This window comes from Lepus europaeus, chromosome 1, assembly GCF_033115175.1.
Source record: "Lepus europaeus isolate LE1 chromosome 1, mLepTim1.pri, whole genome shotgun sequence".
NCBI classification, from domain to species: domain Eukaryota; kingdom Metazoa; phylum Chordata; class Mammalia; order Lagomorpha; family Leporidae; genus Lepus; species Lepus europaeus.
The window spans coordinates 181,349,898-181,420,848 of record NC_084827.1 but is presented as its reverse complement, the minus strand read 5'-3'; the positions used below and the strand labels follow the sequence as shown (position 1 = coordinate 181,420,848).

At 56.0% G+C, this 70,951-nt stretch overlaps 2 protein-coding genes across 2 annotated transcripts in view; both read right to left on the bottom strand.

The window, feature by feature from the left end:
- Window positions 1–25,137, bottom strand: part of RAMP1 (receptor activity modifying protein 1) — a 42,876-nt gene extending 17,739 nt beyond the window's left edge. Inside the window, exons 1-2 of the mRNA XM_062202643.1 lie at window positions 25,054–25,137; window positions 9,877–10,015 (exon numbers count right to left, since the gene is read on the bottom strand). Coding sequence (XP_062058627.1) covers window positions 9,877–10,015; window positions 25,054–25,105 — 191 coding nt within the window. The 5' untranslated portion in view covers window positions 25,106–25,137. The remainder of the gene's footprint in view (window positions 1–9,876; window positions 10,016–25,053) is intronic.
- A 17,453-nt stretch (window positions 25,138–42,590) lies between these two features.
- RBM44 (RNA binding motif protein 44) lies at window positions 42,591–66,442 on the bottom strand. The gene is made up of 14 exons (XM_062197491.1): window positions 66,367–66,442; window positions 61,775–63,378; window positions 61,454–61,512; window positions 59,561–59,737; window positions 58,891–59,071; window positions 58,775–58,797; window positions 58,564–58,648; window positions 55,959–56,073; window positions 53,742–53,870; window positions 51,103–51,182; window positions 50,933–51,006; window positions 47,537–47,807; window positions 42,851–42,990; window positions 42,591–42,720 (listed from the first exon to the last, which is right to left on the bottom strand). Exons 1-14 carry the CDS (start codon window positions 66,440–66,442, stop codon window positions 42,591–42,593), a joined length of 3,144 nt encoding a protein of 1,047 aa, XP_062053475.1.
- Between the last annotated feature and the right edge of the window lie 4,509 nt (window positions 66,443–70,951).

Genomic DNA, 70,951 nt, shown 5'->3' with positions numbered 1-70,951 from the left:
CTCCACGCTGGGTCCTTGGTGCCTTTTTACCCACTGCCGGAAGGCAGTGCCGGCAGCTGAGGAATTAGCCAACAGCCAGCAGAACCAGGCCAGCCGCTGGCACGCAGGGCCCCGCCGGACGTGCGGGGACGGGGCTCGGCCACCAGGCAGCATCCCAGCGGCTTTCTATGGAACTTGGCACAGTGGCTCCTAAACTCGTAAAAACAGGCAGAAAACAAAATAACACGGAAAATAATGAAAACGAACCACGCTCAGAGAGGCCTCGTGACAGAGAATACTAGAAAAATCCGGTCATTTAGGTGGCTTAGTATGACCCCCAAACGTAGCTAAAAACGCATGGAAATGGACCCGGATGCACTCAGGGTCTAAGCTAAGCCTAACGGCATAGCGGATGCAGGAAGCATAAACTAATCAGGTTAGGATAATCGAGGTGGGAAGGAAATACATTCTAATCCATGTCTTCGTGTAACTTCATGTGTCCACGAGACAGATGTTATCTCTAAACACAGAACAGCAAAACAGAAACAGAGCACCGTGCTGTGGCCACGCGACTCGGAGACTGAGTCGACCACGCTGGTGGGGGTGGGGGGGACGCTTAGGGCTGAGCCCCAGCAGCGTGGCCACGGACAGTCGGAGCTCGCCCGCGGCAACCGAGTCTCTGATCAGCTACAACTCAGGCGCCAGCCGCCGCCAACAGGAACACAGTAAGGAAATAGTTGACGCACAAGGACCGTTAGTATGTGCACTACTCAAGGGGGTTAGAAAACCGTCCCGGCTACATCAAGAAGCCTTTGTTCCGTGCACAGTCGCTGAGAACCTAACACTGCTCTCAAAATATTCTTAAAAAAAGAACAATGCCTTGAAGGCAAATTGGTCCTGGTGAAGTAATTTGCATTTGAAAAAGCAAGCCAGACACGACCACACCAGACTGGCCGGAGTCTCCCAAGAACCAGAGCCGAGCAAACTAAAACAAAAAGGGAATCTCACTTGCAGCTGCAAATATAAACTCCCAGCAGCCAGAACCTAGGAGAAAACCGGCTTTTACGGTGTTGGCAGAATTAGAAATCAGATTCTTTAGACGCGCAGCTGGGCAAACCTCAGACAGGAGCGGCCGGGCCTGGGCTGCAGGAAGCCTGCTTGCACGGATTCTTAGTTTGCTCAGGAAGTTTTTTATTTTATTTTAACAAAGAGACTAATTTTTAAAAAGGCGTATGGATATGCAGGTACCTACGAAAGTTCTAGAAGCGAGTGGTGCATAACGGCAACATGAACCGACTGAAAAATCCCGGCACTGATCGCCCTTGGGTGAACTCCCTTCCCTTGCCACTCAAAAGGGGTACATGTCAAAGAAAGTGGGCCTCCATCACTCTCTGAGAGGCGGAGGGAGCGGTCATCTGCTGGCTCACTCCCCAAATGTCCACACAAGCCTTGGGCTCACGCGGAAACCAGGAGCCGGGACTCAACTCCCACATGGGTGCCAGGGACCGAGTCGCTGCGCCATCACGACCACCTCCCAGGGTGTGCAGCGTGAGGCTGGGAGTGGGGGCAGAGCCAGGATTCCTGTGTAGGATGTGGGCTTCCCAACGGGCAGCTGAACGGCCCTGCACTCTCTCCATTCTTGACCGAGACAGAAGCTGGGGCAAGAGGGTGTCTGTCCCCAAGTGTGTGGCACTGGGCACCCTGTGCTCGAGTCCTGAGGACACTCAGGGAGAGAGGGGGTCCTCAGAACATGCCCAGGGAAGGCTGGCTGCCTCCCAGAGTAGACCAAGAACGTCCGTGCCCTGTGTGTGCCGGGAGGTGCCCACTGGCTGAATGAGCACCAGGTGGACCCTGGGAGATGCCGTAACCTGGCCTGGGGGCCCGGCAGGGAGGCCAGCAACAGAGACAAGCATCTGCCGGTTCGAGTCCCGGCTGCTCCACTTCTGATCCAGCTCCCTGCTGATGCGCCTGGGAAAGCAGCCGAAGATGACTTGGATGCTTGGGGCCCTGCCAGCTACCGGGGAGCCGGGGATGGAGCCCCTGGCTCTGGCCTGGCCCAGCCCAGCCACTGAGGCCATTTGGAGTGTGAACCAGCAGATCTGTCCCTCCGCCTTTCAAAGTAAAAAAAAAAAAATCATAAACCGGGGGCAGGCATTTGCTCAGTACCCACCCCCTGCTGCCTGCCACACACGGCCCACGGCGCCCACCTGGTGCCTGCCTTGCCCTGGCCACAGGGACAGCCATGGTGGGCAGGGGGAGGCTCTGTGGAGCTGTGGGAGCTGCCTGCCTGCCTCCCGGGACAGCCAGGTCCTGTCCACACAGCCTGTCACAGCAGCGTGTCCAAGGGCAGGCGGGGGAGAGCCCATGCCACGACGCGTTCCTCCTGTCGTCCTGGCACACGCCTGGGGTCTGCTTCACGTCACCGTCTCCTGTCACCCTGTGCTGACCTCTGCATCCCGACACGGGCCAGGTGTCCTCCGGGAAGAAGCAGAGGAGGCCGAGAAACAGGGCAGCTCAGCGCCTGCGGGACGAAGGCCGCCCCCTCCCCGCCCGCTCCCCAGTGCTCCCAGGCCAGCAGGGGACACACAGCAGAGTGCTAGGGACGCTGCTGCTGCAAGAGGGAAGGGTGGGCCTGGGGCCACGAGCACGCCCCCCCCGCCCCCGCCGTGGCTCTCCCAGCAACTCCTCCTCTCCCACACTGGCTGGCCACGGGGCTGCCTCTGGCTCGTGGTAGAGGGAAGTGGGTTTCTAGATCCTTCTGTGAGCTCAGGTCTGGGGGTGAGAATCCTGGCTGTGACTTCCTCTTCCCGTGTGCCAGCCCCACATCTTGGGGCTTGGGGCTGCTCTTCCGTTCCCCTCCAGGTCTTCAGGGACTGGGCAGGGGGTGGGGGCGGCAGGTGCAGGTGGCACAGGTCTCTACCTGCAGCAGCTGGTGAGGCTCTGCCCAGATGCCTCCCAGGTGGAGACTTCAGGAAGGGTCTTTGAGAGGGAGGGGGAGAGGTCTCCTGCCTGCTTTCCTGTGGCCGCCCAGCAACGCAGAGACCCAAGATATGCCCCCCCCCCGCCCCCGCCAGGGCTCGGCCCTCCCCCTGCCTGCTGCGGCCTGGGCAGGGCAGGGCTTCGCTGGGCTTGCTCCAAGGCTCCAGGGGTGGCTGCCGAGGGCCCTGGGCTCAGCTCAGATTTTACTTCCCCAGTGCTACCAACCACACAGGCAGAAGCTCCCGGCACCCCGCCCGCGCTCACACACACCAGGAGACTGAGTGGACCAGCGAGACGGCTGGGGGAGGCCACAGCAGCAGCCCTGCGCGACACACATCCGCCCCGGCTACCGGAAAGCGCCGTCCACAGCCCCTCCCCACAGGGAGCCCCCCTAGCTGGGCCTGTGCGGGTGGCGGTACATTCTCGAAGCAGCAGCCTGGTGTCACCGGCAGAGTGGGATGGCTTTCCTGGCCAGACCCTCCTCCCTTCCCTCTTGGGGCCGTGGGCCCAGGGTTTCCCCCTGCCTCTCTGCCAAGGGCCCCGAGAGGCCATGAATCCGTGACCAGGTTTCTGTGCACCTGGGAGTGTGCTCTGGAGACACCTGGGAGGTTCCTGCACCCACGTGGGCAGGGGCATGAGGCATGGGCCCCTGGGCTAGGCACAGGGGTCGGCTTCCTGCCCTAGGCGGATGCCCGCCCCCAAGAGAGACAGCTGGAGATGGTGGGGGGCGGGGGCGGGGTGGGCAGCACTGCGCTAGGCAGTGCCCACCTTTGCATCCCACAGGGACACCCCTGCCTGGGTGCCGCCCCGGGCCCAGGGGCCCTTCCGTGTAGTTACACTGTCCGCCAGCACCCATGGGTGGCCCGAGAGCTCGTGGGCAAGTTCTAGTGCAGACAGCCTGCTAAAACCCACATGGTAGCTCCTGAAGGGTCAGCCTCCTGCGCCAGGCCTGGAGGCAGGGCCCGCTGTGCACAGGGCTCTGGGGATGGCCCGGCTCTGCATGGGGCGGGTGAGCTGGGCAGGTGACAGGCCCGCCCGGCACCCGGGGGTTCCGAGGAGCAGCCTCCCTTTCAGGTGCTGTTGGAACCAAAACCAAAGCAGCTGCCCCAGGCGGCTGCCAGTTCTCAGGTTTCCTGACTTCGCCCGTACCCGGGACACGCAGAGGGAAGAGTGGGGACGTGGCAGGCCCGGGAAGGCCCCCACGGAGGTCCCCACGCCCTGCCCCTGGGGCCGCAGCTCCGTGCCCAGGGCACAGAGGGCTTCGCGGGAGCGGGCACCTAAGTGTCTGTCCCGTGTCTTTCGGTGAACCCACCGGAGGACTCCGCCACCCAGAAAGATCAGTGTGGCGGGCAGGGTCCCCGCAGAGACCCTGACAGCCTGCTGTCCGCGGGCAGTGGCCCACGCCCGGGCATCTTCCCACTGCTGCCCTCTTTCTCCCGCCCCAGGGGGCCTCTGGTCCTGACCTCTCGTGTTGCACAGTGGGGTGGGGGGCAGTAGAGGAGTCCCTTCTCTCGTTGTCAACCCGGCAGGTGGTCCCTTTAACCCCACCCATTGCAGCCGGGTCCCCTGCGTCTCCTGCTCTCCAGGCCCCAGGCAGGACTCTGGATAGAGTTCTGAGGGATGCATCGACCCCGTTCTCTCTGCTCTCCCTGTTCAGGGTCACTCCTGTTACCATGCTAAGTCTTGTCCCCGTTCCATCAGCCGGGCGGGGCTGCAGAGTACGAGCTACTCAGTGACAGGGCTAGCCTGGGGCATGGACCGAGCTGCTCTGCGACAGGGCTAGCCTGGGACACAGGAGACCCAGCTCCCTGCACTGCCTGCTTTGCGGGGGCCTGGCTGGTGCTACGGGACCTGAGACAGCTCATGCATTTAAGGACTTGGGAATAAACCCCCGGCCGCCTTCACAACAGACGCCTGGCCAAAGCCACCCCCAGGGGACAGGCAGCGCGAGAGTCACCGCCACGGCCGAGAGCCACTGACGGGCAGATCCACGCAGCGGCTGCGGCCACGGGGTGAGCATGAACCAGAGGAATGCCCGTGCTCTGGCGCAAGGCGGCCTCCGTTCTCCTGTCCGAGCAGCGATGCACAGGGAGCTAAGTCCTCTGCGACGCTTCCCAAACCTCACCCCGTCCCCAGGGAGGCAGGCCTGACAAGTGTCCCTTTGTAAAATAAAAAAATTCAATAGTTATCTGAAGGCAGGGAGAGAGAGAGAAAGACAGAGAGGTCTTCCATGTGCTGGTTCACTCCCCGAACGGCCACAACAGCTGGGTCTGGGCCAGGCTGAAGCCAGGAGCTCCACCTGCGCCTCCCATGATCGTGGCAGGGCCCAAGCTCCAGGTTCATCTCACTGTCTTCCCGCCTGCAGGAGCTGGATCGGAAGCCGAGCAGCTGGGAGCTGAATGGGAGAGGTGATGCCAGTGTCAAGCAGTGGCCCAACCCTCCGTGCCCAGCGTGGCCCCAAGGGTCCCTCCTCTGTGCACTCCTTTGACGCAGGGGCCGACTGTCAGGCCGGGGCCCGGGAGTCCCGGTGCTGCCCACGCTCACCTGTCACTGTCACTCAGTGGTGGGCTGAGTCCCCTGTGACACGCAGTTGTCATTAAACTAGGGCCTTCTCTGAAATCAGAGCTGAGTCCAGGGGCTCCCCTCGGCCGCCCCCAGCCACCTGCGGGCCTAGCCCAGGCCCCTGGCACAGCTGTGACCTCAGGGGGCAGGCATCTGGGCTCTGGGCCTGGGGCTCCACCTTTGGAGCCCGCCACCCTCGAGGTCGGCCTGGCCCTGGACTCTGGACCCCAACAACCGCCCAGCTTTGCTCACAGGGCCTCACTTGCACCTGGCTCGGAGCAGGGTCGCCCCCAGGGCCCGAGGCCTCCCTGAGACCACCTGCCTGGCTCACAGTCCTCTGGTCCTGCTGCGGCCCCCATGTGGGCCGGGAGGACGCCCTGAGGCCAGTCCGCCATCTGGCTGCCTGCAGGGGGTGTGGGGGCTCACCTTGAGCCTTGCTCCCACCAGATCCTGCACCTGCCTGCGCTCAGCCTGGGCCCTCTGCCCCTTCTCCTCCTCCTGCCAATCACGTGGACACCTCCCCAGCCACAGGAGACCCCAGAAAGGCTGGCCTTGGCTGCAGCACCAGGCTGGAGACCTCAAGGCCAATGGACCTCGCACGGCCTGCTGGATGCTGGCAGAGGCCGACTGCGAAGGCCACCCTTACACCAAGGCAGGGAGCCCCACACCTGGCCTGGGAACCAGCGGGAGCCCCAGTTACCGGGCACGTGGGCCTGGGCAGTAACGTAAATGAGCACACATGTTCAGTGTTCATCCCACAGCCTGGGACACAGGAAGTGTCAACAGCTGCTGGCAAATCAGACTTCCCTGGAGCGAGGCAAGGGGTGACCAAGCGAACGTTCAGGGGGCCGTGAGGACCCACTGGTGGTCTGGAGACGAAATCAACGTGATTGATTCAGGCGAGGCAAGGAAGGCATATGACAATGTGACGGCTCCATCACCAGGCACGTGGGGACATCAGCGTACGACAAAGGTGACGGCTCCATCACCGGGCCGGGGATGGACATTTCAGCGAGTGGGGTGGCTGGTCCCACGGTCCGTTCAGAGTTCACACCACACACACCGCACAGCCCAGAGCAGCTCAGGGTCCGGATGTGGCCAAGGAGCTGAGGAAGACACCGTGGATCCCGCCTCGGTCCTGGTGTGCACGGACGCCTTGCAGCCCTGATCGAACCCAGGTGTGGGTGGCAGAAGGTGGGTGCATTCGACGACAGAAAAAAAATTACCTGGCCGCCGAGATGAAGTCGAAAGACAACTGACAAACTGGGAGAAACCACCCGACACCAACACGAGACGCCGCCCTCCGCCTCTTCCAACAAAGCGGCCTAGAAGTTCCAGAAGTCTGGGGGAAAGTGGGAAACACACGAACCCACAATCCACAACAAGAAAAGGACTGTCCCGCACACACGCGAAAGATGCAGGTTCCCTCGTAATCAGAGAAACGCAAAGGAACACCCCGCGGAGACCCACTACTCGCTCCAGTGACAGCATGACCAGGCTGTGTGCTGGGGCCTGGGGGGCTGGGGGAGGCAGGCGTGGGTGTGGGGCGGGGTACAAACTGGCCCTTGCCACACCTGAGGGGACCCCCGGCCCCGCTGTCGCCCCGCGAGGCTCTTCCCTCAAGACGGGCAGTGCGCTGTAACGACACTCGGGGCAGGTGCACCCTTACCTCAGGGCTCAGGACGTGGGGTGTCTGTGGGTGAGCCTCTACCTGGCGGGGGTCTGCCTGCCCCGCCCATGCAGGAGGTGGAGAGGGCATGGCGCACGACGCCTCCCGGGAGCGACCCCACAACCTGACAGCTGGGGGGCGGTGGGAGCCCCAGGCACTCCCCCACCCCTGTTAAAGGGCCAGTCAGGTCAGCTGCTCCGGGGTGTGGCCCAGGCCCATAAGGACCACCTGGAAAGCTATCCCAGCTATGTGACCTTGAAGCTGATTGGAGAGGCACAGCGGCGCCACCTCGGCTCTGTCCAATAGAATCGGTGTTGCCCTGAGTTAGCCACGCCCCCTCTGCCTGCCCTTTAAAACGCCTTAGTAAGGCGGACACGGTCCCCGGTCCCCGGAGCATGTCTCTGGTGCTTCTTGTGCGAGGACGCTGTTGCCCCACCGTCCTGGCAGCGCGCGGGCCTTGCGGTCGAGCCCGCAGGTGTCCAGGGGGCTCATCTGGCGCTGCTCGTTGGGCTGGCAGAGTCCCAAGGCAGTGGCAGGGCACACACACAGAAAGCCACAGCGGCTGAGCGAGGCCGTTCCTACGGATTCAATCATAGGCTCCACCCCAACGGCCGAATCCACCCTAATCGCTTCCCACGGCCCCCCCAATCGAAAGCTCATCACTGCATTAAGTTCTCCCCCTCACACCCTTCACGCAGGACTTCGGGGACCAAACGCCCGTGTGGGCTCGGGGCGGGAGCTCATGTTCAAGAACAGCACGGTCGGATCCCGCGTGCGCAAGGCCACTGGCGGAGCTGCTCTCTGGGTGTGGCCCCACGGCGCAGGGAGCCCACCGGGTCACCTGACTACCGTCTTCACCCCACCTGCAGCTCAGTCCCCCAACACACTCACGCTCCCAGGGACGAGCAGGAGGACATCCCGGGGGCCCCGATCCTGGGGGCCCCGACCCCCGGGGGCCCACACGGACTTGCTGAGCTGTCACGTGTCCTTCTGGGTTCTGGATTCTCTTTTTAAATAAAAGAAGTGCCGCTGCCCCTCGGCCCTCCCCTCCCAGCTGCAGGAGCGCGGCTCTGAGGAACCCACCCTCGTCGTTCCTGGCTGGGAACCGTTGTCTTCCCGGTCCACCACCACCACTGCCCAGCTTCCAGAACACCGCTGGGCCACCCGCTGTCCGCCACCTGCTGTCACCACTAACCGGGCGGGGGGCGGGGGCGGGGCTCTGCTGGGGCCCCTGCCTGTCTCACCTACAATCTTTCACTGAAATACAAACGAGTCGACTGAAGCAGGCCAATTAGCCCGAGAACAGGCTGTTCTGATTTTAATACCCCCGCCCCCAATTTCTAATTCCTGACTCATTTCTCAGCTTAGAAAATGAGACCTTGATGTCTCACAGTCAGGGAGGTGTGAGTGAGGAGAGCCCTCGGGGTGCTGGCAGGTCCCCGCCAAGGCCCTGCGGTGACTACGTTTTATCAGGAGCCCCCTTCCCTCTGAGGTCCACAGGCCACAGAGCCCAGCACTGCCCTGGGCTGGCGGCCACAGACTGAGTGCCAGGGCTGCACAGGCCCCAAGCCTGAGCTCCCAAGGTGGCACCAGAGGTGGGGGAGGTAGAAGCCAGGTGGCCTGGTGTCCCGGCCCCTCCCAATGCGTAAGAGGAAGGCAGTATAGCAGGCCAGCAGGGCACAGGCCAGCCCAGGTTCAGAGCAGTCACAGACCCAGCTCAAGGCCACGGCTGCAGCCTGCACCTGCCAGGGAGGGGCTGTGGGCTCTGATGAAGGGCTGCAAACCCCCAGGAGCCCGGGGCAGGTCCTGTATCCTCCGGAGCTGTCTGTGACCTTGTCCCGACCTTGTCTTCGTGGAACCCTCCCCCTCCTTGCCCTTGGCCCCCCACCCGATCCCCTTCTCTCTCAGGGCCCAGGCATGTCCTGTGTGTGGGGGTACCAGGACTTGCAGACCTACTGTGTGCCCCACGCTGAACTGGAAACCCAGGCACAGGTCCCTGCAGGAGGGACACTGGGGCCGGGAGGTGGGGACCCTGCCACCTGCCCTGGAGCCGCCAGGACGCCCCTGGCACCCCTACACTGAAGCAGAAATAAAACCTAGGATAGAACCTCAGACAAGCAAGCTCTGATCCCTGCCCAGGAAGGCGGAGGAGCCCGGGCCCAGTGGGGGAGAACCCCCAGGCCCGCTGTGGGGTGCCCGGGACCCAGAGGTGGAGGGAGACAGCCCTGAGTCCCTTAGGGCGGAAGAGAGGGCCTTGGGGCCCAAAGGCCACACGGGGCAGGAGCCTGGCCAGGGCTGCCCTCAGTGGCTGCCTTGACAGCCTGGCCCCGAAGCTCAGAGCCCCGGACAGGTGGGGCCTTGGGGGAAGGCGGAGAGGACGTCCCTGGCCTGACCGTGGTGACCAAGGGAACCAGCAGGGCTGTCCCTGCAGCTGGGCCTCTGGGCACTGGACCCCTGTCCCGGCCAGACACAGCCCAATCTGAGCAGGACGGCCCTCCTGCTGCCTCACGGCCCCATGCTCAGCTTGACCTGGGTCACGGGGCAGGGCCTCCTCCCCCTGTCGCCCACTGCCCACTGGTCACTGGCACCCTCCTCTGCTTCAGTGCAATCAGGCTGAACCCTGGGAAGGGCCCCGCCCACCACCTCCCAGCCCCGCCCACCTGGCCCCGCCCACACGCAGGACTCACTCGATGGTCTTTCTCCAGTCGCACCACATGGTCTTGCCGACGGCCTCCATGTCCACATTGAACGGGGCGAGGCAGTGCTCCTGCAGGAGGGTGCCGTAGTCTGTGTCCTGGCAGGCGGTGACCACGAACAGATGATGGGCTGCAAGAGAGCCGGGCACTGTCACCTGCCGGCCTCACCCCCAGGTGGCCTCCCCGGGCTCCAGCCCACAGCCTGCTCACGCTCCACGGGACGGCTCTCTGGGGGCGCCCGGGAGATGTGTCCACGGCCCTGGTCCCCTTTCGCCTGCACTGGGCGCCTCGCGTCCTGTGAAGATGTCCCCCGAGGTGTGTGGCAGCAGGGGCCACGGCGAGGGTCACGCGTGGCCTTGCTGGTGACAGCCGCCACATGGGCCCCCCACGGTTTCATCTTCATGTCCACCCACGACGTGGTCCTCCTGACACCTCCACTTCACAGACGTGGAAACCACAGTGTGAGGACGTCCAGGGACCCACCAGGCCTTCCCGCCCCCAGGCCCTGGCGCTGACCCACTGAGAACAGGATCATTCCCGCCCAGGCAGGGGCCACTCGAGCATCCTGGAGAGAGTCCCGGGTCCACCCCGTTCAAGCAGGCACCTGGCCACTCTGCCCTGCTCGGCCTGGGCAGGTCCTGAGGGTCTGGACATTGCTGGTTGGAACCCAGGCTGCCCACCTGCAGCAGGAACCGTGCCCCACTCCTGGCTCTGGTGGGCGCACGGAGAGCTTTGCCCTGGGCGCCCATCACCCTCTTCCTCCTCATCTGGGGCTGCTGGGGGCAGGGACTGCCTGTTCCTGGTTGAGGGCTGGGCTGCTGGTCCATCCACTGCCCCTCTGGCTATTCTGGGCATCTCCCGCCCCGCCCCACCCCGCCCTTCTAAACTCCTGGGAGGGGCTTGGAGGAAGGGGCCAGGAGAGGGCTCAGTGCAGGCTGCTGACCTCATCCTGGCCGCACCTGCCCCTGGGAAAGAGCGCCCCCCTCCTGTCTCTCGAGGAGCGCCCGAGGGGCCATTCATGCAAGTCTCCCAGGGAGTGTGCCCAGGGACCAGGTGGCCAGCTGCGAAGGGTGTCCCAAGCAGGGGCTACTTCCTAAGTGTGCCCACCTGCTGGGTGGGGCAGGCATCTGGCGGGGTGGCTCAGATGCCGTTTGGGACACCCAGGTCCCTAGCAGAGGTGTGGGCTCGGGTCCTGGCTCTGCTTTGGGCTTGGGCTTCCTGCTATTCCACCCCTGGGAGGCAGCGCAGGGCAGCCCAAGCACCACCCGCCACCGACACGGGAGACCCGGCTCCAGGCTCCTGGCTTCAGCCTGGCCCAGCCGCGGTCGCTGCAGTGTCTGGGAGTGAACCAGCAGAGAGGAGAGCTCCGTCCCCGTGTCTCTCCCTTTCAGGATATTTTTACAAAAGAAAGCCCGCCTGCTGTGGACAGGGGAGGGCCGGGGCTCCCAGGAGCTCAGGAAGGCACAGGTATGGCCCTGTACTGCCCCTCACTAGCACTTGCCCCAGCCCAGCCAGCACCCAGGTGGCCACCATGGCCTTCCCCAGTGGCCTCTACAGGAAGCCTTCCTCGCCCCCTGCGCCCCAGCCCGCTTTCTGGGCGCCCCAGGTCGGGTGGCTGGAACGTTCTCTTTGCTCAGAACCATCGCCCACTCCTTCCTGGCTCGGCGTCGCTGTCCCCGGCTCCCAGCTCTGCACGCCGGCATCTGGCAGAGGAGCCCATAAGTGCATGAGATGCGTGCGGGAACACCCCCTCCCATGAGCCTCCCCACCCCACGATAAGGTCCCCTCCCTGTCCTCCTCTTCCCTGGACCAGGGCGACAGAGGACAGGCGCTGTGCCCCGCCCGCCCTGCCCCGCAGCCGGGATCTTGGCAGCCAGCTCCGGCTGCCACGGTCTGCGCAGCTTCCTGGCCTGGGCTGGCAGGGCTGGCTCTGGGCTGCCGCCCTTCACTACCTCCCGAGGGGCAGGACCTGCCATGCCTGGCCCTGTCTGTCTCCTTGCTCCTAGAGGGGGCCGCTGCTTCTCGCCCCAGGCAGCCGTGAGGGCGACGCAGGTCCCCGTTTTGGGCACAGGAGCTGAGCAGGGCGCCAGGCAGCTCCGCGGTTGGAAAGAACGGCCCCAAGTTTCCATACTGGCCACTGGGGGCCGAGCGGGGCCCTGGCTCCGTGTGACCGCCATTGCCACGGCCCTCAGCTCTGTCTGTAGCGAGGCGGCACAGCGCTGCAAGGGAAGACAACACAGGGCTGGAGTCTCCCGGCCCAGGATGTGGGGACCTCTGGGGGCCTGTGTGCCCTGGGGAGGCGGCTCCCCCGCCCCCTGCACCACCAGCAGCAGCAGCCAGGGCTGGTGGGGGGCAGGCAGAGTCAGGGGCTCTGCCCTGCAGGCCGCCCGCCTCCGATCAAGGGTTGGACCTTCCAAGGAGAGGGCCGCCCTTGGCCTGGGCCTGCCTGCCTGGCGGGGAGGGCCCCTCGGGCTGCTGGCTTTCTCATGCTCCCACAGCAGAGCCCACTGGGGCCCCTCCCAGCCAGGCCCAGGGCCTGCAGGCAGTGGGGTCTCCCACCCCCTGGAGCAGCGGCTTCTGTGCAATGGGAGCCTTCCCGGCCAGGGCGGCTGCGAGGCCTGGCGATGGAGGATGCACCTGCGGGACACAGGCTGGCCCAGGATGCTCGGCCAGGGACTAGCAGGGGACACGGGGAGGGAAGGGGCACAGTCCCTTTAGTTTGCTCTGTTAGTCACACTTCAAAGGAGCTGTTATTTAAATATATATACTTAATATATATTTAATATATTTATTATATTTAATATTAAATATATTATATATATATTTAAACATTTAAAAATATATACACGCAGAAAATGGAATCTCTTTCGGAATTTTAAAGAAACCATCGGGGGCTGGCGCTGTGGCACAGCGGGTTAAAGCCCTGGCCTGATGCGTCGGCATCCCATATGGTCACAGGTTCTGGTCCCGGCTGCTCCACTTCTGATCCAGCTGTCTGCTGTGCCCTGGGAAGGCGGTAGAGGATGGCCCGAGTCCTTCCACCCCTGCACCCACGTGGGAGACCCGGAGGAGGCTCCTGGCTCCTGGCTTCGGATTGGCACAGTACTGGCCATTGCGGCCATCTGGGGAGTGAACCAGCGGATGGAAGACCCCTCTCTCTGTCTCTACCTCTCTCTGTAACTCTGTCATTCAAATAAATAAAATAAAATAATAGTGATAATAAAAAAGAAACCATCGAATTCCTCGACACAAATCAAGCAAACAGGAAGAGGCGGTGCAGGGGGCGCTGGGGGGGGGGGGGCGGCATCCCAGCCTGCCGATTTCTGAAAGTCACCTCTTCCCGGCCAGCCCTTCTCCTGACCCACGGCGGGAATCCCTTCCCGCCCACGTGGCTGCCTGGGACTGAGCTGGCTGAGCCGCCAGGGAGCCACCCCGTCCCCAGCCACCCTCAGGTGGTTTCGGTACCCATGTCTCGGCCCACAGCATGCCCCTTCTGGAAGCGAACATGTCCCTTTTGGAAGGCAGCATGGGTACAGACGGCCGCCCTCACTTCCTGCGCCCCCTTGCAGCGGGACAGCCCCGGCCGGGAAGGGGGTGACCACAGCTCAGGTGGCCAGGCCCTGTAAGGCCCTTCACACACACAGCAGCCTACTCAATGCTTGCAAATATCTGAAACTCAGGGCTCGTCCATGCACACAGTCTGGAGCCAGAGGAGTGAGCTCACCTGCCCGGAGCCACACAGCCCCTGAGTGGTGCTGTCACGGAGCACGTGGGAGACCCCAGAGACCCCGAGAGCGGCTCCCAAAGCCTGTGGATGATCGAGGGCCACGCGGCTCCGAGCTTCCCTTCCATGGATGCAAGTGCCCAGGGCCCGAGGCAGGCGGGGAGGATCCTGGGGCTCCCTCCCGCACCCCCCGGTTCTCCCGAGCAGGGCGCCTTCAGCACCCACGGCCTGCCCTTGGTGAGGCCTCTGCCAGCCCACTGTGCGGGCGAGCTCCGGCGTGGATGCCTGGTCCATCCCGGGCATCCGAGAGCCCACATGAGATGCCCAGTGACTGCCGGATGTTCCCAGGACGGTGGCCCCCTGACGCCACCCCACTGCGATGCTTCCCTCTGTGTCAAATCCCTGGCACCTGGCGACAGACCCCACTGACACAGGAAACCCCCATCTGCCTCCCCTCCTCCCCAGCCTTGGTCCTGCCCACATCTGTCACTCACCTGAGCTCCACCCACTGCCACGCCCACCATTCACCTCTCAAGTGACAAACGCGATGCCCTAAGAACAGGCCAGCGAGGAAGGAGGGAAACGCAGACCTCAAGGACCGAGAGCAAAGCTCCCGAGGGTGTTAGACGTAGAAAAGATGGCACGTTTGTTAAAAACAGCGCACACGGAGCGCTGGCCTGGGCCGGACCCCACGCTCCTGCCACGAGGTCACCACGCGCTCGGGCAGGCCACGTGGCCACGACCCAGAATCCATTTCCCTTTTTTTTTTTTGACAGGCAGAGTGGACAGTGAGAGAGAGAGACAGAGAGAAAGGTCTTCCTTTGCCGTTGGTTCACCCTCCAATGGCCACTGCGGCCTGCGCGCTGTGGCTGGTGCACCGCATTGATCCGAAGCCAGGAGCCAGGTGCTTATCCTGGTCTCCCATGGGGTGCAGAGCCCAAGCACTTGGGCCATCCTCCACTGCCTTCCCGGGCCATAGCAGAGAGCTGGCCTGGAAGAGGAGCAACCGGGACAGAACTGGCGCCCCGACCGGGACTAGAACCCGGTGTGCCGGCGCCGCAAGGTGGAGGACTAGCCTAGTGAGGCGCAGCGCTGGCCAACCCTGGAATCCACAAGACCGGTGCCAACCCAGTCACAAAACAAAGTCCATCGGGCACCTCTGAATGGTGGGCAAGGCTGAGAAGGAGAAAGTGCCACACCGCCCACACCACCACACACCTCCATACCTCCACACCGCCACACTGCCACATGGCCTCATGGCCCCACACCACCCCACATCATTCCACATTGCTCCACGGCCCCACACACCACCCCACACCGCCACACACCGCCACACACCGCCACATGGCCCCACACACTGCCCCACACCGCCCCACACCGCCACACACTGCCACACACCTCCACGTACCACCCCACACCGCCCCACGGCCCCACACCACCACACCGCCTGGCCGGTCAGCCCCGCCACGGTCAGACGCAGCCAGAGAGCAGCCAGTGCTGGCGAGGACACGGAGATGGCGGGATCCTTGTGTGCTCTCGGTGGGAAGCAAACCGGGTACTGCCGCCCCGGGAGACAGCATGGTGGTGCCCCCCAAATTAAACCTAGAATTACACGATCCTGCCACTCTTCTGGGAATACGGCCCAGGGAATCAGAAACAGGGTCCCAAAGAGAGCTGCAGCCCAACGTGCACAGTAGCGCCAGGGTCCCCTGGAGGCCGCACTCATGAGCAAAGCGCGGCGCCCACGCACCACTGACCCCTGCCTCCGCAGGGGTGAAGCCGGGGAACGGGGCCCGCCATGGAACACCCTGCTCGCGTGAGGCACCTGCAGTGGGCAAACTCCCAGAGATGGAGAGAGGCCCCCGTCTCTGTCTCTGGCTCAGGAGAGACGGGAGGTGACTGTGCACTGCCGAGGGCGGAGGGCTGACCACTGAGCCACAAACCAGCACCAGGAGTGGGGAGAAGGCGAAAGGCCCGAGCCGGCGGGGTCCTTGAAACGTTGCTTCCAAAAATTTCATGTGTTGAAAAGGAGATAGAAGCCACAGACAAAAAATATCAACAATAGGCACAGGACGGATGAAAATCCAGGGGACAGAGCCAGGGTACCAAGCACAGCCTCACTGAGCAGGCTTCTCTCCTGACCACACAGAACAGAGACCCGGGGGCTTCTCTCTTGACCACACAGAGACACGGGGGCTTCTCTCCTGACCACACAGAGACACGGGGGCTTCTCTCCTGACCACACAGAGACACTGGGACTTCTCTCCTGACCACAGAGAACAGAGACCCGGGGGCTTCTCTCCTGACCACAGAGAACAGAGACCCGGGGGCTTCTCTCCTGACCACAGAGAACAGAGACCCGGGGGCTTCTCTCCTGACCACACAGAGACCCGGGGGCTTCTCTCCTGACCACACAGACCCAGGGGCTTCTCTTCTAACCACACAGAACAGAGACCCAGGGGCTTCTCTCCTGACCACAGAGAACAGAGACCCGGGGGCTTCTCTCCTGACCACACGGAGACACGGGGGCTTCTCTCCTGACCACAGAGAACAGAGACCCGGGGGCTTCTCTCCTGACCACACAGAGACTCGGGGGCTTCTCTCCTGACCACACAGAGACCCGGGGGCTTCTCTCCTGACCACACAGAACAGAGACCCGGGGCTTTTCTCCTGACCACAGAGAACAGAGACTTGGGTTAGGCAGTCAAGGAAAAGTCAAGTGAGTCAGCTTGGGACCTGGTCCCCGGAGGGTGCTGGGAGCATGGTAGCAGAGCTGAACCACGGTCCGTTCTGGCCAAGGAATGGCAGGAAATACAAACTCACAGACGTGGGCCCACAAGGGCCAATGTGCACGGGTTCAGAAGGAACTGGAAACCGCATCGTGTGCCCTTTCGGACGGTGGAGTCACACCCTGGTACATCCACGTAGCTAACAACCTGAAGAACATGGTGGCTGGCAGCTGGCGTGGGTCAGCAGTGGCTCCTGCCGCCACCTCCAACACTGGCATCCCACATGGGTGCTTGTTCTTGTCTCGGCTGCTCTACTTCCTATGCAGCTCCTGATAACGGCAGCGGAAGATGGCCAAGTCCTTGGGTCTCTGCCACCCACGTGGGAGACACGGATGAAGCCTCTAGCTCTGGCCTGGCCCAATGCTGGCTGTGTGGCCAAGTGGGGAGTGAACTAGTAGATGGAAGAGCTGTCTCTCTCCCTCTCTCTCTGTACCTCTGCCTTTCAAAATAAATACATAAACCTTAGGTTAAAAAAAATTGTAAATGGAAAATGGACAGCACGCCCTAAGCTCCAGGACTCCTGGCTAAGTGGCACGGTGCACTGTGGTGTGTCAGGGTCCCCCACTGTGCGCAGTGGATGAAGCCACTACTTGCAATGCCAGCATCTCACTGGAGTGCTGGTTAGAGGTCTGGCTGCTCCATTAGCAACCTGTGACCCCAGCAGCACCGGAGCACAGCTCCAGCCTGGGAAAGATCCAAACCCAAAAGTCCGAGTATGGTCCCACTGCACACGGAGCTCTCTGGCACCATCGTGATGTCAAAACCTCGTCACGGCCGGCGCCGTGGCTCAACAGGCTAATCCTCCGCCTTGCGGCGCCGGCACACCGGGTTCTAGTCCCGGTCGGGGGCACCGATCCTGTCCCGGTTGCCCCTCTTCCAGGCCAGCTCTCTGCTGTGGCCAGGGAGTGCAGTGGAAGATGGCCCCAAGTGCTTGGGCTCTGCACCCCATGGGAGACCAGGATAAGCACCTGGCTCCTGCCATCGGAACAGCGCGGTGCGCCGGCCGCAGCGCGCTACCGCGGCGGCCATTGGAGGGTGAACCAACGGCAAAAGGAAGACCTTTCTCTCTGTCTCTCTCTCACTGTCCACTCTGCCTGTCAAAAATGAAAAAATAAAAATAAAAGTTAAAAAAAAAAAAAAACACCTCGTCACGGGCCCCACCCTCAGCATGGGATCGTAGTGCAGTGATGGATAAAACGGTGAGCTCGTAGGGAGATACGGGACACCCCGGGGGACCAGGAGCCAGGAGAGACGTGCAAAGGTTGTCGGTCACTTCACTGCCAAAAAGGGCCTCAGCGGATGGACGGTGGGCAGACGGGCAGGCTGTGCAGGGACCCATGGACCGCCCACCGCCCCACACACCACTGCTCCGCCCGGTTCTGTCTCGCCTTGGCCAATGGCCACCAGCCACGGCGGGAACCTGAGTGCCCACTGTGGTCAGCGATCCCTCCACATTCTCCATCTCTCTCCCAACCTCCGAAACAAACAGAACGCAGGAGAAAGATGGGAAGGCTTCAGGTGTCACAGCCGCTGGCCTGCAGCGGGCAAGGCAGCTGCCGTCACACCCCGCACAGCCGTGAGTCGCCCTCCACCAGCACAAACAGCACGTGTGGGGCCAGTGCTGGGGTGTAGCCGGCTAGGCCTCTGCCTGCGACGCCGGCAGCCCATATGGGCGCCAGTTCAAGACGTGGCAGCTCCACTTCTGATCCAGCTCCCTGCTAATGCACCCGGGAAAGCAGCAGAGGACGACCCAAGTGCTTGGGCCCCTGCACCCCCGTGGGAGACCCAGGTAAAGCTCCTGGCTTTGGAGTGGCCCAGCCCCGGCTGTTGTGGCCACCTGGGGAGTGAACCAGCGGAAGGAAGACCTCTTTGCCTCTCCCCCTCTCTCTGTGACTCTTTCAAATAAATGAAAAACAAATCTTTAAAAAGAATAAAATGGGAAACCTGACAGTCATAGCTTGTTTAAAAAACCAGCCAGCAAGTGTCAGAGTGTGAAGGTGGAGGGGTCCCAGCTGGCAAGCCCGGGGTAGAGGCTCGGATACAAAGCAAGAAACGAGCCCTCCGGGAGGCACAGGGCACGGGGAGACGAGCAGTCATGCCCCAGGTGTACGGGCGCGGGGCCTCGCCGGTAAGACACTCGCATCCCGAATCGGGGCGCCGGGTTCCAGTCCTGGCTCGGGTTCCAGTCCTGGCTTGGGTTCCCGCCAGCTCCCTCCGACGCGCTCTGAGGGGCAGCGGCAGACGGGGGACTCAAGCTGAGTTCCTGGCTCCCAGCTTCAACCCGGTTCTGTTCCAGCTGCCACGGGCATTTGGGGAATGAGCCAGTGGATGGGAGTTCCTTTCTCTGCCTCTCAGATAAAGAAACAAAACAAAACAACAAAACCGGGGTCAGCACTGTGGCATAGCAGGTAAAGCCGCCGCTGCAGTGCCGGCACCCCATACGGGCACCGGTTTGAGTCCTGGCTGCTCCACTTCCGATCCAGCTCTCTGCTATGGCCTGGGAAAGCAGAGGAAGATGGCCCGAGTGCTTGGGCCCCTGCACTGCATGGGAGACCCGGAAGCAGCTCCTGGCTCCCAGCTCCAGATCGGCGCAGCTCCAGCCATTATGGCCATTTGGGGAGTGAACCAACGGATGGAAGACCTTTCTCTCTCTCTGCCTCTGCTCTGTAACTCTGCCTTTCAAATAAATAACTCTAAAAAAAAAAAAAAAAAAAAAAAAAAAAAAGCGAGTGGGAGCTTATAGTCTAGCAGTGACCAGGTAGAAAGTAAACTAGAGGAAAACACCCCATGTGCTGCAGCAGCACCAGAACACAGGCCTCCTGGACCCTGACCGAGGAGCCTGCAGGGAAAACGAAAGGACGGTGGAGGGACCGGGATACAGCCCGGGAGGGGGCGGGGGGACCGGGATACAGCCCGGGAGGGGGCGGGGGGACCGAGATGTGGCCCGGGAGGGCGGGGGGACCGGGATACAGCCCGGGAGGGGGCGGGGGACCGCGATACAGCCCGGGAGGGGGCAGGGGGACCGGGATACAGCCTGGGAGGGGGCGGGGGGACCGGGATGAGGCCCGGGAGGGGGCAGAGGGGCCGGGATGCGGCCCGGGAGGGCGGGGGAACCAGGATGTGGCCCGGGAGGGGGCAGAAGGGCCGGGATACAGCCCGGGAGGGTGTGGCCTGGGAGGGGGTGGGGGGACCGGGATACAGCCTGGGAGGGGGCGGGGGGACCGGGATACAGCCTGGGAGGGGGCAGAGGGGTCGGGATGCGGCCCGGGAGGGGGCGGAGGGACAGACCGGTCTGGACACTTCCTCCATGGCCGGTTAAAATCAGTACGACTGCCACCGAAGCCCAGACGATGACAGCAGCTGGTGGAAACTGCTGCTGCACCTGGACCTCCTGCTTGGGTGGCAGAGACCCAGCTTCCAGGGCTGTGTGCAGGCAGGAAGCCGGACTGAGAGCAGAGCTGGGACTCGAACTCAGGCACTCCCACACGGAACGCGGGAATCTGCAGCGGCATCTGGACGGCTGTGCCACCGCCCACCCGGAGCAGGGCTGACCGCTGTGCCACTGCACACCCGGAGCAGGGCTGACCACTGTGCCCACCGCCCACTGCCCACCCGGAGCAGGGCTGACCACTGTGCCACCGCCCACCCGGAGCAGGTCTGACCGCTGTGCCCACCGCCCACCGCCCACCTGGAGCAGGGCTGACCACTGTGCCACTGCCCACCGCCCACCCGGAGCAGGGCTGACCGCTGTGCCACTGCCCACCCGGAGCAGGGCTGACCGCTGTGCCACTGCCCACCCGGAGCAGGTCTGACCACTGTGCCCACCACCCACCGCCCACCCGGAGCAGGTCTGACCGCTGTGCCACTGCCCACCGCCCACCCGGAGCAGGGCTGACCACTGTGCCACCGCCCACCTGGAGCAGGCTGACCGCTGTGCCACTGCCCACCGCCCACCCGGAGCAGGGCTGACCGCTGTGCCACTGCCCACCCGGAGCAGGGCTGACCGCTGTGCCACTGCCCACCCGGAGCAGGGCTGACCGCTGTGCCACCGCCCACCCGGAGCAGGGCTGACCACTGTGCCACCGCCCACCCGGAACAGGGCTGACCACTGTGCCACCGCCCACCCAGAGCAGGTCTGACCACTGTGCCCACCACCCATCGCCCACCGCCCACCCGGAGCAGGTCTGACTGCTGTGCCCACCGCCCACTGCCCACCTGGAGCAGGCCTGACCGCTGTGCCTCTGCCCACCTGGAGCAGGGCTGACCGCTGTGCCTCTGCCCACCCGGAGCAGGGCTGACCGCTGTGCCACCGCCCACCCGGAGCAGGGCTGACCACTGTGCCACCGCCCACCCGGAGCAGGGCTGACCGCTGTGCCACCGCCCACCCGGAGCAGGGCTGACCACTGTGCCCACCACCCATCGCCCACCGCCCACCCGGAGCCTGACCGCTGTGCCTCTGCCCACCCGGAGCAGGGCTGACCACTGTGCCACCGCCCACCCGGAGCAGGGCTGACCACTGTGCCACTGCCCACCCGGAGCAGGGCTGACCGCTGTGCCTCTGCCCACCCGGAGCAGGGCTGACCACTGTGCCACCGCCCACCTGGAGCAGGGCTGACCGCTGTGCCCACCGCCCACCCGGAGCAGGTCTGACCACTGTGCCACTTGCCCACCCGGAGCAGGGCTGACCACTGTGCCACTGCCCACCCAGAGCAGGGCTGACCACTGTGCCACCGCCCACCCGGAGCAGGGCTGACCGCTGTGCCACCGCCCACCCGGAGCAGGGCTGACCGCTGTGCCCACTGCCCACCCAGAGCAGGGCTGACCACTGTGCCACTGCCCACCCGGAGCAGGTCTGACCACTGTGCCACTGCCCACCCGGAGCAGGGCTGACCACTGTGCCACTGCCCACCCGGAGCAGGGCTGACTGCTGTGCCACTGCCCACCCGGAGCAGGTCTGACCACTGTGCCACTGCCCACCCAGAGCAGGTCTGACCACTGTGCCCACCACCCATCGCCCACCGCCCACCGCCCACCCGGAGCAGGTCTGACCGCTGTGCCCACCGCCCACTGCCCACCCGGAGCAGGGCTGACCGCTGTGCCACTGCCCACCCGGAGCAGGGCTGACCGCTGTGCCCACCGCCCACCCGGAGCAGGGCTGACCGCTGTGCCACCGCCCACCCGGAGCAGGGCTGACCGCTGTGCCCACTTCCCACTCTGCAGTAGCTCTGACCCATGGTTGGGCCAGTGTCCACGGTTCCCCAGAGCAGGCTCTCCTCAGTGGGGCACCGGGGACCAGCTCTGACGTGGCTGCTGTCCCGTGCTGGGCAGGACAGCCTGTACCACGCAGTCATGACACGTGTGACCCGCGGGTGTGGCGTGTCAGGAAGAGGCCAGGAGCCGCGGGTCGGCACTCTGCTCCTGCCACGCCCCCTCCCACGCAGAGGGCTGCGGTGGTCTGGGTCGTCACGCGTTCAGGGATTGGTCGTAGGTCTCAGGCTGGTCGTCAATGGTCAATGGACGACCATTCGTGGTTAAAGACCAAGAGCGGAGGCCCACCTCGCTGGTCCCTGCTCAGCTTCTCCGCACCACGCGGGCACAGGGCACAGGGCTGGTGCTCTCGTTCTCCTGGTCTCCCCCTGCCCCGGCTCTCCTGGTCTCTGCATGCCCTCACTCTCCTGGTCTCCCCCTGCTCCCGCTCTCCTGGTCTCCCCCTGCCCCGGGTCTCCTTGTCTCTCCCTGCACCTGCTCTCCTGGTCTCCCCCTGCACCGGCTCTCCTGGTCTCCCCCTGCCTTGCTCTCCTGGTCTCCCCCTGCCTTGGCTCTCCTGGTCTCCCCCTGCACCCGCTCTCCTGGTCTCCCCCTGCCCCGGCTCTCCTTGTCTCCCCCTGCACCGGCTCTCCTGGTCTCCCCCTGCACCCGCTCTCCTGGTCTCCCCCTGCCTCGGCTCTCCTGGTCTCCCCCTACACCGGCTCTCCTGGTCTCCCCCTGCCTGGCTATCCTGGTCTCCCCCTGCCTTGGCTCTCCTGGTCTCCCCCTGCACCCGCTCTCCTGGTCTCCCCCTGCACCGGCTCTCCTGGTCTCCCCCTGCCTGGCTCTCCTGGTCTCCCCCTGCCCTCCCACGGCCCTTCCTCTGCATGGCTTCCCTGAGCTCTCTGGAGAGCGTCCCTCCCCCTCCGCAGTCCCCACTGCCCCCGCGCCTGCCCTTGGCGGGGCTCCAAGCCTTGCATGCCTGCACTGGGCGGACAGCAGGCCCTAAAGCCTGGGTTCCCGGGATTGGGGAGGCGCCTTCCCAAGGGCTCCCTGTAGGGGTGCTCCATCAGTGTTGCTGGGTCAGGATAGGCGGCCCCCGGGGGCTCAGACCTCAGGTCTGGTGGAGAAGAGACCACTTCCGGAGTCCCAGCAGAAAAGTGTTCAGTGCGGGCCACTGCAGGGAGGGCCGGCCACCACCACGCGCTGGGCCCAGCACCATCCCTGTGTGGCCCTGGCCGGCATCTGCCCGACACCGGTGCAGTCCCTCTGGGGAAAGGAGTCAGGCAGGCCCGGCCAACCGTCTGCTCACAGCCAGGATTCCACCCAGAGCACTGGCTCCTGGTGTCGCCGGTGCCGCTGATCGCGTGCATGCACGGGGGACTGGGGCGCGCCCCCCAGGTCTGGCTCACAACACGCATGCCAGCTGGCGTGAGCCACGGAAGAAGACACACATCTGGGAGTTCCTCCCTGCAGCCGCACACAGAGGGTGAACAAACCTGATCGGTGAACGAGAAAGCGCCAGGTTCGGATGCCAGGATCGCGACCGCGTCGGGACGCAGGGCAGCCGGACACTCGGAGGCGTCATGCGTCGCCTTCCCTGGGTGTCCCGGAACTTCCAGCTCCCCTCATAGTCACATAATCATGCATTTCAATGTCCCAACCGTTCCAAAAACCCACAAAAACACAAACCCCCAGCCCCTGCCCGAGGGTCCCGGGAGGCTCCCCACACGAGGCCGGGAGTGACCCAGCCCGCCTGGAATGGCACACGAGCCCATGAGCCTTCTGTGAACACACGTGTGTGCAAGGCTCTCAGAGCACGGAGGGGCCCGGCACAGAGGACACGCAGAAGGTCAGCAGACTGGACAGGAACAGCTTGGCTGTAAAATCATTAAACCTGGGGACCAACATGGCCCATGCCGGGTCGCCATCCTGGGCAGCCAAGGTCACCTCCAAGGACATGTGGCCGTGCTACGCGCCGGAGGGCGACAGCGTGCGTGTGCAGCCGCGCTCCAAGTGCATCTGTTCACGGGTGACCTCACAAAGCTCCGTGTGTTCTTCTGAGATGTGACACTGGCCAGGCCACTCGGGATGTGACAATGACGGCTCTGGCCTGGCAGGAGAGCGCGACCGCTCTCTGGTCACCAGGGAAAGTCTGTGATCCTGACACAGGGCTTTCTTTGTACCAGCCGTAGAGGGCACTGCCTCCGGACACCAGCAAAGGACACTCATGTGTTTAAGTAAAAATCACACAACTCAGTTCTCTGCCTTGCTAACAGAGCTACGCTGGCTTCCGAGGGCACTAAAACAGCCGATTCCACGTCTAGGCCGATGGAGAACGGGATCACTACAAGATCTTGCTTTTCCTGTGACCTCGGCTGAAGTGCTCAGGTGGCAAGGCCGGCGTTGAGATGGCTACACGGAAGCCGGGGTAGGCTCAGTTGTTTACGGCGGGAGGCTACTCCTGGCCTGGGTCCTCCCTGACTGGCCTGGGCAGCCTCTGCTGCCCCCCCCCCCCCCCGGCCGCCAGGGGGGGATTCTCAGCTCAGACCAGGGCGGGCAGGCCCCCTCCACCCACGCCAGCCTCCAGCAGGTACAGCAGGTGTCCACCTCAACATCACAGCTCTGGGGAGGGAGCCCCGGACACACGGAAGGGGAACATCCACCAGCTCCAACAGCTGGGATCGGCCTCCACTCTGTATCTATGCAAACACGACACACAGGGAAGGGGATTCCCCGCCCCATCCGCAGGTTCCCGCGGCCGCCCGGTTTCAGGTTTCCGTTAACACCGCCTCTCCAAGCCCGGCCACCCCACGCACCGGGGGTCGCCGCCCCTCGGGCTGCCCGCGCCAGGGAGCGGACACCAAGTTGTGGCTATGCCTCCAGAGGACCGGCGGCTGGCCTGGCGTCAGCGGGGACGCCGCTTAGCAAACCAGAAACCACGGCATGTGACAGTCAGATGACCGGTTTTTACTAATTTCCAGGCAAACAGCCGTGGTCCTCACTCCCCTGCGCTCAGTCTGCAAGGTGCTCACACCGGAGCCCCAGGGGGCCTGCGCGGAGGGTGGGGGTAGGGGGCAGCGCTATTCGGGGCAGGGGCACCCGGCGGCTTCCTCGGGCGCTCCCCAGCGTGCGGGGGCCAAGTGGCAGCTGCCCTTCAGACTCCTCCACCCCACCCCCACCCCACCCCGGCGGTCCTGTCCGCTGGGGGGGCGCAGACCCCTGCCCAGCCGCCTGCCCCGCCCGTCTCCTTGCCCGCGAGGCCTCCAGCCGGCACCCCGGGACTGCCCGGCCGCTGCGGGGCTTGGGGGGACCTCGTCCGCGGGCCCCGCGTGGCGACGCGGCCGACCCCCCTCCGCCCTCGACGCGGGGTGGCCCGGCCGGACGGCGACCCCGGCCCCTACTCACCCAACAGCAGCCAGAGGCCGCGCTGCGGGAGGCCGCGCAGGCCCGGGGCCATGGCGCGCAGCGAGCCGAGCCGAGTCCGCCCGCGGCGCGCCCCGCCGAGTCCTGAGCCCGCGCGGCGCCCGCCCCGGGGAGACGCCGCCGGGGGCGGGAGCGCGGGGCGGGGGCGGCGGCCGCGCGGCCCGACGCGGGGTGGGTGCCGCCGCGGGCAGCACCTGCCGGGTGGGCGTCGCCCAGAACCGGGAAAAGGCTGCCGCCTTCCGGAAAAGTTCGCCAAATTAACAACTGGTGAGCCTGGGTGGCGGGGCGGGGGGCAGTGCTTCCAGAACCCTCCGGGCACCTCGCCGCCCTCCCCTCGCAGGCTCTGGTCACTCTTGGCCGCAGTCGGGCGCCCCCTGCCCCTCCGGGTGCGGGCACGGGGCGCCCGGGGGCAGCAGCAGCCTTGGCGCCGGCGGAGCCCCGCGCACAAGAAGCGGGTGACTGTCAGAGCTGCGGGGCGCGGGCGGAGGGGCGGCAGGCAGCGCGCGACCTCGCAGAGGCCCTGGGCCTTAGGGGACAGGGAGCGCTCTTCACCGGGCTGGGGGCGGCCGGGGCTGCACCTGCTGCTGAGGGGGACGCGGGGACCAGGGCCTCCGGCGGAGAGGTGACGCCTCGCTTGGGGGTGGCCGCCGCGAGCGTGAACCCACCGGGGTGGCGGTCACCCGCGCAGCCCTTTGCAAGCAGGGCTGAGGCGGGCTCCGCGCGGGGCGGGCAGTGCGGGAGACCTCAACCCCGCACTCACCACTGGCTGGCAGTGGCTCCTTCCCCAACACCCTGTGAATGCGAGCTAGCATTCCTTCGCGGCCACTGGTTAATGTATCACAGCTTCCCAGTGCCGGGCCCGCCATCCCCGTGTCCCCAGCCTGCGCGGGCCAGGGCACCGCTGACCGACCCCCTTCCTCCGCCGAGGGGCTGCTGCCACCTGCCGGGCGCTCTGAGCAGCGCACAGCGAGGCGCCCCTCGGTCCCCTCCGGGCCCAGGCTGGGAGGGCGGGCACTCCCGGTGGGCACGCCTGTCCCCGGGGGCCCCTAGTCTCCTGGGGGCGACGGTGGGGGAGGGCACCCGGTCCCGACCTGATCAGCCCCTCCGCCCGAGCCCTGGGGCACATCCCACCAGGTAGGCCGACTTCAGCATCCTGAGCTCCCACGTTGTGCACCTGCGCCTCAGCCGGTGCATCTAGAGGAGGACTGAGTACCGTGGGGACACTGCCCTCAGCCAGTGCATCTAGAGGGGCACTGAGTACCGCGGGGACACTGCCCTCAGCCGGTGCATCTAGAGGGGGACTGAGTACCGCGGGGACACTGCCCTCAGCCGGTGCATCTAGTGGGGGACTGAGTACCGCGGGGACACTGCCCTCAGCCGGTGCATCTAGAGGGGCACTGACTACCGCGGGGACACTGCCCTCAGCCGGTGCATCTAGAGGGGGACTGAGTACCGCGGGGACACTGCCCTCAGCCGGTGCATCTAGAGGGGCGTTGAGTACCGCGGGGACACTGCCCTCAGCCGCGGAGTAAGGACACACAGGCATGTTTGCGACAAGCTGCAGCCCCCCCCCCCCCAGTCTTGAGGACTGGGGGGGTGGATCCCTGAAGAGACCACAGGCTACAGCACAGGCCTGGGGTCCACAGACCACGCCATGGCCAGAGGGCAGTGAACACGGCCCGTGTGGCCCGAGGACCGGCCCATCTGAGTTACTCTGGGTGATGTGAGGAGGAGCCGACCTCGTCCTGACTCAGACCCCCTGCCAGCTGCCCCTCCCTGGGCCCCTTCTGCTCTCTCCGTGGCTGCACCTGGATTCCTCAACGGGAACTCAACTTTCCAACGTCTTCTCCTCCAAGGTTAACTGCAGGAGGCGTGGCGGCCCCTGGACAGGCCCGGGCTCCCAACAGGGCCAAGCAGCCTTGTCCAGTTCACGTTGGAGCTTGGAAGCTCACGGCTCTCGACAATGCTGAGCTGACCCCAGACCCCTGCGCCACTTTCTGTCCTACTGACTTTTACGTCTGTACCTGGCCTGGGACAGGGTTAGACCAGACTACCGTGGGTTCCCGCTGCTCCGAGGGGCAAGGCGGAGCAGACTGCTTACCCCGAGAGCTGAAGACCGCACCCCGGGTGAGATTTTGTTCAGTTTGTTTGTTATTTCTAGTTGGTAGCTGGAAGCATGGGAATCCATTCCTCTGGGGACCACCACCTACAGGGAATCCATTCCTCTGGGGACCCCCACCTACAGGGAATCAGGCCCAACAGTGGCTCCGCAATAGGAGAACAGCCGAGTGCTCACTGTGCACGTGGGGGCTACACACACACAGTGCTCACTGTGCACGTGGGGGCTACACACACAGTGCTCACTGTGCACGTGGGGGCTACACACTCACAGTGCTCACTGTGCACATGGGGTCTACACACACACAGTGCTCACTGTGCACGTGGGGGCTACACACACAGTGCACACTGTGCACGTGGGGGCTACACACAGCCCAGTGCTCACTGTACACGTGGGGGCTACACACACACAGTGCTCACTGTGCACGTGGGGGCTACACACACACAGTGCTCACTGTGCACGTGGGGGCTACACACACACAGTGCTCACTGTGCACGTGGGGGCTACACACACACAGTGCTCACTGTGCACGTGGGGGCTACACACACACAGTGCTCACTGTGCATGTGGGGGCTACACACACAGTGCTCACTGTGCACGTGGGGGCTACACACACACAGTGCTCACTGTGCACGTGGGGGGCTACACACACACAGTGCTCACTGTGCACGTGGGGGCTACACACACAGTGCTCACTGTGCACGTGGGGGCCACACACACACAGTGCTCACTGTGCACGTGGGGGCTACACACACACAGTGCTCACTGTACACGTGGGGGCTACACACACAGTGCTCACAGTGCACGTGGGGGCTACACACACACAGTGCTCACTGTACACGTGGTGGGCTACACACACACAGTGCTCACTGTGCACGTGGGGGCTACACACACACAGTGCTCACTGTGCACGTGGGGGCTACACACAGCCCAGAGCTCACTGTGCACGTGGGGGCTACACACACAGTGCTCACTGTGCACGTGGGGGCTACACACACACAGTGCTCACTGTGCACGTGGGGGCTACACACACACAGAGCTCACTGTGCACGTGGGGGCTACACACACACAGTGCTCACTGTGCACGTGGGGGGCTACACACACACAGTGCTCACTGTGCACGTGGGTGCTACACACACACAGTGCTCACTGTGCACGTGGGGGCTACACACACACAGTGCTCACTGTGCACGTGGGGGCTACACACAGTGCTCACTGTGCACGTGGGGGGCTACACACACACAGTGCTCACTGTACACGTGGGGGCTACACACACCCAGTACTCACAGTGCACGTGGGGGCTACACACACACAGTGCTCACTGTACACGTGGTGGGCTACACACACACAGTGCTCACTGTGCACGTGGGGGCTACACACACACAGTGCTCACTGTGCACGTGGGGGCTACACACACCCAGTGCTCACAGTGCACGTGGGGGCTACACACACACAGTGCTCACTGTACACGTGGTGGGCTACACACACACAGTGCTCACTGTGCACGTGGGGGCTACACACACACAGTGCTCACTGTGCACGTGGGGGCTACACACACACAGTGCTCACTGTGCACGTGGGGGCTACACACACAGTGCTCACAGTGCACGTGGGGGCTACACACACACAGTGCTCACTGTACACGTGGTGGGCTACACACACACAGTGCTCACTGTGCACGTGGGGGCTACACACACACAGTGCTCACTGTGCACGTGGGGGCTACACACAGCCCAGAGCTCACTGTGCACGTGGGGGCTACACACACAGTGCTCACTGTGCACGTGGGGGCTACACACACACAGTGCTCACTGTGCACGTGGGGGCTACACACACACAGTGCTCACTGTGCACGTGGGGGCTACACACACAGTGCTCACTGTGCACGTGGGGGCTACACACACACAGTGCTCACTGTGCACGTGGGGGGCTACACACACACAGTGCTCACTGTGCACGTGGGGGCTACACACACACAGTGCTCACTGTGCACGTGGGGGCTACACACACACAGTGCTCACTGTGCACGTGGGGGCTACACACAGTGCTCACTGTGCACGTGGGGGCTACACACACACAGTGCTCACTGTACACGTGGGGGCTACACACACCCAGTGCTCACAGTGCACGTGGGGGCTACACACACACAGTGCTCACTGTACACGTGGTGGGCTACACACACACAGTGCTCACTGTGCACGTGGGGGCTACACACACACAGTGCTCACTGTGCACGTGGGGGCTACACACACACAGTGCTCACAGTGCACGTGGGGGCTACACACACACAGTGCTCACTGTACACGTGGTGGGCTACACACACACAGTGCTCACTGTGCACGTGGGGGCTACACACACACAGTGCTCACTGTGCACGTGGGGGCTACACACAGCCCAGAGCTCACTGTGCACGTGGGGGCTACACACACAGTGCTCACTGTGCACGTGGGGGCTACACACACACAGTGCTCACTGTGCACGTGGGGGCTACACACACACAGTGCTCACTGTGCACGTGGGGGCTACACACACACAGTGCTCACTGTGCACGTGGGGGCTACACACACAGTGCTCACTGTGCACGTGGGGGCTACACACACACAGTGCTCACTGTGCACGTGGGGGCTACACACACACAGTGCTCACTGTGCACGTGGGGGCTACACACACAGTGCTCACTGTGCACGTGGGGGCTACACACACACAGTGCTCACTGTGCACGTGGGGGCTACACACACACAGCTGAGTGCTCACTGTGCACGTGGGGGCTACACACACACAGTGCTCACTGTGCACGTGGGGGCTACACACACAGTGCTCACTGTGCACGTGGGGGCTACACACACACAGTGCTCACTGTGCACGTGGGGGCTACACACACACAGTGCTCACTGTGCACGTGGGGGCTACACACACACAGTGCTCACTGTGCACGTGGGGGCTACACACACACAGCCGAGTGCTCACTGTGCACGTGGGGGCTACACACACACAGTGCTCACTGTGCACGTGGGGGCTACACACACAGTGCTCACTGTGCACGTGGGGGCTATACACACACAGTGCTCACTGTGCACGTGGGGGCTACACACACACAGTGCTCACTGTGCACGTGGGGGCTACACACAGCAGATAGGTCAACACTATTGAAATTCACAGTTGACACAAGACGTCCACGGCTCCCAGTCCCAGTGAAGTGACAGGGACTGGATCTACCCTCCTGCCCTAAACTGGACGAAACGTATGAAGCTGTGGTACTGGAGGGCAGGGGTGCAGGGAGGCGAGTCCTCGGACTGCTCTACTGCTGGCCTCCTGCACCGGGGAGGGGGTGGGGGGACCCAGGCTGGGGAGCAGGGCAGCAAGTACAGCACAGGGGAGATGTGTTGGAGAAGAACCGGGGGTCCCCAGTCCCAGCACCAGGACACGACCCAAGGCAGGGGAGGGTCCCAGGTCCCATAGCCCACAGCAGAAACACGACCATCAGACCAATCAGAAGGAGACTGACCTAGTAGGTATTTTTTTTAAAAAGTTTATTTATTTACTTGAAAGTCAGATTTACAGAGAGAAGGAGAGGGAGGGAGGGAGGGGGGCAGGGGGGGAGAGAGAGAGAGAGAGAGAGAGAGAGTCTTCCTTCTGCTCATTCACTCCCCAATTGATCGCAATGGCCGGAACTGTGCCAATCCAAAGCCAGGAGCTTCTTCCAGGTCTCCCACACGGGTGCAGGGGCCCAACGACTTGGGCCATCTTCCACTGCTTTCCTAGGCCATAGAGGAGAACTGGATCGGAAGAGGAGCAGCTGGGACTCGAACCGGCGCCCATATGGGATGCTGGCACTGCAGGTGGCAGCTTTACCTGCTATGCCACAGTGTAGGCCCCAAGTAGTTTGGAAAAAAACTAAAGTCTTCTCTGGTGTTGCCTTAAAAAAAACTTGAAAGAATTACAGGAGCAAGTGCTTTGCAGGTAACTAGTGCACCCGGGACAGGCACCAGAGACTCATGGGACAGCGTCCAGGGGCCCAGCGTGGCGCAGGTGGAGTCCAGGAGGAAGGGTGGGATCCGTGCAGAACAGCCGTACGCGGCATTCTACACACCGCGATCTCGAGGGTGACGATGACGAAGGAGGCGACACTCGGCTGCATTCAGCAGTTACAGGAAGCCTTGCCAGCAGCCACAGCAAAGACGTGGTTTGCACAGAACACAGAGAAGGGCGACAAGGTTCCCACGGAGACACCTACGCCAGGAAGCCAGGGCCATCTTCCAGCAGGGAAGGGAAAGGCATCAAACATTCCATAGGCGGATGGGGGACTGTACTGTTGTCCTCTGAAGCCAGGAGTTTCAAGTCGACGCCGCGGCTCACTAGGCTAATCCTCTGCCTGTGGCGCAGGCACCCCAGGTTCTAGTCCCGGTTGGGGCGCCGGATTCTGTCCCGGTTGCCCCTCTTCCAGGCCAGCTCTCTGCTGTGGCCCGGGAGGGCAGTGGAGGATGGCCCAAGTGCTTGGGCCCTGCACCCCATGGGAGACCAGGAGGAAGCACCTGGCTCCTGGCTTCGGATCGGTGCAGCGCACCAGCTGCAGCGGCCATTGGAGGGTGAACCAACAGAAGGAAGACCTTTCTCTCTGTCTCTCTCTCACTGTCCACTCTGCCTGTCAAAAAAAAAAAAAGCCAGTAATTTCGGAGGCCAAATTTGTCACTGCTCATGATGAGTCAGCGATTCTGAGGAGGACAGGCTTACGAGCAGCGACAGCTCGGTGGGAGCGGCTTCAAAGTGCAGCTGTTAGCTGGACAGGAACCAAACAGCGATGTCCCGGGGCACTCACTTCATTAAGCAACCAGTTCTGAAATCCTCCGAGAGAGTCCTGCTGGTAAAACCAAAATAAGGGGCCGGCGCTGTGGCGTAGCAGGGAAAGCCACCACCTGCAGTGCCGGCATCCCATACGGGCACTGGTTCAAGTCCCGGCTGCTCCTCTTCTGTTCCAGCTCTCTGCTGTGGCCTGGGAAAGCAGTAGAAGATGGCCCAAGTCCTTGGGCCCCTGCACCCACGTGGGAGACCAGGAAGAAGCTCCTGGCTTCAGATTGGCACAGCTCTGGCCATTGCGGACATCTGGGGAGTGAACCAGCAGATGGAAGACCTCTCTCTCGCTCTTCCTCTTTCTGTCTCTGCCTATTTCTCTCTGTAACTCTGCTTTTCAAATAAATTAATAAATCTTTTTAAAAAAAATCGGGACTTGAAAGCAGCGGAGATCAGTTGCTCATTCCCTAAAATGACCTTCCACAAATGAAACAAACAACGAGAAGTAGAAAGTAGGTTCTCTGGAAAATTCTAAGAGAAAAAAGCTCGCCAGTCCCTGTGCACAGCCTTGCTCCTCTCCCCACCCTCAGCAGACGGAGAAAGCTGGGGCGCAGCAAAGGGAGGTTGCTGAAGGGGCCAGAGGGGGCGGTGGACCGATAACCAGAAAGGTTAGAGCTTGACGGAGACAAGGATCTAGACAGAAGTCCATGCAGAGCCCTGCAGGGGACCAGCAGGTGAGACCTCACACGTAGGAGAGGCTGCCCGCGCCCTGGAGCGCTGCTACAGATGCGTAACAGAGCCACATTCAGACAGACCAAGTGGACAAGTCCTAACCTCAGGAGCCTGGAAAACGACATCTTGGACGTACACCGCAAGGCTAAAAACAAAGAACTGTTTGCAAACCTCGGCTCCATACTAAATGTTCCTCACCGGGCAATGGTTAACAGCTTTGGGATGGCTTCCTGCGGAAGGCAGCGTTGAATACGTAAGTAAACATCTCCGATACCGTGAGCCGGGCTTCTCACAGCACAAATGAGGGGCAGGAGCTCAGGTCCCAGCGTGACACCGACAGATGCCACGCGCCGGTGACTGCTTTGGACGCAGAGACAAAGCAGGCAACGGAACACGACAGTACTGCGCTCTACCCCCGCAGAAGAAAGCGCCGCCGTGAGTCCCCAGTGCTGAACCCGAGTGCACGGAGAAGGGCAGCCTCCCCTCTCCCCTCGCAGGAACACTGACGGCGAAAAAGGGAGGCAAAGGCGAAGTCGTCAATAAACAAGCAGCACAGGAATTAGTATTCCAGGAAGGATCCGCAATGGAAGCGAAGACCAGTGAGCACGAGTTTTAGGAGAAAGATGCTTGTACGCCCGTGAGCTCCCTTAGTTCCAAAGGAAAAACAGCAACTTCACACTGCATAAGCCTGACAGAACCCACCTGAACCAAACGGCAGGGATCGACATCGCCTGGAAAGACCTGCCACCGGTCCCCGGATGGGAGCGGGGATGTAGGACACGCTCCTGTAAGGCACAGCCTCCATCTAACGGGAAGCAGCAGGTAAACCCCGATTAAGAAAACCCATCACCACTGAAGCGTCAAGGTCACAGAACTCCAGACAGTACAGAGGGGCTGGGGGGGGCTGGACCAGAGGGGCTGTGGGGGGGGCTGGACCAGAGGGGCTGGGGGGGGGCCTGGATGGGAGGGGCTGTCGTGGGGGGGCCTGGACCAGAGGGGCTGTGGGGGGGGGGCTGCACCGGAGGGGCTGGGGGGGGGCTGGACGGGAGGGGCTGTGGCGGGGGGCTGGACCGGAGGGGCTGTGGGGGGGGCTGGACCGGAGGGGCTGTCGTGGGGGGGCCTGGACGGGAGGGGCTGTGGGGGGGCTGGACCAGAGGGGCTGTGGGGGGGGCTGCACCAGAGGGGCTTTCAGAGAGGGAGGGGGGCCTGGACGGGAGGGGCTGTCAGAGAGGGAGGGGAGGTACCGCCAGGGAGGGGGCCTGCACGGGTTAACAGGACTGCAGCTGTTTGTCATTTTCCTGGTTTTCACTACGGTTACGCAAGTGCACGAGAGGAAGCAGATGAAGGCCATGCGTGAACCTCTACGATTTCTGCAACTGCTCTGTACGCCCCAAACTACTGCCAGACAAAAGCTAACACAGCTGTGTGCCCAACACCTGACACTGCCCGTGTCCCTTCTCAGCGCGCATGTAGTCACCCCACCCCCTCAGCGTTCAGGATCCTCAGTGCTGACGGCCAGATCATGCCGCAAACACGTGAACGTTTCTGCATGGTGTGTGTCTGCGTGGAGAGCGGTCTATACACACAGACACACAATGTCTATAGAACAAAGTCTTGTGCTGTCAAATTTAGAAAATACGCCTGTGACCCACTCAGCTGCTCCCTGGACCCCTCTGCCTCGGGGACCCCCACAGAGCAGGAATGCAGCTGAAGACCACCTGGTGAGAGTCCTCCCCGGGGCTCTGCGACACTTTATTTTTTTTTAAAGATTTTATTTATTTGAAAGACAGAGTTACAGAGAGAGGTAGAGACAGAGAGAGAGAAAGAGAGAGAGAGAGGTCTTCTATCCACTGGTTCACTCCCCAGATGGCCACAATGACCAGAGCTGCAACAATCCAAAGCCAGGAGCTTCTTCCGGGTCTCCCACGTGGGTGCAGGGGCCCAACGACTTGGGCCATCTTCCACTGCTTTCCCAGGTCACAACAGAGAGCTGGATCAGAAGAGGAGCAGCCGGGACTTGAACCGGTGCCCATATGGGATGCTGGCACTGCAGGTGGTGGCTTTACCTGTTATGCTACAGTGTAGGCCCCAAGTAGTTTGGAAAAAAACTAAAGTCTACTCTGGTGTTGCCTTAAAAAACTTAAAAGAATTACAGGAGCAAGTGCTTTGCAGGTGACTAGTGCACCTGGGACAGGCACCGGAGACTCATGGGACAGCGCCCAGGGGCCCAGCGTGGCGCAGGTGGAGTCCAGGAGGAAGGGTGGGATCCGTGCAGAACCGCCGTATGCGGCACAGCGCCAGCACCTCTGCAACACTTTTAAGGGCACTTTTTCTTCTAGAACTGTTAACTCTAAAATTACATAAACTGCACAGACCTAGCCAGACTGTGTGGCCATCTTTGCCCTCATGCGTAGACACAATGGTGCCAAACTGGAAGAAAGCAAAAGCCTCCCGATCCAGCCATGCCTGAATTCATTTCTGGTCAAATCATCTAAGTTAATTTTCATTTTTTCTGTACTCTGGTTGCTTGTGAGTTATGCTTCCATCATTTATAATCAAACATCCTCTAACATACTGATACGGTCTGCCTTGCTCTTGGGAACACTGAGGCGGGTTCGACATTCACAGAAGGGGAACAAAACCACTGCAGAATGAAGTACCCCAGAGCCCTGCCACGGAGGCAGGGTCAACCTGGGCCCCCGAGCGAGCCCACAGGCAGTGCCAGACGACACCGCGCTGTGCCAGACGACACCACACTGTGCCAAATACTGCGGTGGGACATGCTGGATTCTATCTCTGGCAGGGAACACTTATCTCCATCCTACAGACCAGGAAACTGAGGCAGAGGAGAACTGTGTTGTTGCAGTGGATTCGTTCTGAGAGGAGCAGCATGGTGGGGGCAAGAGGCGCCGGGTCACCACACAGACCCCGGGAGTCGGGTGAAAGCAGGCCTGAGGTGAGAGTCCACAGACTCGTTTATTTCAGTTGGTACAGCAGCTTATATAGCCAAGGCAGCCAATCTGGTCAAGGGCGCCCTATGCCCTAACCAATCACAGCCTGTTGCCAGGCAGTTTCTAAAGCCATCCAATCACAGCCTGTTGTCAGTCAGGCTCTGTTGTCATGTGGTTTCCGAAGCCATCCAATCACGGCCTGTTGCCAGGCAGTTTCTGTTGTCAGCAGCCATCTTGGCATGACCTTCTCACCTTCTCATTCCACCACACTGTGTCACTTTTGTGTGACAAAATTGGAACAGGAACTTGAACCCAGAGAGCCCTTCAGGGCCTGCCTTCCTGAAGAGCAGGTGTGAATGGGGAACCACTGCGCTGGCTCTCAGCTTCCCGGCTGTGAGAGCAAACGCCACTTACAGCAGTCAGTGCCGGCACACAAACCACACACACGCTCTCTGATCGGTCATGACTGACAGGTCTATGGAAACACCAGCAGCCAACCACAGTTCATACAGATTTCCCCCCAAGAGTCAGATTCCAGCAGAGCCACACAGAACTGCGTCCAGGGAGGTTTCCTGGATATAATTGTGTTAGTTTTGTTACTGATGTGACACATCGCCACAAGCTTGGTGGCTTAGAGAGCACACAGTGACGCCTGGAGGTCAGAAGTCAGACACGGGGGCCGACGGTGCCGTGAACCACCTCTGCCTACACCAGCGCCTGGCACTGCAGCGTGCTGGTTTGAGGCCTGACTGCCCTGCTTCCCAATCCAGCTTCCTGCTAGTATGTCTGGGGAGGGAGCAGAAGGCCCAGGTGCCCATATGTGGGAGACCAGGATGGAGTTTGCAGTTCCAGGCTTCTGGCTTCAGCCTGGCCCAGCCCCAGCCGTTGCAGCCATTTGTGGAGTGAACCAGTGGACGGTAGACAGATTTCTCTCTCTCCCTCTCTCTCTGTAACTCTGCCTTTTAAAGTAAATAAGTAAATCCTTTTATAAAGAATGTACGGGCCCGGTGTGGTGGTGGTGGTGGAGCCTCCATCTGGGCCACTGGCATCCCGCATGGGCACCGGTTCACGTCCTGCCAGCTCCCTGCTGGCGCCATCTGGGGATGAACCGGCAGATGGAGGGTTTCTCTGTCTCTCTCCTTCTCTCTGTAACTCTTTCAAATAAATCAATCAATCTTTTTTTTTTTTTTTTAAGAATTTGCATGCTACATTAAGCTTCTCAGTCTCACATATTATCTTCTTTGACCAGAACTAAGACTGGCACCAGAGTCGAACTACGATTTTCTGACCTGCTTTTTTGATGAAGTCTTAGCGTACTCACGAGATCTCCAGTAATCTCCCCGCGGAATTTTCTACCTGTTCTAGCTGGCACAGCTAAGTGCGCTTGCTATCCTGATACTACAGTATGAACGAAAAGCAATTCTGGACAATAATGTAAGTACACAAAAGCTGTCTGAAATTGTTAGGGTATTTGGAAACTTGGACAACTGATCAGTCTTTAAATTGTGCAACTATACAGTTACCTAATATTGAACCATTTTAGGGAATATGCTAACGATCAATTTTTTCCACTGGAGAGTCTGAAATACAAATAATGACACTGGTTCCTAAATTTAACTTGGGAAGTTTAACAATAGCTGTCAACTTAATGTTCACAGGTGACAGCCCTTCAATTTATAAAAGCTGCCTGAGGATCTGTTTTTGGAATGTCTATTTAAACAAGTAATTTCAAAAGATGTTTCCTGTATTTTCCCCAAATCAAATGCAGTGATTTTCTCTCTCCACATTCTAAACGGAAATAGTCCTTCACCATTCCCTTTAGAAACAAATGACCAGCAGTACAATTCTTATTCCTACTGACATACTGGAAATAATGTATATTCTATGTTGCTGTTGTTTAAGGGACTGTAGCCTTAAATACCAATAAGCAGAGTGGGAGAACCCCCGTCCCACACTGGTGTGCCTGGTGTGACTCCCAGAGGGCTCCTGACTCCAGTTTGATGGCTCAAGTAACTGAGTTCCTGCCCCCCGGGGGGAGGTCCAGCGCTCCCAGCTCCGGGCTCCCGCCCTGGCTGTCATGGGCATCTGGGGAGTTAGCCGGGGGGGGGGGGGGGGGCACGGATCTTGCTAGCCCTGCCTGTGTGCTTCTCTCTGTGCTCTCTAATACATAACAGTTAAGAATATTTAAATAACCTTGTGATTTAACATACAGGAAAAAACTTTATAATTTAGGATTCCATTAATGTAATGTATGGTCCTAACCAATGATTTTTAAGTTTTATTTAACAGGGTCCTTACTAATTAATTTTCTGCATTTTGGAATACAATTCCTGGTAAATGCTTGGAGTGGATCTGGTAATAATGGTAGATATGGTAGACAAACCAGCACATGAAACAAACCTTACCGCATGAACAACAGTAGGTTGATTTGCACTTGGAAAATGCCATTAAAAAGGCAAAAAGGATTAAATTTAAGTGATACTGTATCAACTGTCTTTATTAAATATAAACAACAAATACAAACGTTAACTGGATAATTTTTAGTCAATCGACACCAACTAAAAATGGAATGCTCTAAACATTTTGAACATTTGGAGATACTGTTTAACTTGAACGTTAATCTTACCTAACAAAACAACTTATAAAAAAAAACAGAACAAGCAACACGGTGGCCACTTAAAGTACTTTACCAAAGCACACATGGGGCCATGCTTCTTAGAGAAAACAAAATATATCTGAATATTTTATACTGAAGTCGTCAACAGGCATTAAATGGATCACAGCAGTTTACTTATCGTGGAAGCTTAAAAATATTCAGTTCCAAAATGTTGCTGATCTGTAGATTCAGTTTATCTATTATGTTACGGTGCAATGTTAAGATTCTTAAGACAACTGCAAACTAGAACTAAGAGAACTTCAGGTAAACGACATTTTTTAATGTATGAAGATCACTTAATCAACACTAAACAACAACAAACTTTAAAAAACACTAACAAAGGTTTTTAAAGTGGACATGACCATTTTTTCTGACCTAAAATATGGATTTTCAAGTGTTTAGTAAGTATAAAATAAAAAGTTTATAAACCTATTAAAATTGTATTTTAATTTTACATACAGAAGACCTTACTGTTACAGGCGACGGGGCCAGATTTTAAGGTAGAATATTTGAAGAGCTAATTCCACTCCAGAGCTTCAATCCCACCACCTCACTGTAACCACAGCTTCTTCCTGATGCCGTGGGGCGCTGTCTGGAGGAGGACCAGTGCTTTCCACGGAGACCCTGAGGGGTCAAAGAGAATGGAGAAATCAGTCATAAAGTATGCTGATTTCACCAAAAATCCAATACTGCAAAAGGTGTCAGTATACGCTACTACTGACCAACCATTTTCATGAAACTCACTTACGTACATGAACACACACTCGTCACTGGCTAATCATATCACCACACACTACTACTGGACTAGTTAACAGGCCACCAGACACCGCGTACATAGACATTCTCCAGGTTTTGTTGTAACAGGAAAAATCGGAATTACGTGGTAGTAAAAACCGGAATTACGTGGTGGTAAAAACGTCCCTTTTTGGTATTCACCTACCATCTACTGTCTTCGTTTAAATACACCCCACCCCACCCCCCCCGCCCCCGTTACTTCCTAGCCCTGCTGTGGAGGACTTGTCACTACTTGAAATTCCCTTCTTGATGTATTTCCTTCTCCCCTCTAGACTGTCAGAACCTAGAAGGCAGGAATCTTCTTTCTCTTGGTGAACTGTAGGAACCCAGAAGTCAAAGCAAGGCCACGCCCGTGTCTGGTGGTGTGTGGGTAATGAGCACCTGAGGAGGGGCACACAGGGGCACCACGGGGTGCTCGAGCCCCTATACCTCGACCGGGTACACACCTGTGTAGACATGTAAAAGTTCACTACGGGGTGCTGGAGCCCCTATACCTCGACCTGGTACACACCTGTGTAGACATGTAAAAGTTCACTGAGCTGTACATTTAGAACTAGTGCACCTTATTGTAAATTTGTTATATATTTTTTTATTTTTAAAGAATTATTTTATTTGAAAGACAGAGTTACAGAGAGAGGTAGAACCAGAGAGAGACAGGTCCTCCATTCTGCTGGTTCACTCCCCAAATGAGCACAATGGCCAGAGCTGAGCCGATCCAAAGCCAGGAGCCAGGAGCCTCTTCTGGGTCTCCCATGCAGGCGCAGGGCCCAGTGACTTGGGCCATCTTCTGCTTTCCCAAGCCGTAAGCAGAGAGCTGGATCAGAAGAGGAGCAGCCGGGACATGAACTGATGCCCATATGGGAGGCCAGCACTGCAGGCAGCGGCTCTACCTGCTACGCCACAGTGCCGGCCCCTAAAATATGTATTTTTGGAATAACGAAGTCATATTCCGATTCAAATAGTACAAAATTTTCAAATTCACCTTTCAATTTTACACCTGTACCTTTTACTTTTCCTGTGCACAACAGATCTTGGTTCCTAACATTAATGTAATTACCCTCTCCATACAAAAGTTTAAACACTAGTATTAGGGGCTGGTGCTGTGGCGCAGCAGGTTAACACCCTGAGCTGAAGCACTGGCATCCCATATGGGAGCCGGTTCGAGTCCCAGCTGCTCCACTTCTGATCCAGCTCTCTGCCGTGGCCTGCAAAGGCCGAAGATGGCCCAAGTCCTTGGGTCCCTGCACCCACCAAAAAAAGCTCCTGGCTCCTGGCTTTGGATCAGCGCAGCTCCGGCCATTGCGGCCAATTGGGGAATGAACCAGCGGATGGAAGACCTCTCTCTCTCTGCCTCTCCTCTCTCTGTGTAGCTTTTTCAAATAAATAAATAAATATTAAAAAAGCAAACACTAGTATTACTACTACCAGTGGACAACTAAACATAGTTTTTGGCATCTCTGCAGCTCTAAGTGCTCTGTTTCCTTATGTGACTAATTTAATACACAACCAGTTTCATTTTTAAAAAATTTGCATAGCTTTTTAAAAACTGTTTTCATTTTATTTGAAAGACAGAGAAAGAGATCCTCTATCACCTGGCTCACTCCCAAAATGCCCAGAACCGCCAGGGCTAGACCAGCCTAAAGCCAGGAGCCTGGATCTCACATAAGTGGAAGGGAACCACATAACCTGAGCCGTCATCCATCCACTGCCTCCCAGTGTAGACAACAGCAGAGATCTGGACTGGAAGCGGAGGAGCGAGACTCACACCCGGCACCCTGATGTGGCACGCCGGCATCCCAAGCAGCGTCCCGACTGCTACACCAAACGTCCACTCTGCTTTTTTTTTTGACAGGCAGAGTGGACAGTGAGAGAGAGAGACAGCGAGAAAGGTCTTCCTTTTCTGTTGGTTCACCCCCCATGACTGCTGCGGCCGGCGCACCCCGCTGATCTGAAGCCAGGAGCCAGGTGCTTCTCCTGGTCTCCCATGGGGTGCAGGGCCCAAGCACTTGGGCCACAGCAGAGAGCTGGACTGGAAGAGGGGCTTCTGGGACAGGATCGGTGCCCTGACCGGGACTAGAACCAGGTGGCCGGCGCCACAGGCGGAGGATTAGCCTAGTGAGCCATGGGGCTGGCCAAAAGTTTCCATTTTTAAAGAAGGGGTTCTATATAACCTGTGGTAATTAAATACACACAAATTATTCGCTGGACCTTCCTGTAGAGGTGGAGCTTCAGTCCCCCGCCTGAGCATGGCTGCAGGCGGCAAGGGCCACTTAACCTCTAACCACGCAGCTTCCATCCTGTCCGCTCTTGTCAGGGGAGCCAGCTCCCACAAGCAGACACTGCAGGAGCCCTACGGAAAGAAAGGCCACGTGGGAAGGGCTCTCGTGGCACCCACCACGCGAATATCTCAGCAGCAGAGCCCTGACCGTTCCCCACCCTGGGGACCCTCAATCAAGGCCCAGGATGACAGTCCAGGCCAACATCTTCACTGCAGCAGGACACCCTCGCTAACGGGTGTGGGGTCCTGGGTGCTGAGGCACAGCAGGTTAAGCCACCACTTGGGGCACTCAGATTCCACATCAAAGTGGAGTTTCATGTCCACCTCCGTTTTTGACCCAGCTTCCTGGTAATGGTAACCCTGGGAGGCAGCAGACCATGGCTCCCGGCTCCAGTGCTGGGTCTTTGTCACCAACGTGTGAGAACCAGAAGAGCTCCTGGCTCCTGGCTCTGGCATGGCCCAGCCCCAGCTGCTGCAGGTATTTGGGGAGTAAATAGCAAACGGAAGATCTCTTTTTCCCTCTCTGTCACTCTGCCTTTCAAATAAACTAAAAGAAAAAAACCAAAACCAAAACCACCCAGGGAGGCCTTTCCTGAATCCTGACCTACAGACTGTGAGGTGATAAAAAAAGTGTTGTTTAAGCCAATCAGTTTTGTGGTGACTGGTTCTGCACAAATGGCTCATTAAAATAGCATGTTTTAAAAAGTTGTATTATTTATTATGTTATCCTAAACTTAATACTCTACGTGAAAATACAGTTCGCTCAAGTTTTAAGTGATATTTAAATACAGCAAACAGCCGGCGCCGTGGCTCAACAGGCTAATCCTCCGCCTTGCGGCACTGGCACACCGGGTTCTAGTCCCGGTCAGGGCACCGATCCTGTCCCGGTTGCCCCTCTTCCAGGCCAGCTCTCTGCTGTGGCCAGGGAGTGCAGTGGAGGATGGCCCAAGTGTTTGGGCTCTGCACCCCAGGGGAGACCAGGATAAGCACCTGGCTCCTGCCATCGGAACAGCGCGGTGCGCCGGCCGCAGCGCGCTACCGCGGCGGCCATTGGAGGGTGAACCAACGGCAAAAGGAAGACCTTTCTCTCTGTCTCTCTCTCACTGTCCACTCTGCCTGTCCAAAAAAATAAATAAATAAATAAATAAATAAATAAATAAATACAGCAAACATGCTCGCCTTACCCCTTTGCTGCTTCCTTCACTCCGGACTGGAGGCGGAGTCTCTCAGCACGGACGACGTCCTCTCCACGATGGTGTTAATGGATAAGCCGTTCAGGAAGCCGCGATGATTTGCCCTCACTTCCTGAAGAGCATCTATGATATGGTCTCTACACAGACAGACAGCACACGGGAGCATTCGGGCTTCCAAAAGTCACACATTCTGATATGGCTAAGATCCTGAACTCTATTTTTATCTATGACGTTAAGAATGAGCGACAATGTAGTTTTGGCTATTACCTACTGACTTCTGGGTGCAGCTCCGCCAGTCTCCTCATGATCTTGGTAAAGCTACGCAGGTTCAAGGTATTTGGAGGTATGAACGGAATATCAGGCAGCAAGTTAGCAGACTCAATCTGCTTACAGTTCTTCTTGACTTGCTACAAAGAAAGAGCAGAATGCATTTGCTGACAACCAGAGGAGCTGCCAGTAATGTAGAACTTGGTGCCCAGTTGAACAAAGATGGCACAGGGAGATTCCGTATTTACACAGAACACACACAGTGCAGCGCGCTCTCTGCCAACCCACTGGCCACCGACGGCAGATTAAACTGTGGCTCCTGCACTAATGAGCGCCAGCAACCCCAGGCGGCTGTTAGATCTCCCATCTGAACAGTGTGGAGTGGAGCAAAGCTATGGATCACGTAATCACAGATTCTTTAACTGGAGATACCGTAGAGTTAGAATTAAGCAAAAACAAAGCCAACTGAGGGCTAAAACAAGCAGAGAAAAACAAGATGCAGAGAGAAGCAGAGGCAACAACACACACACACACACTCCACGCCCCCCCCCACGAGCACACACCACACACCCCCAACCTCACGTGCACACACACATGCGCACACACAACACTCACCCCCCCACACACCCGTGCACACACACACCACACCCCCCCACACGCGCACACACACACACCCCACACACCCCATGTGCACGCACACCCCACGTGTACACACACATACACCCCACGCCCACACACACATACACACACCCTCCCCCCCCACACCCCACACACACCCACAAACCCACACACTAACACCCATACATACCACACAGGACAGGAGAGGAGAGGACAACCCACAGTTCCCAAAGCACACGCCTGGGCCTCACGGAAGCCAACTGCACTTCGGTTCCCCGTTCTTCCTGCTGCCTATTAGGCAGTGAACCAAAAAATCCATTTCAAACATGAAGTGCCACTGAGATGAAAACAATTTCAAGGAGCTGGCGCTGTGGCGCAGCGGGTTAATGCCCTGGCTTGAAGCGCCGGCATCCCTTATGGGCGCCGGTTCAAGTCCCCGCGGCTCCACTTCGGATCCAGCTCCCTTCTGTGGCCTGGGAAAGCAGCAGAAGATGGCCCAAGTCCTGCACCCGCATGGGAGACCCAGAAGAAGGTCCTGGCTCCTGGCTTCGGATTGGCGCAGCCATTTGGGGAGTGAACCAATGGATGAAAGACCTCTCTCTGCCTCTGCCTCTCTCTAACCCTGCCTTTCAAATAAAATAAATAAATCTTAAAAAAAAGGAATTTAGGCTGACCTGTAGATTCAAAGTAATATAAACTCCAAGTAGGACTTCTTTGTAGCTAGACAAATTTAAGTATAAAATTTATACATAATGGCTGCGATGGCATTGTGGCATTGTGGGTAAAGCCACTGCGTGTAACGCTGGCATCCCATATGGGTGCTGGTTCAAGTCCTAGCTGCTCCACTTCAGCCGACAGCCTGGGAAAGCAGTGGAAGATGGCCCAAGTGCTTGGGACCCTGCACCTGCATGGGAGACCTGGAGGAAGTGCCTGGTTTCAGTGGCCCAGCCCCAGCTGTTGTGGCCATCTGGGCAGTGAACCAGTAGGTGGAAGATTGATCTGTGTGTGTGTGTGTGTGTCTGTTAGCCCTGCCTGTCAAATAAAATAAATACACCTTTTAAAATATGTGAAGAGCAAAGAGACCAAATTTGATAAAGAATACAGTTAGAGGACCTGTTTTACCAGATTTCGAGACTTACTATATACAATAATCAGGACAGTATAGTATACACAAAAGTAGAGTCAATTGGTTTCTGACAAAGGTACAAAGTATTTCAATGTAAACAGGATAGCCTTGTCTTTTCTTTTTTAAAAATATTTTCATTTATTTATTTGAAAGGCAGAATTACAGAGAAGGAGAGAGAGAGAGAGAGAGAGAGAGAGAGAGAGAGAGAGAGAGAGAGAGAGAAAGTCTTCCATCCACTGGTTCACTCTCTAAAATGGCTAAAACAGCCAGAGCTGGGCTAATCCTAAGCCAGGAGCCAGGAGCCTCTTCTGGGTCTCCCATGCGCGAGGACCTGGGCCATCTTCTACTGCCTTCCCAGGCCACAGCAGAGAGCTGGATCAGAAGTGGAGCAGCCCAGACTTGAACCAGCACCCACATGGAACGCTGGCACTGGAGGTGGTGGCTACACCACAGTGCCAGCCCCAGGATAGCCTTTTCAACAAATAATATTAGAACAATTCCATATGAAGAACAGACACACCCAAACAAAACCCACCAGTTCATACATAATGTACAAAAATTTACTCATAATCTTCGTGAGGGGTGGGTGTTTGGCAACGTAGTTAGGACGGCACCCACACTGCAACACCCAGGTCCGAGCCCTGCTCTGCTCCCGATGCCAGCGTCCTGCTGACGTGCACTGAGAGGCAGCGGGAGAAGCCCTAGTGGCTGAGTCCCTGCTGTCCCGGGCAGGGACCTGGATTAGGTTCCAGCTCCTGGATCCGCCTAGCCCGTTCTCAGCTGTCACACGCATTTGGGGGAGTGAACTAGCTGACAGGAACTAACTGTCCCTGACTCTGAAATAAACAGATCTTAGCGCACCTTTCTGAGTCTGAACTGTCCACTAAAAGCTTAAGCTATAAAAGAACACAATCAATACGTTATGCTTCATTCAACTAAAACACTCTGGGGCGGGCACGGTAGTGAAGTCAGGTTAACTGCTGCGTGGGACGCGTGCGGCCCCTGCAGGAGAGCCTGGGTCAAGTCCTGCTGCTCTGTGCGCTGACGCGGCTCCCTGCCACCGTGCCTGGGAGGCAGCAGATGCTGGCCTTTTGTCTGAGGGCGGACGATAGGCCGCCACGTGGGAGATCAGATTCCTGGCTCCTAGCTCTGCCCCAGCCTGGCCTGGCTGTTCTGAACACTTGAGGGATGAACCAGTGGACAGTAGATCTCCATCTTCTCCCTAACCTGCCTTTCAAGTAAATCTAAATGACCAACTTCTGCTTTGAGAAAGGCACAGGATGAGAAAAATTACTTGGGGGGCCAGCGCCGTGGCGCAGTAGGCTAATCCTCCGCCTGTGGCACCAGCACCCCATATGGGTGCCGGTTCTAGTCCCGGCTGCTCCTCTTCCAATCCAGCTCTCTGCTAAGGCCAGGGAAGGCAGTGGAGGACAGCCCAAGTCCTTGGGCCCTGCACCCACATGGGAGATTGTGAAGAAGCACTTGGCTCCTGGCTTTGGATCGGCACAGCTCCAGCTGTTGCGGCCACCTGGGGAGTGAACCAAGGATGGAAGACCTCTCTCTCTCTCTCCCTCTCACTGTCTGTACTCTACTTCTCAAATAAAAAATATTTTAAAAAATTAATTGGAAATCACATAGTATCTGATAAAAGAGTCATTATCAGAATACAAAAAATTCTGAAACTCAGTAATAAAATAAACAACTCAATAAAAATGGACAAGATGTAAACAAGAGTGACATGGTGACACACAGGAGTGACACGGTGACACACAGGAGTGACGTGGCGACACAGGGGCGACACACAGGAGTGACGCGGCGACACACAGGGGTGACGCGGCGACACACAGGGGTGACGCGGTGACACACAGGAGTGACGTGGTGACACACAGGGGTGACACGGCGACACACAGGGGTGACGTGGTGACACACAGGAGTGACGTGGTGACACACAGGAGTGACATGGTGACACACAGGAGTGACGTGGTGACACGGGTGACACACAGGAGTGACATAGTGACACAGGAGTGACACGGTGACACACAGGAGTGACGTGGCGACACACAGGAGTGACACGGTGACACACAGGAGTGACGTGGTGACACACAGGAGTGACATGGTGACACACAGGAGTGACGTGGTGACACGGGTGACACACAGGAGTGACATAGTGACACAGGAGTGACACGGTGACACACAGGAGTGACGTGGCGACACACAGGAGTGACACGGTGACACACAGAAAACCAAGGATCAACTTCAGCTGCATTGAGCTAGGTCACAGAAGTCAGACTGAGAAGGCTACACAGTGTGCTCTCACTTACATGAAGTTCTAGAAAGGTAAAAATCTGACAGAAAACACAGCAGACTGCGAGAGGGGGTTTGGAATAATGGAACCGGTCTGTATCTCAGTTCTGGTGGCGGCTACCTGCCTATACACGTTATCATGGACACCCAAAGCAATACATTTTGTTGTATTTAAATTAATTTTTAAGCAAGATCTGTGGAACGGCTACGGTTACCAAACATTTTGAGCAGTGGAGAGAGAAAGGCAAACAAGTCACACTTCACTTTTCACAAGGTGTTTAACAGCAGTTATAAAACTACTGTGACCACATTTTATGGTCTCAACAGTCACGAGATAAGCTGGGAAAAAAGAAGGCGGGAAACGTACTGACTTATGGGGTAGTGCTTCCCGAGAAGTCTGCAGAGGGCTGGCAGAGAACAGAGCAGAAGAACGAGCTTCCGCTCAGCTGCGTCTACGAAGACCCAGGCAGCTCTGCCCCCACCTCCCACCACCAGGAGCAGCTGGAGCCGGACCAAAGCAGGTCAGGGTGCACCCGGGTTCAAAACGTCTGACTGACGCTCCTGTGCCCACTTCCAGGTGGCTGATGGTGGACGTGTTTACTCTCCAAGCGACATACAGCAGTATGGAGAACACTCACCTGGTCCAAAGGGAGACACTCACTGTCCTGCCGCGGCCTCGTTCTGGGCGGCCGGGAGGCAGAGGGTGCCAAGGGGGCTTGCTGCTTGGGGTTCTTCTCCAGAGTACCCAGGCTAGCTCCGCTCCCCGTCGTGGGGGACAGCGGTGACGCACTCTCTCCAGGCGCTTTGACAAGCCGCACGCTCACTGCTTGCCCACAGATCTCTACCCCATGCATCTCCTTCACAGCCATCTTGGCGTCACTGTTTTTCTTAAAAGCAAGAGATGCATATCTGAAATATAAAAGCAGAAAACCAAACAGTTCTTTGTTAGCAACTTTAAATGACCTTAAACTAAATTTTGTTAACTACTGGCTAACATATTTTTCACAAGAACATCTACTCTTTTTTTTTTTTTTTTTTTGACAGGCAGAGTGGACAGTAGAGGGAGACAGAGAGAAAGGTCTTCCTTTTGCCGTTGGTTCACCCTCCAATGGCCGCCGCGGTAGGCGCACTGCGGCCGGCACATCGCGCTGTTCCGATGGCAGGAGCCAGGTGCTTCTCCTGGTCTCCCATGGGGTACAGGGCCCAAGCACTTGGGTTATCCTCCACTGCACTCCCTGGCCACAGCAGAGAGCTGGCCTGGAAGAGGGGCAACCGGGACAGGATCGGTGCCCTGACCGGGACTAGAACCCGGTGTGCCGGCGCCGCAAGGCGGAGGATTAGCCTACTGAGCCGCAAGAATATCTACTCTTAAAAATAAGAAAGGTTATTTTACTAAGAATCTTTAGGATAACTAAAAACAAATTAAATACAGGAACTGAAAGGCAGTAAGTGCTTATGAATTATTACTCAATAACCTTTCTAACATTTGTTTTACAAAGCAGAGAGCAAGAACAGGAGTGGTGTGGGGAGAGGTGGGAAGTAGGTAACACTCCCATCCACGGTTCACTCCCTAATGCCTGAATGTCCACAGTGGCTGGGGCTGGGCCAGGCCAACGCCTGAAGCCAGGAGCCCAGTCCAGATCTCCTACATGGGCTGCAGGGACCCGGTCCTAAGTCATCACCTCCCACCTCCCAGGGTGCGCAGGAGGCTGAAATAAGGAGCGCAGGAAGACGTGAGCCTGGGCACTCAGCACTGGGCACAGCTGCCTCAGCAGGCATAGGAACTATTAGGCCAAACACCACCCCTGTCTCCCATTAGCTTTGTATTCGCAAAGCTGAATCACAAAGACTAGTGGTCTAGGGACAACTGGCTATCCCCACAAAATAATTAAAATTAATTCCAATACACAAACATTTACTCCAGGTGGCTCCAAAGGCTAGACGTGAAAAGCAAAACTTAAGAACATCTAGCAGAATATACGACACAGTCTTTATAACTTTATACTGAGGAAACAGGTAGATCAAAAACAAGTTTCGGAGCTGGCACTGAGGCACGGTAGGCTAAGCCTCTGCCTGTGGCACCAGCATCGCACATGGGAGCCAGATGGTGTCCCGGCTGCTGCTCCTCCAATCCCGCTCCCTGCTGTGGCCTGGGAAAGCAGCGGAGGATGGCCCAAGTGCTTGGGCCCTGCACCTGTGTGAGATCTGGAAGAAGCTCCTGGCTCCTGGCTTTAGATCAGCCTAGCTCAGTTGTTGTGGCTACTTGGGGAGTGAACCAGTGGATGGAAGACCTCGCTCTGTGTCTGTAGCTCTGCCTCTCAAATAAATAAAAAGAATCTTTATTAAAAATGTTTAAAAACCCATTTAGAATGTTAAGCATAAAATTGATAAAGATGAGCAAGAGCTGTGCCTTTAAAAACACCAGCCCTAGACCACGTCAACAGAAAGGTACATAACAAATCTGCAGAGTAGTCATTTTTGAGTGATGGCAGTATGGATAATTTTTCACAACTTCCTTGTACATTTTATTTCTAAATTTCCATATAGAATGTACAATAATACTTCAAGTAAGGAAAACAACACAAAAAAGAATTCAACAAGAATTTTACAAATTCAACAAGGCACTAAAATAATCTTTCATATCAAGTAATGCTCCTAGGATTACAATACTGTTAATATAGTTAAAATTTATTAACCTCATAACAAAAAGTAAAATAAAAAGTGAAAAAAATCATGAGAGAAATGAAAGTATACATCTATTTATAAGAAATTCCAACCCCAACCACAAATAGAATCCATTCTTTCTAATGTTCATTTATTTGAAAGGGAAAGGAGAGAGAGAGGGAAAGAGAGAGAGGTCTTCTGTCCACTGGTTCACTCCCCAGAGGCTACACCAGCTGTGGCTGGGCCAGGTGGAAGCCAGGCGCCTGGAACTCCGTCAGAGTCTTCCGTCTGGGCAGCAGGGACCCACGTGCTTGAGTTACTGTCTGCTGCCTACCAGAATGTACATCAGCATCAAGTAGGACTAGAGGGGCCGGCACTGTGGCATAGCGGGTAAAGCTGCCACCTGCAGTGCTGGCATCCCATATGGACCCCAGTTCGAGTCCCGGCTGCTCCAGTTCTGATCCAGCTCTCCGGTATGGCCTGGGAAAGCAGTGGAAGATGGGCCAAGTCCTTGGGCCCCTGTACCTGCGTGGGAGACCTGGAAGAAGCTCCTGGCTCCTGGCTTCGGATTGGCTCAGCTCTGGCCATTGCAGCCAATTGGGGAGTGAACCAGCGGATGGAAGGCCTCTCTCTCTCTCTCTCTCTCTCTCTCTCTCTCTGTAACTCTTTTAAATAAGTAAATAAATCTTAAAAAAAAAAAAAAGATTAGAAGGGAGAGTACCAGGACTTCTGATATGGGATGCCAACGTACCAAAGGCCCGCCCCACAGCATCAGTTTTAATGATAAAAGAGCAATGACATTTTAGTTGTCATCACCATTGCTATTTGGTACTTCTGAATGGCCTGGTCATGTCACAAAAGGAAAGTAGCAACATCCATATCAGAAGTGACTATGTACACGATGTAGTTATTGACCTAAAAATAAAAACCACCAACTAAAAAGTAATTAAGATACAAAATACCCTTTTCTGAGAACTTCCTGTGCGCCAGCTTTATCCCTAGAGCCTTACACACTTAGCTCACGCCAGTTTCACAGTGGTGCCGTCCAAGGACTGCTACTTCCCTCCTCACTTCACTGACCCACAGCCGTCTGTCCCACAGCCCGTTCTCTGAGCTCACGTGCTTCCTCCCCCCGTGAAGTGGTATGTGATACGAGAAAGTATACAGAAATCCGCACATCTCCACTGTTCCACTGACAAGTTAAAAGAACATTCTGGAACAAAGATCCCATTGAGAACAGCGCCATGAAGGCCTGCTACGTCTAGCTGTGTCTCCCTCTGCTGGCCCGGGAAGCCTCTGAGGGAGTGGCCCTGCCTCCCTCACCCACGGGACACCCAGGGATGCACCTTTACTGAATTTGGGAAACATACCTGTAACTGGATGAAGAATCATCGATTGAAATTTCAGAAACTTGGTATTTATGAAAATGAGACCTTAAATCAGCCTAAATGAAGAGAAATGTTTGTGAAAGTTTAAAAAAAAAATCACAATGAATCTTTCATATTTAAAAATGAAGCTCAAAAAAGAAATCGGGGCCTACCTCAGACACAGAAGGGCGGAGCCCCCCGACATGCACCAGGAAGCCTCTGTCTTTTCCTGAGGGCTCAACACTTTTCAATTCTGCTTACAGAAACACACAATATACAACAGAAATGATCATGATTACATCCATATCTTAGGAGAAAACATGAAGACTATTAAATATTTGTTTTTTTCCAAAGATGACAAACCTTACTATAGAGTTACCAGCACCAGACTGAGGACCAAGAGCCTGGAATACAGCGTTAGGTTTCTGGGCCTTAATCAATTCATCTTAGAAACAAAGAGGTTTTAACCAGTGCACCAAACACTGTCCCCACAAGTCTCTCGTAGCCCAAGATCCGTTCATCCCAACAGCACAACCGAGTACATCACAGCCAAGAAAGCGGCTTTATCTGTCCCTGGCTCAGAAAAGCCCACGTGGAATGCGGTGACACACCACACTCAGCCCCGTGTTAATGGCTCGGGCTCACAGCCTGAGAGCTTTCTTTACGCAAACTCCCTCCAGGGGAAACATCACACCAAGAAAATCTTTACCTCAGACAACCACGGACAGCAGGAAACCTGCAGGAAACCTGCCTGTGCTGTTAGCAAGGGCACAGAAGAGGGGAGGCCCTTGAGGGACACAACAGGATTCTGGAAACAACAAACACTAGGCCTGCCAATAATTTTTTTTTTAAGATTTCTTTATCTATTTGAAAGGCAGAGTTACACAGAGAGAGGAGGAGATATATAGAGACATCTTCCATTCACTGGTTCAATCCCCAAAAGGCAACAATGGCGGGGGCTGGGCCAGGCCAGGGTCCTGGAATTACATCCAGGTCTCCCACGTGGGTGCAGGGGTCCCAGCACGGAGGCCGTCTTCCGCGGCTCTCCCAGGCACATCAGCAGGGGGCCGGATTGGAAGTGGAGCAGCCGGGACTGCAACCAGCGCTCATGTGAGATGACTTAACTGGCTGCATCACAGCACTGACCCCAAAGATATGTAATTTTTTCTTGTTTGACAAAAAACTCAGAATTCTTAGACTAAATTTTCGTGGTCAATGTTGTGAAGAGAAGCTGGTTTGAAATCAAAAGGCCTTCACTGAACCGGGAGTCAAATCGCTACAAAGTCTTATCGCTGGCACATCGTGGGCACACACGTATCGGACGTGTTCTCAGGGTAGCTTTTATGTATGTTTTATAATTCTCGTATAATGAGGCTGGTAAATACTTTCATTAAATAACGGCTAAGAGTGGCTAACACCCTCTGAACGCGCCCAGCCTCAGGCGGCACGCTCAGTGCCGCACACACGCCTCGCGCGTTCTCCAGCTCCCCGAGGGGGCTGCTCTCTCATTCACAGGTGGAGTCCACGTCACAGACCGGCAAAGCCGAGGTGGCGCAGGCTCGGTGCTCCCCCTCCACGGAACAACACGAGCCTCCTTCCGTCATCTGTTATCATCTGGATGCGATACATCCCATGGATAAAGCAGTGAAATTATTTATCTTTGTAACTTATATTTTTACATCAGAGTGAGGACGGAGTAAAGGCTCACAGGGCCCAGTATGTGAAATCCATGCGGTTTTTTCATCTGCATTTCCACAAACTTTTTGAAGACCCCTCATATGCATGGATTTCAAAATATTTTTGCACCAGAATAAACTTATCTTTTAGTTCCAGTTTCCATGAACTTTTAAAAATTCCCTCATAGTAGCAAAGGGGAGTAAGAGTTAGAAGACACAGATTCTACCTGTGACCTCCTCTTCCACTAAGTCAATACCGAATATCTACTGAACACCTTGTGGGCGGAACACTGCATCTGGTACTGGAGACAGGCAGTGAATAAAACCTGTGTGCACAGAAGCCCCGATCTCACCGAGCTAATATGTGAGTGTGGGAGAGCAGTCAAAACAGGTGAAGTCGGCAAAACATACAGCACGCAGCAATACGGAGAAAAATCATGCATGGAAAGAAAAACAGATTATAACAGAATGACCTAAAGCTATTTATTTTAAATTTCATATGTGTATGAAATATATAGAAATGTATACAAGAGTGGTCACTAAAATACTCAGAGTGGTTATGGAAGTTTGGAGAGACTTCAGTAATTTAAATTTTCATGTTTTATATTTTACATAAAATCTTAACAAGCATTATTTATACAAGCAGAAAAGAAGCTATGAAGTCACTGGTATTACGGAAGGTAGGAGGAAAATCCACAGAAGCCTACAGGGAAAATAAAGGAAGGTAGCGTAGAGCACAGAAATGACAGAAGGACAAACAGACACTGGAGAAAGTTCTCCCACAAGAAGGAAGGACCACGCAGGCAAACACATCCCTGGAATAAACGAGGGAAGCAGACAGCTTCATCTCCGGGATCTGCCTGGCGAGCACTGGGCAGGTGCGAGGCACCTACACACCAATCCAATCCTGGATTTAAACTTCAGCAGTTTTCTGGAAGGGAAGGGCATATTTAATACTGACCTGCTCTTTAACAATTTAACCTACTACCGGCCAGCTTCCTTGCTTGTTGTATTTATGAAGAAAAACAGCCAACAGGAACAAGACATTAACAACCACTCAGTTCCCCCAGCAACACAGAAACAGGTAGGTGCTATTCCACCGGTCAGATCAGGACTCCTCAGTAAACTTAACCAACCTGGTGTCAATCCCGGATTCCACTGCTCCTGCTCCACTTGGTTTTCTTGTCTTCCTGAGAAGTCAGCTCCCGTGAGGTTCTCTCTAGCATCAAACCAGTTGTCACTCGCTTCTTGGTAATGGCTGCAGTCTGCGAAATTCAACCCAGTGGCTGTGAGTCACACACGGGGTCTAACTCACTGGAAAACACGGCTGACCCAGGATGGTGACAACTAGTGTCTTTAAAAATATGACGAGTATTAGCAAAACAAGAGAACCAAATGTCCGGATTCTCTGAAAGCAGATTTCTTGTAGTCCTTGAAAAGGAAGTTCTTTGGCCGGCGCCGTGGCTCACTAGGCTAATCCTCCGCCTGCGGCGCCGGCACACCAGGTTCTAGTCCTGGTCGGGGTGCTGGATTCTGTCCCGGTTGCCCCTCTTCCAGGCCAGCTCTCTGCTATGGCCCGGGAAGGCAATGGAGGATGGCCCAAGTGCTTGGGCCCTGCACCCCATGGGAGACCAGGAGAAGCACCTGGCTCCTGGCTTCAGATCAGCGCGGTGCGCCGGCCACAGCGGCCATTGGAGGGTGAACCAACGGCAAAAAGGAAGATCTTTCTCTCTGTCTCTCTCTCTCACTATCCACTCTGCCTGTCAAAAAAAGAAAAGGAAGTTCTTTACGCCTTAGTGATTTGCTTCCGTTAGACTTGCGGCTTACTAAGCCTTACTTCTTCAGTTACTGAGCTGCCCCTGACTAAGAAAAGCCATCCCTGTCTTCACACAACGAACAGTCGCCAGCAGCTTCGAGGGGATTAAGAAGTGCTCTGCAGCGTCTTCAAACAAAGGGGGAGGGGGGGAGGGGGGGAGGGAGGGAGGGAGGGAGGAGCTGTGTTGGGCGGGTGCTGTGATGCGGCAGGTAACGCTGCTGCCCCAGGTACCAGCATCTCATATGGACGCCAGTTCACATCCCAGCTGCTCCACTCCCAATCCAGCTCCCTGCTAATGGCCTGGGAAAGCAGCAGAGGATGGCCCAAGAACCTGGGCCTCTGCCACCCATTCGGGAGACTCGGAAGAAGCTCCCAGCTCCTGGCCCAACCCCAGCCCCAGCTGGGTGGTCATTTGGGGAGTGAACCAGTGGATGGAGGATCTCTCCTTTTCTGTCTCTCCCTCGCACTGTGTAATTCTGACATTCAAACAAACAAACAATTTTTAAAGACAAAAGTGCTGTATCTTTTAATTTTGTTAATATTAATGACTTTCTTTTTTGACAGCCAGAGTGGACAGTGAGAGAGACAGAGAGAACGGTCTTCCTTTTTTCCGTTGGTTCATCTCTCAATGGCCGCTGTGGCTGGCGTGCTGTGGCCAGCGCACCGCGCTGATCCGAAGCCAGGAGCCAGGTGCTTCTCCTGGTCTCCCATGCAGGTGCAGGGCCCAAGCACTTGGACCATCCTCCACTGCCTTCCCGGGCCACAGCAGAGAGCTGGCCTGGAAGAGGGGCAACCGGAACAGAATCCAGCACCCGGCGCCGCAGGCAGAGGATTAGCCTAGTGAGCCGCGGCGCCGGCTCAATACACTTAAATGTAAACATAAACGACTTCTTTAGAATGACAGTATTTTTTCCTAGAGGTAAAAAGTAAAACTAAAAAATTGTACACAATTTACAGATCTAAGAAACTTTCCACGTTGAAAACATGAATCAGAGCTACAAAGTCCATATTATTAATTGGGGTTATCAGCTATATTAGATGGTCTTAAAGATGTCAAACAGAGCACGAATATATACGCATCATAGCCACAACAGCGCTAGTTAGTCAGCTAAAATATTTATTTCGGGGTCGGGCATTTGGTGCAGTGCTCAAGACACAGCCTAGCTCCCACACTGGAGTGCCGGGTTCAAGCCCTGGCTCTGCCTCTGACCCAGCTCCCTGCTCCTGCACACCCTGGGGGGCAGCAGGTGACGGCTCCAGTGCTTGGGTCCCTGCCACCCACAGGGGAGACCCAGACCGGGTTCTGGGCTCCTGGCGTTGGCCTGGCCCAGTCCTGGCTGTTGGGGGCATCTGAGGAGCGAGCTAGAGGATGTCTGCTTCTGTCTCTGCTGTTCAGATAACTGTAGCTTAAAAAAACCATTTGAATCCCCTCCTCTCACAAAGTCTATAAACATTTATTCTGATTTAATGAACTAACACTGGACGTTTTAAACCTCACCTGCTTTTCGATAATTACACAACACTCTTTTATACTGACCTCTGTCATCAAGTCTCAGCTGACTGAAGTCCACATTTGTGTCACCATGTTCCAAGTCATCTTTACTGGGTGATGTATCTTGTTTAGGACGACTACCATCGGGCAACAGAGACATCTGAGGATGAAGATAACAAACATGACAACAACAGTAGACAGGGACCAACTACTACCGCGCCCTGCCCGTGCGGGGGAACTCCTCCTGGGCACGCTGCCCGTATGGGAGCACTCCTCCCGGGCGCCCTGCCCGTGCGGGAGCACTGCCCGTGGGGGAGCACTCCTCCTGGGCACGCTGCCCGTGCGGGGGAACTCCTCCCCGACACACTGCCCGTGCGGGGGAACTCCTCCCCGGCGCCCTGCCCGTGCGGGAGCACTCCTCCCGGGCGCCCTGCCCTGCGGGAGCACTCCTCCCCGGCGCCCTGCCCGTGCGGGAGCACTCCTCCCGGGCGCCCTGCCCGTGTGGGAGCACTCCTCCCGGGCACCCTGCTCGTGTGGGAGCACTCCTCCCGGGCGCCCTGCCTGTGGGGGAGCACTCCTCCCGGGCACCCTGCTCGTGTGGGAGCACTCCTCCCGGGCGCCCTGCCCGTGTGGGAGCACTCCTCCCGGGCGCCCTGCCCATGGGGGAGCACTCCTCCCGGGCGCCCTGCCTGTGTGGGAGCACTCCTCCCGGGCACCCTGCTCGTGTGGGAGCACTCCTCCCGGGCGCCCTGCTGTGCGGGAGCACTCCTCCCGGGCGCCCTGCCTGTGCGGGAGCACTCCTCCCGGGCACCCTGCCGTGTGGGAGCACTTCTCCTGGGCACCCTGCCCTGCGGGAGCACTCCTCCCGGGCGCCCTGCTGTGCGGGAGCACTCCTCCTGGGCGTCCTGCCCGTGCGGGAGCACTCCTCCTGGGCGCCCTGCCCGTGCGGGAGCACTCCTCCTGGGCACTCTCTGGCACTCACAGCAACTTGACGTCACAAGTGACAAAACAGCACTGCAGTGCCTTGTGACGCTGCTCTGTGTCCCGGTTACCAAGAGTCAGGAGTTGCGCCCCGTCCATGGCTATGTGCTAACACTACTGTGGCACACACACACTAGATTTCAGAGCTATGTACAAATATTTATCATATTAACCCAGATGCGATAGTGGATTATCCTTTACACTTAAATGTACTTAAGAATAATCATTTAAAGAAAAACACAAAGTAACTAACATAGGTAATGTATGATTCTGACAAATTCTGAAGATAATACATGCATAGCTGAAATTCAGAAACACTACACTACACTGGATTTCATGTATAACCACTTAATAAGAGAAGTATTAAAATGCCACTCAAACTTAAAATACATATTGCCTTGTATATTCAAAACTAAATTATAAAAATTAAATTTATATCATAATTTTAGAAAAGTTTGTTTTTCTCAACTAAATAAGTTATACCATTGCTATGACCATGAAGAAACGTCCATGAGAACAACATGTATCACTAAATACATGATCGCTTCAGTCAACTATGTAACAATTTGTTCTGAGTCTTAATTCTTTGTAGATAATTAAAATGTCTAACAAGAGTTTAACAATGAGGGACGCTGGTTAACTGCACTGGCTGGATACGATGGAGGCAGGGCAGGTGTCAGACAGCAGTCGGGATGCCACCCGCCATGCCGGCGTCTCACGTCACAGTGCTGAGCGCCAACCCCACTCTGCTTCTGATTCCAGCTGCCTGCTAATGACTCCCTGGGAGGTCGCAGGAGATGAAATATTGGGTCCCGGCCACTCACACACTCACACAGGAGACCTGGACTAAGTTCTGGCTCCTGGCTCTGGTCAGCCTGTCGCAGGCACTTGGGGAGTGAAATAAGCAGATGGAAGGTCTCTCTGCCTTCCAAATAAATTGAGTGAAAAATTTAAAAAAAGTTTAAATGCTTATAATCTGTAAAAGCAAAATAAACCAAAAAAAAAATATATACATGAATGTGGCAACATATCATGATTTGCCTGGGACAGACCAGATTTATACCTGCTGTCATGTAAAATTATTAACATTATTCTCTCTTTTTTAAAAAAAAAATTATTTGAAAGTCAGAGTTACAGAGAGAGAGAGAGAGAGAGAGAGAGAGAATATCTTCCATTCGATGGTTCATTACCCAGTTGGCCACAATGGCCAGAGCTGTGCCGATCTGAAGCCAGGAGCTTCCTACAGGTCTCCCACGTGGGTGCAGGGGCCCAAGGACTTGGGCCATCCTCCGCTGCTTTCCCAGGCCACAGCAGAGAGCTGGATCGGAAGTGGAGCAGCCGGGACTAGAACCAGCGCCCATATGGGATGCCGGTACTTCAGGCCAGAGTGTTAACCTGCTGCGCCACAGCGCTGGCCCCTAACATTATTCTCTTTCGTGCTCAAGTCTCATAGTTTTGATGACCAATTACAAGGTCGCCTGACTCCACACAGAATGCTGACGTGCTGACTCAGGACTGGCTTAGAGCAGCACGCTCCTCTGCTCAGCTGTATCCCTCCAGCGACAGTGCACGGCAAACCAGCTGAGGGGAGAGGACGTGAACTCCGGACATCACGGTCTACTGCAGCTGTAAAGTTAAAGGTTACACTAACGAACGCTAAACACCTCACCTGAGAGAGCGTCGTTTTTAGGCCTGAAGACATGTCAGCCTCACGTGCACTTTGATGATCTAGTTCAGAATCTGCTCCTGAAAAACTAAACAGATGAACATTCCATTAAAGGCTTATTAATGTTCTAAAACCAGGACATTTAATGTTAACTAAATGAATTGACTAATTTTTAAGATCTAATAAATTCAAATTAGATTAAATTATAACTTACACACGTGGTTCTTCTTTCATTAACTGGAAAGAGAGAAAAAGAAAGCAAAATGTTTGTTTCAATGGTTTTCTGTCTAAATTAAGGAAAATTTTAATTCCTGGGAGACACATACATACCCTGGAGGCGAAGGCAGAGAAGGCGGATAATAATTTTGACTCCACTGCCAGTGGCGGCAGCTCTTCCAGTGGAATCCCCTGATGTAGTTTTTCTTTCAGACTCGCGTATCTAAGTCTTAAGGCTCCCAAAACAGACAGTAGGGCTGATCCTAACTCCTTAGCAGAACTACTCGACAGATTCCTGTTCAAAAGTTAAGTTGACAAAACGAAGTCATTTAGGCTCAAGCCATCCACTCGGCACTAACATTTTACTATTACACTCAGTTCTAATTCTACCAAATCTTTAAGTTTTTAAAAATTTTAAACGCTTAGTAAAAGAAAATGAACCACAGATGTATCTTCCGAGGGGAAACACAAGCGATTTTTCTACAAGTCTTAGACAATGTGGTGGAACGTCAGGCAAAACCCTCTGATAAACTTCATCCTTACTTGGAATTTATAGAGAAACTTCAAACCAAACGTCTTTTTACCAGACTTGTCATCCCAAACTTGTACTCATGCGATTCAGATGTGCCACTTTCTACAGCCCGTCACCCTCGGGCCAGCTGCCAAACCCAGCTACACTCTACCTCTTATTGTGCCTTCTATAAAGGAAATTAAAGAACTTTTCCAGAATGAACTGAGAGCAGTGAGAAGGTCTGAGAACACGCGGATGCAAGCCAGCAGGCACCTGTTTAGCCCTTCTCTGTTCTCCGTCACCAGTCTGTAGAGGTCACAGCCGTGGCGATGACACAGCTGATAGCGAGCGCCCAGCAGGTGCAGCTCTGCCTCCGTGGCTCGCTGCAGCAGCCGCTGACAGCACGCAGACGGCGCACTTCCCTCCGCGTCCGCGGGAGCCTGCAGCCCCCTTTAAAACAGAAGGCAGGATTAGGTAGGATCCCAAACATGTTTCCATAGTAACAACATACATGTAGAAACAGATCTACAGCCTCTTACGCTGCCCTGTCTAGTTTGAACACACTCCTACTCAGGACGGAGAGCTCTAGCAACACACAGCTGCCGACAACAAGAGCTCCAAAGGTCGCAGCTAAGGGTGCTTCTTCTGAGCCATTCTCAAAGGCAGACATCTCCTACTCCTCCCCCAAACGGCCTGTAATTTAAGGCAGTAACTTCACTCACCCAGATCAGCGGATTTTTTTTCAACCTAAATCAAGCTTTGGCCAAGAGTTTTTAAAAGTTAATGGCATTGTGAATGAAAACTGTTCTTTCTTTTTTTTTTTTTTTAAAGATTTATTTATTTATTTGAAAGTCAGAGATCCATAGAGAGAAGGAGAGGCAGGGGGTGGAGGAGAGGTCTTCTATCCGCTGGTTCATTCCCCCAGTTGGCTTCAACAGCCAGGGCTACGCCAGGAGCCAGGAGCTTCTTCCAGGTCCTCCAGGTGGGTGCAGGGGCCCAAGGACTTGGGGCATCTTCCACTGCTTTCCCAGGCCACAGCAGGGAGCTGGATTGGAAGTGAAGCAGCTGGGACTTGAACTGGCGTCCATATGGGATGCTGGCACTGGAGGCAGCAGTTTTACCGCTACACCACAGTGCCATCCCCTGAAAACTGTTCTTAATTATATTATCATGCATAATCTACATTTTCCATAGCAATTCAAAGTCTTTAATATAAGCCAATATTTGCTGTGCTATCATACCAAAAAAGCTTATGTTTGGAGGTCTTCCCATAATGCCATTGCCAGTTTCAACTCCTGGACTTCATTTCTTGCAGCTGGTCTATCAGATTAAACTCATTATAAGAATGGAGGATAAGGCAATGGCCTCAGCGCGTATGCATGACCTGGCTTCCTATACACTCCTCTGCTTGGCTCTGCTGTGTCGGGTTCTTCGCTGTGTTGAGTTATAAAGGCAACAAATGCAAACTAAGTTACAGAACGGATGGACGTGCTCAGTACAGCTCCCTACTTCTCCACGTGCGTTTCTCAAAGGTTCTGCTCTGTGTTGATCTACAGAGACAGATGAAGGGGAACCGGAGCCAGCACGGGTTTGAGTGCAGCAGCTGGGCTGCCCCGAGTTTCTGAAGGAATTCCCGACACTGAGACACCAGTGAGCAGAGCCTGAATGTCCTCTATTATTTTAGTATTCATTTTACTTGAAGGCAAATGGCTGAAGTAGATGATTTCTTAAAATGTTGTTTAGAGGGACTGGTGCTGAGGCACAGTGGGTAAAGTGGCAGCGTGTGGCACCAGCATCCCATAAGGGCACCAGTTCAAGTCCCGGCTGCTCCACTTCCGATCCAGCTCCCTGCTAATGCATCTGGGAAAGCAGAAGATGGCCCAAGTCCTTGGGCCCCTGCACCCACATGAGAGACCTGGAAGAGGCTCCTGGCTCCTGGCTTTGGACTGGCCCAGGTCCAGCCATTGTGGCCATTTGGGAAGTGAACCAGTGGATGGAAGACCTTTCTGTTTCTCTCTCTAACTCTGCCTTTCAAATAAATAAAATAAATCATTAAAAAAACCCCATTTGGCTATAATTCTACCTGGGTCATGGATGCCACACAGAAAGCGAATGGCATTTTGAGTTTCCCCTTGTACATCTGACAAGTGTATTTTTCTGACATACCTCTCAGGATGTTTCTTTAAGTCTGTGGTATCAAGTGTTTTTCTTAGTTCCTGAGAATCCTTAAAACAAGATTTAACATTAAATCATGAATATATGACAGGCAATTCATGTTACATCTGGTAAAATGTAAAACTCTACCTCTAATGAACTTTGTGGCAACAGCTGCCACAAGAGAACCGAACCGGTGGCCACCGATCCACCCCTTTCCTTCATCCAGCGTCTCACACAAAAGCCTCAATATAATTCCACGAACCAACAACATCACATTAGCATGTACTCTCTACTAAAGTAACATTTTACCACTAATCCTGCTCAGTTTACCTTACTCAGGACACGCCCATCAGGTTTTACACCGTCGGCTGCGGCAGACGCTCCCGACGATTCCGTCACCGCCCCCTGCGCGTCCTCTCCGTACGGCCAGTCTGTACTGCAGGCCACACTCCTCTGTTTCTCACTTGGACTTGCACTGGGCCGCTTTCTACTCATCATTGTTATCTCCGTATTGGTTGACGCTGACACTACAGACGCTCTTGCGCTCGTAGCCCTGCTGGTTGTGAAACGAGCTCTGAAATCAGTGCTGACATCCACTGCCTGATTAACTCTGACCACGCACCTTGCTACGCTTGTCTCTGACTTGGGGCACGCTTCTTCCACACCACGGAAGCATGGCTTGTTTGTGGTACTGCCATTAGCAACTGTTAGCGAATCACCCTCGTTCACTGCCTGATGATCTCTAACCGCAAGCCTTGGCGGCTGAACAGAAAAACCGAAGGCCGGGTCTGGGCTGTCTTGGATACTTGCATAATGTGAACATCCACAGGCAGAAACGACCGGACCCCCCAGCCCAGGGCTCCAGGGAGCTGGACAACGTCCGCAGGGCTGCAGCAATGTTTCTGACGCTGTGTTCTTTGGTGATGTGCTAGAATCTTCCAGGTGCTGTAACATTTTGTTCTCAGCGGCTGTGTTTCCACAAAAATCTTTACTTTTAGTAATTTGAGATTTCACTTTTTCAGTATAAATTTTAGCTTTTAATGTTTTTTGAGGAGTCACGAAAACACTGGGAGATGGAGACTCTTGGTTTCCCAGAGAACTGCTTCTTAGCACAGTGTCGTCCAGCGCCGTGTGGTACATCAGACTGGTCCCTTGCCCCTCACACTCCCCGCGCTCTGGCTCCTGATGCTCGTTCCCCAGAACAGAATTCTGAGACCTGGAGGCACGAGGTGAATCTTCTTGATCGTAAATGTCAAGTGAATCCAGAGAGATAACAGAGCCACTTTCCAACTTAACATGGTTGTCTTCTAGACTGCTCGCACGTTTAACTTCATAGCCTGAATTTCTTAATTTAACAACTTCCAGATTAGACACGCTCAACGTTTTTGTTCTGTCAAAAGATAAACAGTTACTCAGACACTCCTGCTCTTCCGCACTGTGATATTCCTGCTGCGAGTCTTCGTCCACGTCACGCTTCCGCGCATCGTCAGCAGTTTCTTTATAATCGTCTTTTGAAACCTCATAGACCCTTTCTGAGCCTGCAGTCTTGTTACCTTGATGTTCCAAAATATCAAAAAACATCTCTTCTCCTTTCTGGGTGTCAGGGTCTGATTGTAAATTTAAATGAACAAGACGTTCGTCCTTCAGTTCAGACTCTGCCAAGTGTATGGAGTATGTGTCATTCCAGTCCCTGTACTCAATATCGTCTTCAAACTCACTTGGCCCAGAGTAAGTACTCTCTGCACTGGGAACTGGACTCCCTGGAGACGACAGCTGCACGCACTCTGTCCTGTCCGTGCTGCCGATCTCTTTGCCATTAGTTCTGCGCTTTAGTGCCAAAGGGTCCCAGTCATCGTCAGGAAAAGTGGATTTGACTTCATTGCCACCACTGCAGGATGCTAATACATTTTCTTTCTTGGTATCAGATGGTCTATCTGGTTTTAAAAAAGAAACGGAGTGTTAACAGTAGTAGCATTTTGGAATCTAAACACTAGAAAAGACCTCAGACATGAGCTGATCTACACTCTTCGCGGCACAGGAACACTTGTTACATTATCCATCCCCCAAAACTCCATGTGGAGGCCTCACCCACAACGTGACGGTACCTGGAGGAAGCAGTTAGATTTGATGGGGTCACAACTGTCTGGACAGGGTCAGTACTCAGTCACGGACAGCCTGCTTCCCTCTCTGTATTGAGGGAAGACCTAGAAAAAGACAGCCGGCCGGCGCCGCGGCTCAACAGGCTAATCCTCCGCCTACGGTGCCGGCACACCGGGTTCTAGTCCCGGTTGGGGCGCTGGATTCTGTCCCGGTTGCCCCTCTTCCAGGCCAGCTCTCTGCTGTGGCCCAGGAAGGCAGTGGAGGATGGCCCAGGTCCTTGGGCCCTGCACCCACATGGGAGACCAGGAGAAGCACCTGGCTCCTGGCTTCGGATCAGCACGGTGCGCCGGCCACAGCACACCGGCCGTGGCGGCCATTGGAGGGTGAACCAACAGCAAAAAAGGAAGATCTTTCTCTCTGTCTCTCTCTGTCCACTCTGCCTGTCCAAAAAAAAAAAAAAAAAAAAAAAAAGAAAGAAAAAAAAAAGGAAAAAGAAAAAGACAGCCATCCACAAGGCAGGAGAGACCTCCCCAGAACTTCCCCAGGCTGGCACTGAGCTCCGACTTCCAGTCTCACCAGCTATGAGAAAAAAATGTCTGTTGTCTGAGCCACACATTCCGTAGGATTTTATTGTAGCAGTCCAAACTAAGACAGTAGCCAAGATGCTCCTGGATTCTTTCAGTGACGATGAGTTTTCCGCTGACTCCACTTGCAGAGGTCTCATAAGCAGCTTTTTTCTTATGAAAAACAAAGGGGAAGAGGACATGGGTGCTGCTCTCACATGCTGTTAGCTTTCCTAAAGGCCAGAAGTACACGAAAGTGCAGCAAAGTAAGAGAAAAGTACTGGCTGATGTGCAGGTATGTCTGGGGAGGAGCAGCCTCAGAGACAACATTTAACAAGTCTTGAAACAAATAGATAAAAATATTTTAAACTGACCTAACAGTAGGCGTGAGGACAGTATTTTCGGGAAATTGTAAGCCAGACTGTCTGGGTGAAGGAGCTCTCGGGAGTTAGAGCTTGTGAGCCGAGAGAGGACGTTCACGTGCGCTAGGAGCACGGCTCTTGCTCTAAGGTAGCTGAATCTCCCTGGAAGGGGAGCTCAGTGCCTGGGACCGAGTCCCACGCAGCCCTGGCAACAGGAGAACGAAGGCTTCAGGGAGCACAGTGAAGACCCAGAGTGCGGCGTGGAACCGAAGAAGCTGTTAGAGCAGCTCCACACGGAAGACTTGGCCAATTTGAAAAGCTAGCGAGAGGACGAGAGATCAAGAATATTTACTAAGACCAGAGCTGAAGACGCAGCTTATGTCGCGATCCTGCACTCAGCTAGCACCAGAGCTGAAGACGCAGCTTATGTCGCGATCCTGCACTCAGCTAGCACCAGAGCTGAAGACACAGCTTATGTCGCGATCCTGCACACAGCTAGCACCAGAGCTGAAGACGCAGCTTATGTCGCGATCCTGCACTCAGCTAGCACCAGAGCTGAAGACGCAGCTTATGTCGCGATCCTGCACTCAGCTAGCACCAGAGCTGAAGACGCAGCTTATGTCGCGATCCTGCACTCAGCTAGCAGGCGGCACCAGCATCCCAGAGTGCTGCTCTGCTTCTGACCCAGCCTCTACTCCCACTACAAAATGACCTGAACTGTATCATATTTTCTGTACTGATTACGTTATTTTTCTTATAAGGATCTTATTTATTTATTTTAAAGGCAGAAGTCACATACAGAGGGAATCTTCCATCTGCTGGCTCACTCCCCAAATGGCCACAGCTTGGAACTTCTTTTTTTTTTTTTAAGATTTATTTTTTATTTGTTTGAAAGACAGAGTCACAGAGAGAGGCAGAGAGAGAGAGAGAGAGAGAGATCCTCCATCCGCTGGTTCACTCCTCAGATGGCCGCAATGGCCGGAGCTGTGCCGATCCAAAGCCAGGAGCTTCTGGATCTCTCACGAGGGTGCAGGGCCCGAGAACCCGGGCCGTCCTCTACGGCCCTCCCGGGCCACAGCAGAGAGCCAGACTGGAAGAGGAGCAGCCGGGACTAGAGCCGGCGCCCGGCGCCCATATGGGTTGCCGGTGCTTCAGGCCAGGGCCCTAACCCACTGTGCCGCAACGTCAGCCCCTGGAGCTTCTTTAAGGTCTCCACGTGGAGCTGGCCACGCACTCAGGCCATCTCTACCGCTTCCCAGGCACATTAGTGCTGACTGGAGTAGAGCCGCCAGGACTGAACCAGTGCCCATTTGGGATGCTGGCACTGCAGGTGGGGGCCTAACCCGTTTTACCCTGAATACCTGCTGTCATCCTCCAAATACTTACGTTCCTCATGTAAACTGTTCTGTGTTAGATGTGTCTATGAACAACGCAGGGTGGGACTTGTGTTCTGATCTGAAGTTCTCTCTCAACAGTCCAAGCCATGAATGTTCATCAGCACAAAGACGTTCACTAACACTGCTCCCTGCGCTCGCGCTATTCGCTTTCTCTTCCACCATGGCCACAGAGAACGCGGACGTGTCTACCACATCCACCCTGCTGGCCAGCACGAGCAGCCTGCCCACTTTCCACGTACGACTCGGAAGGCATGCCGCACCCGTCGGCAGCTCCTGACGTCCTTCTGCCTGCTTCCTCCTCCCCCCACCCCCCTTTCTCCGGTGATCCTGCCAGGGCACCCTTATCCATCCGGTCACTGGCGGAGGACGCTGAATTCAACACGCTGACCTTGGCACAGCACTAGGGGAAAGGCTTTAAAAGCAGCGACACTGGAGGGACTGTCTGGCACCACCTTCTACACCTGCCCACCCAGTGTGACGGCAGCTGGCCTGGGCCTCACCTCGCTGCAGGGCTCCTCCGCTGTGGCGAGAGCCCCCACCAGGAGCCGTCTCCGTCACGGCAGTGGCCTGCCTCATCGAGGATACGGATGCTAGAGAGGAATAAATGTTAAACGATTACGGATTTGGCATTACATTTTTAAAAAATATAACAGAAATATAAGAAGAATTTGACAAAATAGTTGTAGATACCTAACAACAGAGGGATAATAAACAATAAAACTGACAGAACAGCTGAGTAACCTTTTTAAAAGCATGAATGACAGTTATATAAAGGATAAGACACAGTCTTTTTAAAGATTTGTTTTATTTATATGAGAGAGAGAGAGGGATGGAGAGAGGGAGGGAAGGGGGGAGGGGAGGGGATTGATTGATTCCATCTGCTGGTTCACTTCCCAAATGGCCACACTGGCCAGGGTTGGGCCAGGCCCAAGCCAGGAACCAGGAGCTCCATCCAAGTCTCCCACATGAGTGGCAGGGACTCCGCACCTGGGCCATCTTCAGCTGTCTTCCCAGCACACCAGCAGGGAGCTGGGTCAGAAGCAGAGCAGCTGGGACTTGAACCAGAACTCCGAGATGGGACGCTGGCACTAAGACGGTGGCTTAAACCACTGCACCACAGTGCTGGCCCCAAGATGTATTTGTTTTGTTTTGTTTTTGACAGGCAGAGTGGACAGTGAGAGAGAGAGACAGAGAGAAAGGTCTTCCTTCCGTTGGTTCACCCCCCAAATGGCCGCTACGGCCGGTGGAAGCCAAAAGCCAGGTGCTTCCTCCTGGTCTCCCATGGGGTGCAGGGCCCAAGCACTTGGGCCATCCTCCACTGCACTCCCGGGCCACAGCAGAGAGCTGGCCTGGAAGAGGGGCAACCGGGACAGAATCCGGCGCCCCAACTGGGACTAGAACCCGGTGTGTCGGTGCCGCAGGTGGAGGATTAGCCTATTGAGCTGCGGCGCCGGCCATGATCTGTTTGTTTTTAATTTCCAAGGAACATTAAGAAAAACAAAAGCAGAGCTAGTGTTGTGGTCCCAGCCGTTGCGGACATCTGGGATGTGAACCAGGTGATGTCACTCTTGCTTTCCAAATGAACAAATAAATCTTAAAAAATGTTAAAGTCATCATGACATAGTTATACGATGGAATGCTTTCTGTAATAAAAAGGAACACATCACTTCATGAATTAAGCTCAAAAACAAGCTAAATGGGGCTGTGGTGCAGCAGGTTATCGCCCTGGTCTGAAGTGCTGGCAGCCCATATGGATGCTGGTTCAAGTCCCGGCTGCTCCACTTCTGATCCAGCTCTCTGCTGTGGCCTGGGAAAGCAGTAGAAGATGGCCCAAGTCCTTGGGCCCCTGCACTCACATGGGAGACCTGGAGGAAGCTCCTGGCTCCTGGCTTCGGATCGGTGCAGCTCCGGGTATTGTGGCCAACTGGGGAATGAACCATCGGATGGAAGACCTCACTCTCTCTCTGCCTCTCCTCTCTCTCTCTGTAACTCTTTCAAATAAATAAATAAGTCTTTTTTTTAAAAAAAGCTTATCACTTAAAATTAAAAAAAAAATAGCTAAATGAAAGCCAGACGGGAGAGATCACATATTGCAGGATTTCATTTAAATGAAATGTCCAGAAAAGCAGTGTCTAGAGATGGGCAGATCAGAGCTGCCTGGGGCAAGGTCGGGGAGAGTGACTGAGTAACTATGAATGGGCACAAGGGACCTTTGTGGGGAAATGAAAATGTTCCAAAACTGACTTGTGGTGCGACCATGTGACAACATTGCCGATAATCACTGAAATGAGTAACATACACCTGAGACCACGAACTTCCCCGAGAAATCATCAGCACCTACCTTACTGTCCTGATCAAGCGCTCACTTCTTTTTGTTTCCTAATTTAAAAAAAAAATCTTTAAAGGCTGGCGCCACGGCTCAATAGGCTAATCCTCCACCTGCGGCGCCGGCACCCCGGGTTCTAGTCCCGGTCGGGGTGCCAGATTCTGTCCAGGTTGCCCCTCTTCCAGTCCAGCTCTCTGCTGTGGCCCGGGAGTGTGGTGGAGGATGGCCCAAGTGCTTGGGCCCTGCACCCCATGGGAGACCAGGAGAAGCTCCTGGCTCCTGGCTTCGGATTGGCGCACCAGCCGTAGTGCGCCAGCCGTAGTGGCCATTGGGGGGTGAACCACCGGAAAAGGAAGATCTTTCTCTCTGTCTAACTCTGCCTGTCAAAAAAATTTTTAAATAAAAAAATCTTTAAAGGGCATCTATTTTTCTTCAGCCAAAAGTGTAAAGATGATTACATTGGCACTGTTAAATTCTCAGGACCTTAATTCTTTAGAGACTGACTAAATGGCTGTATTAGCACTCATCAAGGTGTCTTGAACTTCATGGGCTGGTACTGAGAAATAAGGTTTACCTTTTAATTTCATTTCCCATTAATTTTATGATGTCATCACATGTATTCTATGATTATAAATCTTCAGCTGCTGACAGAATAGTATGTTAGACAAACAGATTAACAAAGTACGAGATTCTAGGAATTTACTTAGTAAAATTAAAACACTCTGTTCCTCAGAACTATTACTGAAGACAGACAGCAAAGCCTGGCAGAACACGTCCACAAGCCTGTATCCAACAGGAGACTCACAGATCGCCTGAAGAACCTGTGCAAATGAAACCTTCAGAGACTCGGGCAGGGTGAGCGGCGTGGCAGGACAGGCCGAGGTCGCTGATGCCAGGGCGCAGGGGACGCGTCAGAGGCTTGGCTCTGCTTCCTGCTCATGTACACCCTGGGAGGCAGCAGGTAACTGCTGAAGTGCTGTGTCCCTGGGGGCCACATGGGTGGCCTGGATTGGGTTCTAGGCTCCTGGCTTCAGCCTGGCCCAGCCCAGACTGCTTAGGCATCTGGGGAGCGAATGAGCACATGAAACGTGTGTTTGCTATTCTGCCTTTCAAACAGAAATGAAGTTGCCGGCCCACTGTTAAAACACACACCTAACGCAAAGGGACAAGAACACTGGGTATTTTCTTCACACACACACACACACACAGCGTATGAGCCACTCCTGGGCACAGGAAAAGTGCTCACAGTCACTACTACCCAGGGACGCCTATGTGACCAACATACACTTTACATTCACCAGAACGGCTTTAAAATACGACATTATTTACCAGAGAACACTAGGTGCTGGTGAAGATGTGAACACGCGAACTCACACACTGCTAGAGCAAACCGGCCGTCTCTGACGACTGTCCCACTGCCAGTTACACCTGCAGGTTCGGGGGGAGATGCCCCACCTTATCAAATCCTCCGTTAACACTCAGACATCATCCACTGATGACTGAATCGGTCATTGCTGCCATGTACGCGCTGAGCGCACAGAAGTGATTGCCCTGCCTTTATAAAACAAAACACACAATTTCCACGGTCTGGGGGAGGAGACTGGGATGGGAACGAACCAACCGCATTTCAGAGTCCCTTCTCCTGGACTTGCCTGATGTAAGAATCACTCCGAGTCCAGTCAGCACCTAACCTGGAGCCCAGAACAATATCCTAGGAAGCCCCTGTACGCTGGGCATCTGGGGAACCCAGGGGCTGGGGGGGGGTGGGGGGGGGCAGACCTGACTCAGTCTGCGGGCTGGCAAAGGCCTTCCGCCCATTTAACCCGAGGTCTGAAGATGAGCAAGTGCGAAGGTGCCGAGAGACAGAATTCAGAGATAATTGTATTTTGGTACAAAATGTGAAATCTATAGTTTTTTTTCTTTTTTAAATTTTTTATTTATTTGAAAGAGTTACAGAGAGAACTAGAGACAGAGGTCTCCCGTCTGTCTGCTGGTTCACTTCCAAATGGCTGCAAACGAAGCCAGGAGCTTCTTCCAGGTCTCCCACATGGGTGCAGGGGCCCAAGCACTTGGGCCACCCTCCCCTGCCTTCCCAGGAGCAGTGGCGGGGAGCTGGGTCACAAGTGCAGAAGACGGGACGTGAACCGGTGCCCAGATGGGATGCCGGCACGGCAGGCCAGGACTTCAACCTCTGGGCCCGACACAGTATTCCACGACACACATTTCCATAAACTTTTCAAAGACCCTGCACAGACGTCAGTCCTAGGAGGAAGGATTCTCTTAATACTGATTGACAGAAAAGACATACCGCCATGCACAAAACTGCGTGAGATTTTTTAAAAACAGAGCTGTATCTAAAAGAGTTTCAAAACTAGAATTCCGGGGGCTAGCACTGTGGTGCAGTAGGCTAACTCTCTGCCTGCGTTACCAGCATCCTGTACGGGCGCTGGTTCATGTCCCGGCTGCTCTTCTTCTGACCCAGCTCTCTGTTACCGCCTGGGAAAGCAGAAGATGGCGCAAGTGCTTGGGCCCCTGCACCACATGGGAGACCCAGTAGAAGCTCCTGGCTCCAGATTGGCCCTGTTCCAGCTGTTGCAGCCATTTAGGGAGTGAACCAGCAGACCATGACCTTCCTCTCTGTCTCTACCTCTCTGTAACTCTACCTCTCAAATAAATAACATCTTTTTAACAAAAGAATGATAAGGAAGGTGAAGACATATAACAAATACACAGAGTAATTACATTAAAAAATGCTAGGA

Bases quoted from the DNA above. Each gene is read 5' to 3' on its own strand.
- RBM44 (XM_062197491.1), bottom strand. From the start codon at position 66,442: ATGAGGCAGGCCACTGCCGTGACGGAGACGGCTCCTGGTGGGGGCTCT. The intron at 61,513-61,774 runs GTAAACTGAGCA...TCTTGTTTTAAG, and splicing joins ATGGGCGTGTCCTGAGTAAG to GATTCTCAGGAACTAAGAAA. The intron at 51,007-51,102 runs GTAGGCCCCGAT...CTCTTCATTTAG, and splicing joins TCCGCCCTTCTGTGTCTGAG to GCTGATTTAAGGTCTCATTT.